Here is a 72,089-nt window from a genome sequence, read left to right on the forward strand (position 1 = left end):
CCTTCAAGGGTGGAAAGCAGGCGGAGAGCGTCCCCAACCCTTCCAAAGGAGAGCGGGTATGCTTCGTCCCTTATCTAATAAGGGGGCTCGGATTTCCCATACATCCGTTTCTTCGGGGGCTCCTGGAGTTCTACGGACTCCAGCTTCACCACCTCACACTTGCCTCCATTTTGCACATCACGGGCTTTGTAGCTCTTTGTGAGCTGTTCCTGGGCATCGAGCCCCATTTTGCGCTGTGGAAGAGATTGCTTTGCCTTGTACCCCGTTCTTATGAGGGGTCAATATATCAAGTGGGCGGAGCCGAAATATGGCGCATCGCCGGGACCGGATATCTATCCGGCACCCCGAAGAAGGCGTTCGAAGACTGTCCTTCGGAATGGTTCTACATGGAGGACGCCCCTCTGCCGGATCCAGTGCGGATCGGCCTCCCGGAGTTCAGCAATGCTCCCTTGAAGAAACGCCTGAGTTGGCGCCCGTGGAGCCCTCAATGGGAGGATGATAGGAGCGTCCATTATCTGATGGCCTGATTAGGTTACTGGCCCACTCCGGATTGACCATGATTGGAATCATGGCCACGTGCAATATGCGAGGGGTGCAGCCACTCCAATATAGGGGCCACCCTATGTGGGATTTCAACGGGGAAGACGAAGCCACCCGTCACGGCCGCAGAGGGCCGAGCTCGGCAGCCGATCTGGCAAAGATCTTGTCCGTCTTGTATAAGGGGGAGGAGGAGGACTTTCTCCGCACGAATCCATTGAACGGATTCTCCATGAATAACCCTCGGAGCTGGGTAAGCGGACGTTTATCTACCCGATCCATACTTCCAAAGTCAAGTATTTTACTTTGTGATTTCGGCGCAGGAGCTGCGCCAGGACGTGGAGGGCATACGAAGCCTAACTCCATAGCCCGAGGATCCGGAACGATCCCTTGATCCGACCTCCAAAGAGGATCCGGACATAAAGGTGGAGCTGATTGACGGGGTGTTCCACCAACTTAGCATGGACAATGCCCTAGTCGCCATTACGGCTGACTACCCCGGTTTGATTCCGGCCTCCCAGGTGACTACGACCGAGGTCTTGACACCATCATTTGATCCGTGCTCAATTCTGACCATCCTATACTGATGGTGCATCGCAGGAGGTGCCTGTAAGGCGGGAAGCCGAACCTGCGGCGGCTGACCAGCAAGGGTCAGTTCGTCCCAGTAGGCGGAAGAGGAGTGCGACGCAAATCGAAATGTCGCCGCAACGGTACGGCGCACCATTGTTTTTAAGGGAAGGATCCCCATGAGGTATATTAACGCTCATAACTTTTTCCAGGAAAAAGAGCGCTCGCTGGACAGTGTCCGGAGAGGTTGCCAATCAAGCCTCCGCCAGCCATGCTCCATCGCGTGGTCCGGAAGTGGAGGCGAACACAGGGCAAGAGCCGGATGCTCCTCCGACGGAGGATGCCGACAGGCTGTCCGCCACCCGGTCTGAGGTGGAGAGCGCCATGAATCACAGGCGTCGCCGGACAGTTCTTCGTGACGCGTTTTCTCCCCGGAGGTGTTGAATGCCTTTGATGCGGGAAACGCGCACCTCCGTGCTGCTCACGATGGTTTAACCAGAGCCACGGAGCAGTATGTGAAGGACATACGGGTAAGTAATTTTAATAGTTATATATGCTAGTAGCCCCCGAGACTTAAAATAGTTAAAATAACTGATTTAAGGATCATTTATTATGCAGGATCTTACGGAGAAGAATACCCACCTGTCCCAGGAGCTCCAAGAGTGCAAGGCCCAACTTGAGGCCGCACTAGCCACCACAGGGGGAGCCACAGAGACCCCCGCTGGTAATACGTACTTCGAAAAGATAAGTAGTTAACAAAGTGCGGCGTGTGCGTAAATCTGACAATAATATTGCAGAGGGTGCCGGACTAGATCCGGACAAGCAACAGCTACTGCGTCAGCTAAAGGCCGGCGAGAGGGTGCTTATGAAGGTGCAACAGGAGAGAAACAAGCTCCAAGATGCCCACACCCAGCTAGGAGAAGAGCTGAAAGGTGTTCGGGCCCAGCTGTCTGGCTCCGTGAAGGAGAATCAGCGGCTTCGTCGCGGCATTTATAGTAAGTGCTTGAGCAAATTCCTTTGAAAAGAAGAATTCGGCGAGGAAGTCGATTGATAGAAATGTGTCTTTAGGTGTGCTCACAGGTCGCCCTGCGGAGGAAATGCCTGGTTCAACAGGTGACCAACTTCCCGAGCTGGTTCAACTGCTCAAACGTGTTCGGCAGGCGATGAGTGGCATCATTCAGGCTTTACGGCCTTCCGTCTCCCTACCCGAGGGCCTTGGAGAGCTTGCTGAGAAGCTTCAGGGAGCACGGCGACGCCTCCGTCTGTGGAAAATATTGGCCTGCCGCCAAGGCGCCAGGGAGGCCTGGGCCATGGTGAAGACGCGGTACCCGAAGGCTGACCCAAACCACATGGCCGAAGTCGGACCTGCGGGGCCTGATGGGAAGGAGATCCCTGTGAGCTTGATGTACGGCCAAGTAGAACTGGCCGCAAAATATTCCCAACAGGACTGTAAATTAGACAGCCTGTTAGATGAGATTGAAGAGGAGTACAATCAGTCAGTTTGACAATGTAATTTGAAATGACATGTAAAATTCCTTCTAGCCGGATTGTAGATCGTTTGTCTTTGCGGACCTTTTCGCTTCAACCACCGGACCCAACAGTCCGGAGTGTGTCCGAATACCCTTACGGTTATAGAAGAACCGGGGCATGCATGGAGACAAGGCATCGGGGTCATAATTGCTTTATCAGACAAGTGCCCAACTAGCTATGTTATATTACATGGTTAGTAAGAAACATCTTCCAGGGAGAATAATTCCATTAAGGGTTCCTTTCCCTGGGAGGCATGCCCTAAAGTGCATGTCCGGACTGCGAAAATAGCAGAAAAAGCATCTAGGGGCAAATAAATAAGTAAGTAATAAATCATCTTTCAAGTCACCGACCGAATATTCTCTTAAGAACGCTAGCTTTCGGCTTCACCTAGTCTGAGGTACACATCCGGCTGACCCGGCAGTAACAATCGCAGAGGTGCTCCCTTTACCTCCTAGCCGAACAATCGGGAACGTAGGGGTAAGCACAGGAGCCAGGCAACCCAGCTTGGCCAAAACTTAAGTCATATCGATGCATATAATGGTGAATAAAAGGTACATGCGGAAGTATGACACATGTGTTGGGCATGAAGCCCGTATAAATAAGCTTCTGTTAAAGAAGCCCCCAGGTATAACGAGTGCTAGGAGCACATCGAGTGTGTGCGAACAATGCACAAATCAGCCTATCAAAGGTATTGAAAAAAAAGTGGGAAGAACGAGGGGGACAAGAGATAGTGAAAATGTAAAAAGGTGGACGGAGGAGTGAGACGAACTCTGAGTCTAGCGTTAGGCGTAGAATCTTCGGAGATGGGCTGTGTTCCATGGGTTCGGCTCGAGTCGGTTGTCAGATGCGTTACGTAGACGGTATGCTCCGCCGGTCAGGACTTGGTCGATGATGAAGGGACCTTCCCACTTGGGCTTAAGTTTGTCCTTTTTCTTGTCCGGCGGGCGTAGAACAAGTTCGCCAACATTGTAAGCTTTGGCCCGTACTTCTCTGCTTTGATATCTTCGAGCCTGCTGTTGATAAAATGCGGAACGAGCTTTTGCCACGTCCCGCTCCTCCTCTAAGGCGTCCAAACTATCCTGCCGATCCAGCTCGGCTTCTCTTTCTTCGTACATGTGCACGCGAGGTGAGTCATGAATTATATCGCAGGGCAGAACTGCCTCTGCGCCGTACACCATAAAAAATGGTGTGAATCCGGTAGTTCGGTTTGGCGTGGTCCGCAGCCCCCAGAGTACGGAGTCGAGCTTCTCTACCCAGTGCGTGTTAGATTCCTTGAGGGACCGCACTAGTCTAGGTTTGATGCCGCTCATGATTAGACCATTTGCTCGCTCGACTTGACCGTTAGTTTGAGGGTGATAGACTAAAGCGTAGTCGAGCTTGATGCCCATGTTTTTGCACTAGAGTTTAACCTCGTCGGCCGTGAAATTCGTGTCGTTATCAGTGATGATGCTGTGGAGGACGCCAAAACGGTGTACTACCCCAGATATGAAGTCTATCACAGGTCCGGATTCTACCGTTTTAACCGGCTTGGCTTTAATCCATTTGGTGAATTTGTCCACCATGACCAATAAGTATTTGTGCTAGTGGGTTCCCCCTTTAAGGGGTCCAACCATGTCAAGCCCCCAGACCGCGAACGGCCAGGTGATGGGTATAGTTTTGAGGGCGGTGGGTGGCATGTGGCTCTAATTAGCAAAGAGCTGGCAACCGACGCATCGTTGGACTAAGTCCTGAGCATCTGCCCGGGCTGTTGGCCAATAAAATCCTGTACGGAAGTCCTTGCCTACAAGGGCCCGGGCTGCGGCGTGGTGCCCGCCGAGTCCGGCGTGAATTTTAGCCAGGAGATTTCGCACCTCCTCTTCGGAGATACACCTTTGAAGGACTCCGGTTGTGCTTTTCTTATAAAGTTCTCCCTCATGGACCTTGTAGGCTTTAGATCACCGAACTATGCAGCGGGCTTCGTTTTGGTCTTCGGGAAGTTCTTGCCTAATTAAGTAGGCTAGGAATGGTTCCGTCCACGGGGTAATTACTGCCATTATTTCGTGGGCTGAAGGTGTTATTTCATTGGCTGAGCCGCCGATCGTGTCAGAATTGTCTGGGTTAGGTGATGCAGCTGGCTCCGGATTGTTATTTCCGGACTCCTCTTCCCATAATACGGATGGCTTAAAGAGCCGTTCTAGGAAGATGTTTGGAGGGACGGCGTCACGTTTTGCGCCAATGCGTGCTAACACGTCTGCTGCCTGGTTATTATCCCGGGCTACATGATGGAATTCGAGTCCTTTGAACCGAGCTGACATTTTTAGGACGACGTTGCGGTAAGCTGCCATTTTCGGATCTTTGGCGTCAAAGTCTCCATTTACTTGGGATATTGCGAGGTTTGAATCCCCGCGCACCTCTAGGCGTTGAATGCCCATGGAGATTGCCATCTGGAGGTCGTGTAGAAGGGCCTCGTGTTCGGCTGCGTTGTTGGAGTATATATACATTATTTGAAGTACGTATTGGACTGTGTCTCCAGTTGGGGACGTCAAGATGATGCCAGCCCCCAAGCCAGCCAGCATTTTCGATCCGTCGAAATGCATGATCCAATTGGAGTACGCGCCGTACTCTTTAGGGAGTTCGGCTTCGGTCCATTCGGCGACGAAGTCAGCCAGGACTTGCAACTTTATAGCTCGCCGTGGTTTGTAGGTTATGTCAAATGGTAAGAGCTCAATGGCCCATTTTGCAATCCTGCCCGTTGCGTCGTGATTGTTTATAATATCATTGAGAGGTACTTCGGAGGCCACCGTTATGGAACACTCTTGAAAGTAGTGTCGCAGCTTCCGGGATACCATGAACACCGCATACGCTATCTTTTGATAATGTGGGTATCGGAACTTGCATGGAGTTAAGACAGTGGATACGTAGTACACTTGTCATGGATTTGTCACGGCAAATGTCCTTAGTGTCAGGACTTAGTCGCGAGGCCAACGCATCTATGTGGTAGCTTGAGAGGGGTTGAGCGGAATCGAGAGACGCAACACAAGACAGGGATTTAGACAGCTTCGGGCCCCGGGAAACATCATCCGGTAAAAACCCTACATGCTGTTTGAGGCTAGGTCTCATTATCATCACGAGGGAGTCACCGTAAACCGGCTCTCCTCTTTGTGTCTAGCCCTAAGATTGTTTCTTCTTGCTTGTAGCTTGTCGCTTGTCCCTCTTAGGGGAGCCCTGCCCCTCCTTATATATGTTGAAGGGGCGGGTTACATGTGGAGTCCTAGTAGGACTAGGACTAGTCTATCTCTAATACAAACCGGATACAAGTCCTGGTCTTAACTCCTTGTAAGGTAAATATTCCTCCTGCCTTTCCTCTTAAACCGGCCCACCATAGTATGAACCGGCCTTCATGAACCGCCTGTTGGGCCACCAGGTCTTGTCGCTCCTCGCACCCACCTGCCGGATTACCAATGAATCGTAAACCGCCATGTCCAAGTGGGTCGCTAGTGACTCGCCAAACTCTAGCCGGGTCATACATCCGGCGGTTTATACCGCGGGGTATATCCCCGACATTAGCCCCCAGTTTAATTTGGATTTATCCATGTTAAACTGATCTGCAACATAAACACAAGAACAAATTTGTCGGGTTGTGCTCTGGTTTAAATATCCTTGCAAGCCGGCACTTGATAATACTTAAATCCTTGTCATTTCTTCCTTCTTCTAGAAAATCCGGTTTAATAGGCCAGCTTCATAATCAATTTGCTGACATTGGTGTGTCGCAAAGAAATATAGTGAAGAATAACTTCTTTGACTCAGCTCCCAATGACTTAACAAAAATAATGGTCCTTGAAATCCTCATCTGATCTTCAGCCGGTTTAAGAATGTAGAACTTGCCGGTTTATCATTGCCAAGATCACCAGTTTATAAATATTGATAGCACCGGGTCATACTTGTATTTAACATCCAGCCTAAAAATATACCTCTTATATGCCTATCACTTGTAGCCCCCAAGTCTTAAGAAGGTAGCATAGCAACAGCTTGAGACTTGCTTAAATATCACAATCTTTGAAGAAATCCAGGTTTGTTCATCTGAATCACTAGTCAGAATTTGAGTATTCCACATATGTAGCCCCCAAGTGCCGGGTTGTCATGCTTGCAGCAACCTGGGACTTGTAATTTCCTGATGCTCATAAAAACTTCAACCAGTGTAGCCCTCAAGGGCCGGGTCATTATGCAATAATGAGCAGGGACTTTGTAAATATAATCATGTAATCTTTGAACAGCAACGGCCGGCTCAGTAAGATAATATTGAGCTGGGACTTTGATATATACTTCAATGAAAATAACATCATATGATGTAACCCCCATCATGGAGCTTGAATTCACGTCCACAAGGTTAAGAGCCTTGTGCTTTACCAACTGAGAAGTGGACCCTTCAATATAATGAATAAAAATCTTTGTACCTTGAACTGTTTGACAGGAGCAATGTGTAGCCCCCAAGGGCCGGCTCATTATAATGTGATGAGTCAGGTCTTCAATAAGATGAACAAAAAATGACTTTGCATTAGCCCCCAAGTGTCATGGTGCATGCTTGCAGCGACATGAGACTTGCATATTTGATGTAATCTCAACTTAAATAACGTAGCCCCCAAGTGTCGGGTTGTAAGCCTGCCGCAACTCGGGACTATTCCTTCAATTGTAGAATAAACCATATACATTGATAATATGATAGTCATTGCGCTAAAGCGACTTTGAAAACCTTGATCATAATACTGGTCATTGATAACCATAATAGAAATCCAGCCATGTTTGGCTATTTGAATAATATACCCAATGATTTATAAGCGCATGATTCTAATGGCGCAATCCAAATATATACTGGCGACTTATAGTCCCAAGCCAGGCCGGTTTAATAAACACTGGATAATTTTTCATCATATACTGGCGTCTTAAAGCCAGGCCGGTTTAACAAACACCGGATAATTTATCATCATACTGGCGACACATAGTCGAAAGCCAGGCCAGTTTAATAAACGTTAGTGATTTATAATCATGCTTTATTCAACCTGTTTCTGCATACAACAAGTTTAAAGTGTCCTGGCGGTTTACCGCCGGACGGGTCATAATGCCCAACATATAACCTGAGTTTATAACCAAGGTTGCACTTAAGAATAATCAAATATGAAATATATCATACCTGTGATATTGAATCACATTGCTGGTTTTACCAACTTTTTGTAATAAGAGTGATAACCCCAATCTTGAGTAATGATAACTCCTTTCATACTGTGCGGTTGATGATAAATCGTACCGGGTTGTGATAAACACCGGTTTAACCATATATAATACTGGTGACTCGTAGTCAAACCAGACTGGGCTGATAGTCTCCGGATTATAACTTGATCCTGTATTGACAACTTGTAATTGAAAGTCAAGCCGGGTTAATGAACGTCGGTTTACTCCATAATAGGATGGTAATAGAAAATCAAACCGGGCAGATAGTCTCCAGATTAGGATTTGACCGTGTTCCGCCAATTTGTAATTGACAGTTTGAAACGGATTAACAATGTCGGTTTAAAAACAGAACAAAAATCAAATAACAGTTATGAAAAAATATGGAAGCAAAGGCAATGATAAAACCGTTTGCAAAAAAGAGGCTTTACGGAGCCGATCAGATGGTGTTACCATGGTCGGACACGACCAAGCTCCCAATAAGGTGTAGCTATGGTTCAAGTCAGCCAGGCCCCCAACTGAAACCGTGGCATTATGCCGATCAAGTGGCGTGGCAATGGTTCGGGTTCGACCAAGCCCCCAAGTGACTCTGTGGCCTTAGGCCGATCAAGAGGCGTGACTATGGTTCAGACATGACCACAAGTCCCCAAGTGATGCATTGGCATTACGCCGATCAAGAGGGGTGACGATGGTTCGGGTTCAACCAAAGCCCCCAAGTGATTCTGTGGCCTTAGGCCGACCAAGAGGCGTGACTGGTTCAGACTTGACCATGTCCCCAAATGATCTGGTGGCTTTCGCCTATCAAAAGGTGTTGCATTGGTTCGGACGTGACCAAGCCCCCAAGTGATATGATATAAATCTTTTGAAAAGCTAACTCGAAGGGTAAACCGGAGGCCGCTTTAAGACAGAACCTCCGTGTAACCACGCATGATGTAAAAAGAACAGAGACCCTGCTTTATGAAGCAGAAGCCCCCATGTGATCAATAATATGTCAGGCCAATAAGGCAGGATACCCATGTTTGAACCGTGCATCATGGCAGCAGGTCCTCTTCGACAATTTTTAACTTTTTGCAAGAGATAAATTCTTCTTGAGCCGGGATCTTGAACCGGATATTGAGAGCTTCAAAGCTTTGTGGGAGACATCTTCCCCTTGAGCCGGATATTAAACCGGAATCCTTCTTTTTAAGCCAGAAATTTTCTAACGGCCTTTAAATTTGCACCAATATGGCGGTTTAGGGTCCTGCATTAAACAACTTTGCAAACTGGAGTAATTGCTCTTTTAAAGAAAGCAATAGATAACATAAAAATATATTGGATGGATTTCACCTGATATGTCAGGCCAGTTGATATCCACTGCGGGGTTGATGAACACCATGGTGAAGCTGAAATCGATCATGACCGAGTCAGCCGCAGTAGCAAGGCAGATGAACCGGCCGCGTCAATGTAAACCGGTGCGGACGAGTAAGTTGTCTCCGCGTTTATAAACCGGCTCTGACGAGAGTTATTCGCGTGTGTTGATGTAGCAGGGGCAACGACTTGCGCATGTATCCGTCAAGTAGCACGGCACGAACGCGGTAATACAAAAATATCAGCGCATGCCCCTTTGTCACACCTTTGAAATGAATAATGGCCCTGATTCGCCCGGACAACAAACGAGTTGACCGTGGCATTGTAAGCCGGTGCGGACGGGAAAGACGGTCGCGGTGTTGTAAGCTGGCGTGGACGAGCAAGTTGTCCTCCGTGTTGTAAGCCGGTGCGGACGTGAGAAACGACCACGACGTTGTAAACCGATGGGGAAGTCCGTTAAGTAACGACAATCACCGGTGCCGAATGATGTTGGCGCGTCTCCATCTCCATGGTATAACAATCCCTTTGTCATCAGTAATTATGCTGCGTAAAAATATTGCAAGACCAAGTAATTGTTCTCAAACAATTTAACGTGTACTCATAAAATACATAGAAAGGATAGCACCTGGTAATTTGTTGGATAATCTCAGATGAAAAAGATAATCGGATGGTCGCACGTCTAATGTGGCACCAGCACCCACGTGGGTCTTCATTTGTCTTTCCCCCCCCCTTTTTTTGAGTAATGATTGCCTCTTTTCTTTTATACAATGACCAATCAGCGGTCAGGTACGTAGCAGATGCAAAATTGGCCATTGTGATTCAGTCAAACCTTGACCACTGGTATCTTTGAGTATCAATTTTAGAACATCTATACAATACCCCGGCTCCTTGGACTTCACGTATGGCCATCCAGTAGGCCTAGTATTTGTCAAACCTTGATTCCTGTGCCAATAAACAATGTGCTATTGCTGTTTTGCCTTTTCCTGTCTTCCGTGCATGCGATTGACCAAAGCGCTCTTGAAGCCGCAGGACCGAGCTGAGCTGAGCTGTAGGTGCATGCGATTGACCAATGTGCTAATGATCCGGTCTTGAGGCCGCAGGACCGAGCTGGGCTGTGGCGAGCCGTAGGTGGGTCAAAAGCGCGTCTCAGGCGCAGAGGTGAACCGGCCACATCGAGGGCACTCCGGCGGGTTGACGAGGTACGTCCGCTACCACGGCAAGTTGGAGTGGCACAGTGGAGACGAGACCCAACCAATGCGCGCGCAAGCCGCCGGGTTAAATGCGGATGCGGTGGATTAACACAGCGGGGCGAGCGGCGGGTCAGCACCCGGCGGTTTGACGGAGCTGGGCGAGCGGCGAGTCAGCACCCGACGGTTTAACAGAAGCAGGAGGCTGAGCCGCTCGGCAAGTTTTAGCAGCGGAGTCCCTCGCGAGGAAGACCGGCAAGGCTTGATGCCGTCAATTTCAGAGACACGCCGCGCCAGTGGCGTCCCGGCGGCTTGGGATCAGCCGGCGTAGAGCAAGGCAGAGCCGGCCATGGCAGAATGCTTGGCATCTTTGATCAAGGCGGCTCAGAGGTGTAAAGGAAATGGCGTGGCGGGCCGACCGTGGCCGGTTTAGGCGCAAGAGCTGGGATCGGAGCGGGTTTGGCCGGGGGCCGGTCAACTTGGTGGAGCCGGCGCACATGCGGTCGCGGGAGCTGGCGAGGCGCGCGGCTCGCGGCAGTACAGAGAAGGGCGAGGCCGAACCGGCTGGCGCTATGGTGAGCCGGCAACCATTAGGAGTGCGAGAGCCAGCCAACCAGAGGGGCCACGGCCTGGATGAAGTGACCATCGTTGGCGGCTTGACGGCAGACTAGGCGATGGCGCGAAGCAGATGGGCGGCGGCTCGGTTCCGCTGCGGCCGAGGGGAACTGCTCGCAGTGCGGTCAGAGAGGCGCTGGCGAGTCGAATGATGAGGGCGCGATGGCGACGACCGACCCGGAGGCGATGGAAGACCGTAGTGGCTCGACAGAGGCGGGCGCCTCGAGGCGAGGACGCGGGCGCAGACGATGGACGAGCCCGGGTTGCGGCCGGCTCTGTTTCCGGGTCATGGGCTGCTTTTCCTTTTTTTATATGCTGCTGATTGGACCCTTTCCTTGACTTTGATTTCAACGCTGAAGTGTTTGTACGGCAACTTTGAACAAAGCCACGAGAACGGCGGCTGCTGTAGTGGATATCAACTCGTTTTCGGATTCGACGGATCTCTGGTTCATATTTGCCTGCCGTAACCCTAAAAAACTTGCACTGCCAGCTTCATCGTTGACCAGCTAATTTAATTAACCCGGCTGCAGCTCTGTCCAATACTGTTGCTTCATACCAAGTATTCTTCGTCCGATGAATTGCTAGCTTCTTGAACCCTAGAAAAGATCCCTCCAAGAACTCAACACCACCGTGCGCGGGCCCCACGGTGGGCGCCAACTGTCATGGATTTGTCACGGCAGATGTCCTTGGTGTCAGGACTTAGTCGCGAGGCCAACGCATCTATGTGGTAGCTTGAGAGGGGTTGAGCGGAATCGAGAGACGCAACACAAGACAGGGATTTAGACAGCTTTGGGCCCCGGGAAACATCATCCAGTAAAAACCCTACATGCTGTTTGAGGCTAGGTCTCATTATCATCACGAGGGAGTCGTCGTAAACCAGCTCTCCTCTTTGTGTCTAGCCCTAAGATTGTTTCTTCTTGCTTGTAGCTTGTCGCTTGTCTCTCTTTGGGGAGCCCTGCCCCTCCTTATATATGTTGAAGGGGCGGGTTACATGTGGAGTCCTAGTAGGACTAGGACTAGTCTATCTCTAATACAAACCGGATACAAGTCCTGGTCTTAACTCCTTGTAAGGTAAATATTCCTCCTGCCTTTCCTCTTAAACTGGCCCACCATAGTATGAACCGGCCTTCATGAACCGCCTGTTGGGCCACCAGGTCTTGTCGCTCCTCGCACCCACCTGCTGGATTACCAATGAATCGTAAACCGCCATGTCCAAGTGGGTCGCCAGTGACTCGCCAAACTCTAGCCGGGTCATACATCCGGTGGTTTATACCGCGTGGTATATCCCCGACAACACTGGTTTTTGAAGAGGGAATCTGTGCCCTTCAGTTTCTCATTTGACGACGAGTACCGCGCTGACAACTTGATGTGTTGCTGCGATATATAATAACATAGGTTCGCCCAGGTTGGGCGCGGCCAGGACCGGATTTGTTGCCAGTATGGCCTTGATTTCTTCGAGTCCGGACGTGGCGGCATCCGTCCATTCAAACTGTTCGGTGCGACGGAGGAGGCGATAGAGGGGCAGAGCCTTTTCTCCCAAACGGGAGATGAAGCGGCTTAGAGCCGCTACGCACCCAGTTAGTTTTTGTATTTTCTTGAGGACTTTTGGGATATCCAATTGTGACAGAGCTTGGATCTTGGCTGGGTTTGCTTCAATTCCTCTACCGGATACAATGAAGCCCAAAAGCTTTCCGACTAGTACTCCGAAGACACACTTTTCTGGGTTGAGCTTAATGTCATATGCTCGGAGGTTGTCAAATGTCACCCTCAAGTCGTCTACTAGAGTTTCGACGTGTTTGGTCTTGATGACCACATCATCTACGTATGCCTCTACTGTTTTGCCTATCTGGGTAGCCAGACATGTCTGAATCATGCGCTGATATGTTGCGCCGGCGTTTTTGAGTCCGAAGGGCATTGTGTTGAAGCATAATGGCCCATATGGAGTAATGAATGCCGTTGAGGCCTGGTCTTTTTCCACCATCTTGATTTGATGGTATCCGGAGTATGCATCGAGGAAGCACAATGAATCGTGCCCTGCGGTAGCATCGATGATTTGGTCGATGCGAGGGAGAGGGAAAGGGTCCTTTGGACAGGCCTTGTTAAGGTCTTTAAAATCGACGCAGAGGCGCCAGGATTTGTCCTTTTTTGGTACCATTACCAGGTTAGCTAGCCAGTCCGGATGTTTGATATCTCTGATGAATCCGGCTTCTAAGAGTTTGGCTAGCTCCTCTCCCATTGCCTGTCTTTCGGGTTCGGAAAATCGCCGAAGAGCTTGTTTGACTGGCTTGAATCCTTTTAGGATATTTAGGCTGTGCTTTGCTAGCCTGCGTGGGATTCCTCGCATGTCTGAAGGGTGCCAGGCAAAAATGTCCCAATTTTCCTGAAGGAATTCTCATAGTGCGGCTTCTACATCAGGATTTAATTGTGCCCCAATGGATGCCGTCTTTGTGGGGTCTGTTGGATGGACCTGAAATTTGACTATTTCGTCTGCTGGTTTAAAAGAGGTGGACTTGGACCTCTTATCGAGTATCACATCGTCCCTATCCACCATGGAGCGCAGCGCAGTTAATTCCTCTGCCGCTAGGGCTTCGGATAATGCCTCTAGGGCCAGTGTGGCTGTCTTATTTTCAGCGCGAAGTGCTGTATCTGGATCACTGGCGAGAGTGATTATTCCATTGGGTCCGGGCATTTTGAGCTTCATGTACCCGTAATGGGGTATAGCTTGGAAGATTGTGAATGCCTCTCGCCCTAACAAAGCGTGATATCCGCTGCCGAATGGGGCCACTTGGAACGTGACCTCTTCGGACCTATAATTGTCCGGCGAGCCGAACTCTACATCTAGTGTGATTTTTCCTGTGCAGCGTACTTCTCGACTAGGGATTATTCCCCTGAAGGTTGTGCTACTTCGCTCAATGCGGCTCCAGTCAATTTCCATTTTTTGAAGGGTTTCCTCGTAGATGAGGTTTAATCCGCTGCCGCCATCCATGAGTACCTTGGTAAGATGAAAGCTGTCCACTATCGGACTGAGGACCAATGCGGCTAGTGCTCTAGCTGTTCGGAATTTAGGTTCGTCGCTGGCATTGAAGGTGATAGCCGTGTCGCTCCATGGATTTGTTGTTGCTACTTGGTAGACTTCGGCAAGACTGCGGATTGTTCGTTTCCGCATGTTATTTGATGCGAAAGTCTCGAAGATTGTTAATACCGTACTGGTGCTGCTGGGCTGGTTGCCCGGGGCTAAAAAGCCTTCGCCACTTTTGGCCACCTGCCGTAATATCCAATATGCTCGAAGGCTATGTGTTGGAGTGGCGCCCTCCGTACTGTGGATTTTGCAGGGTCCATTGAGCCATCCCTCCAGTACGGTTCCGTACCCTCTATGGGGTTTTTGCTTTTTGGTTTTTAACCCAGGTGCTTGAGTATGACGCACCCTTTTATTTTGGACTGGGGTTGTATTCAGGGCCGGATTGTCTCAAAACCTAGTTTCGGTTTTCCAGGCACTTTCCATCGCGCAGTATTTTTGTACAATGGTCGCTAGGTCGGCGAAGCGTGTAACTTCGCGACGACTGATGGCGTTTATGATTCCCTTGTCCGTGCAATTTTTGCAGAAGATTGAAATCGCGCTTTCTTCACGGTAGTCCTTTATCCTGTCCATAACCAGGAGGAATCTGGCCCAGTAATGATGTACTATTTCATCGGTCTCTTGCCGTATTTGAGATAGATCGCTTATGTTTGGGTGGGCGGGTGGAATCAAGTTCGGAACCCCGCCCAATTTGAGGCTCAAAGGCCAAGAAGCTTCCGGATTCGGAAGCTTGGTTTGCTGGACGCTTTCCAACGAATCTGGTCCGATGCCTGACTTTAGGTTCAGTATTTGATTAGCGTCCATCCCTCCGCGGGAATCCGGCATGGAGGGATCGGGAATCCGGACATAGTTGGTTTTTAACATAGAAGAAGAGTCGCCGCATTGTTCCTCTACCACGACAATGTGGTGGGTAACCTGGGGAGAGTTAATTTCTCTCAGATCGGTTTTAAGCCCAATCTGATCATAGTCGGTAGTGACTCCCAGGGCGGTGATGCGATCCAAGAGCTCATTTACGGAGGAGAGCTCAATCGGATCTAGCTGCTCGGCGAATTCCGAGCTGACGTGAAGATCACTTTTAATGACCTGAGAGGTCATTGTCGGAGCGGTGGCCGAACAGGCGGTCATAAGAAAACCGCCTAGCCGGATAGTCTGGCCGGTGGCCAAAGCTCCCTTGAGGGCGGTGCCGTCTTTGAAGACGGGAAAAGGCATCCTTCCTGATGGTGACGGCACAGAGGAACTCTCAATGAAAGCACCAATGTCGATGTCAAAACTGGCGGATCTCGGGTAGGGGGTCCCGAACTGTGCGTCTAGGCGGATGGTAACAGGAGACGAGGGACACGATGTTTTACCTAGGTTCGGGCCCTCTTGATGGAGGTAAAACCCTACGTCATGCTTGATTAATATTGATGATGTGTGTTACAAGAGTGGATCTACCACGAGATCAAGGAGGCTAAACCCTAGAAGCTAGCCTATGGTATGATTGTTGTTTGTCCTATGGACTAAAGCCATCCGGTTTATATAGACACAGGAGAGGGCTAGGGTTACACAAAGTCGGTTACAATCGTAGGAGATCTACATATCCATATCGCCAAGCTTGCCTTCCACGCCAAGGAAAGTCCCATCCGGACACGGGACGAAGTCTTCAATCTTGTATCTTCATAGTCTTGGAGTCCGGCCGATGATGATAGTTCAGCTATCCGGACACCCCCTAGTCCGGGACTCCCTCAGGGGGCGCGGCCTCCTGTCTCGTGGCCTCCTCGGCAGCTTCTTGACTTGCACTCCAAGCCCTCCGAATCACGTTCGTTCCAAAAATCACGCTCCTGAAGGTTTCATTCCGTTTGGACTCCATTTGATATTCCTTTTCTTCGAAATACTGAAATAGGCAAAAAAACAATATGAGCTGGGCCTCCGGTTAGTAGGTTAGTCCCAAAAATGATATAAATGTGTAAAATAAAGCACATAAACATCCAAAAAGAGGTAATATAATAGCATGGAACAATAAAAAAATTATAGATACATTGGAGACGTATCAAGCATCCCCAAGCTTAATTCCTACTTGTCCTCGAGTAGGTAAATGATAAAAAGAGAATTTTTGATGTGGAATGCTACCTAGCATAATTCATAATGTAATTTTCTTTATTGTCGCATGAATGTTCAGATCCAAATGAATACGAAATAAAAGTTCATATTGACATAAGAAATAGTAATACTTCAAGCATACTAATCAAAGTAATCATGTCTTCTCAAAATAACATGGCTAAAGAAAGTTATCCCTACAAAATCATATAGTCTGGCTGTTGCTCTATCTTCATCACACAAAGTATTTAATCATGCACAACCCCGATGACAAGCCAAGCAATTGTTTCATACTTTAATAATCTCAAACTTTTTCAACTTTCACGCAATACATGAGCGTGAGCCATGGACATAGCACCATATGTAGAATAGAATGGTGGTTATGGAGAAGACAAAAAGGAGAAGATAGTCTCACATCAACTAGGCGTACCAATGGGCTATGGAGATGCCCATTAATAGATATTAATGTGAGTGAGTAGGGATTGCCATGCAACGGATGCACTAGAGTTATAAATATATGAAAGCTTAACAAAAGAAACTAAGTGCGCGTGCATCCAACTCGCTTGCTCATGAAGACCTAGGGCATTTTGAGGAAGCCCATCATTGGAATATACAAGCCAAGATCTATAATGAAAAATTCCCACTAGTAAATGAAAGTGACAACATATGAGACTCTCTATCATGAAGATCATGGTGCTACTTTAAAGCACAAGTGTGGAAAAAGAGAGAGTAGCATTGTCCTTTCTCTCTTTTTCTCTCATTTTTTTTTTCTTTCTTTCTTTGGCCTTCCTTTTTTTCTTTTTGGCCTTTCTCATTTTTTTTCTTTTTTCCTCTTTTTTTTTCTTTTTGTAAAGTCCGAAGTCTCATCCCGACTTGTGGGGGAATCATAGCCTTCATCATCCTTTCCTCACTAGGACAATGCTCTAATAATGAAGATCATCACACTTTTATGGATTTACAACTCAAAGCTAGAACAAGATATGACTCTATATGAATGCCTCCGGCGGTGTACCGGGATATGCAATGAATCAAGAGCAACATGTATGAAAATTATGAAAGTGGCCTTGCCACAAATACGATGTCAACTACATGATCATGCAAAAAGCAATATGAAAAAAGTAATGTGTGTCATATGAACATAACGGTGGAAAGTTGCATGGCAATATATCTCGGAATGGCTATGGAAATGCCATAATAGGTAGGTATGGTGGCTGTTTTGAGGAAGGTATGTGGTGGGTGTATGGTACCGGCAAAAGTTGCACGGTACAAGAGAGGCTAGCAATGATAGAAGGATGAGGTGCGTATAATCCATGGACTCAACATTAATCAAAAGAACTCATGCACTTATTGCAAAAAATTAGAAGTCATCAAAAACCAAAGCACTACGCGCATGCTCCTAGGGGGATAGATTGGTAGGAAAAGACCATCGCTCGTCCCCGACCGCCACTCATAAGGAAGACAATCAATAAATAAACTTGTGCTCCAACTTCACCACAAAGCGGTTCACCATACGTGCATGCTACGGGAATCACAAACTTTAACACAAGGATTCTTTAAATTCATAATCACCCAACTAGCATCACTTTAATATCACTACCTCCATATCTCAAAACAATTATCAAGCATCAAATTGATCATAGCATCCAATTCACTTCCTATGATAGTTTTTATTATACCCAACTTGGATGCTCATCATTCTAGGACCAACTTTATGATCATAGAAAAAACCATGCTGTTCTAAAATACTCTCAAAATAATATCAGTGAAGCATGAGAGACTAGAAATTTCTTCAAAATTAAGACACCATCGTGCTCTAAAAGATATAAGTGAAGCACTAGAGCAAAAACTATCAATCTCAAAAGATATAAGTGAAGCACACAGAGTATTCTAGCAAATTCTAATCAAATAGGGGACCATGCAAAGATGTCTCGATTCTCACGGAGGAAATCGACGAGCTCGCCTTCCTATTTGCTGTCTAGGTTTGCACCTATGACAGCGTGCCTCTCTGGGTGCTCCGGGTCCAAAGGTAACCTCTTTGTTTCTTTAGCTAGCTTGAACGAACCCTCAGCTTCCGACTCCTTGGGGTCGGGCGACATCTCTGGAAGCTTGCCGGCCATCGCCACAACCCGATCAAGAAGCCGCCTCTCAGCTGCGATCACCAGGGACTCGGCCAGCCGACTGCTCTCAGCCGCGCAAGCGGACGACTTCTTGTAGTCTCCGGCTATGGTCAGAATTCCCTTAGAACTCGGCATCTTCAGCTTGAGGTAGGCATAGTGGGGGACTGCCATGAATTTGGCCAAAGCAGGTCGGCCAAGCAACACTTGGTACGGGCTTTCGAGGTCCACCACCTCAAACCAAACTGGCTCTCAGCGGAAATGATCTTTGTCTTCGAAGAGGACGTCTATCAGGATCTTGCCGATTGGTGAACAGGAAAGGCCAGGTACAATGCCGTGGAATACGGTTTGGCTGCTCTGAAGCTGTCTTTGCTTGATTCCTAACTTATCCATGGTATCCTTATACAGGATGTTGATGCTACTGCCTCCATCTATCAACACTCGCGAAAAGCGAGCGGCCCGCCTATTTGTGGCCAAGGTGGTGCTTAAAACCAAGGCATAGGAGCCCGGATTCGGCATCACCTCTGGGTGATCAGCTCTACTCCAACTGATAGGCCTCTCGGACCAATGCATAAACTCTAGAGTATCTGATGCTACTGCATTTACTTCTTGCTGCTGCAGCCGTCTGCTGCGTCGATCATCAGCCACACTGGTGAACACCATGTAGGCTCCATGCTCTTCTGGATACTCATCTTGTACGGCGCCGACTGGCCTGGCAGCCGGCTGCTGGGGCGGCGGTGGAGGCGGTGGCCCAGCAGGCGGAGGAGGAAGGAGACCGTCTCCCTTGGTGATTCTGGTGAGCCAGTGGCATTTCCGGGTGGTATGATTTGACGGCTTCGCGCCGCTGTGGAACTTGCAGGGACCGTCCAGAGTCTGCTCGTAAGAGAAGGCCGGCAACCAGTTGGACTTGCCGCCTTTCTGTCGCTTTGCCGGAGGCTGCCCCTCCGGCTGTTGGTCTTCAACTGTCGCAACCTGCCGGCTGCTGGAAGCCGGGTGCGGGGTCTTGCGCTTGTGATCATTCTATGGCTGTCGCCGACTGGCGTCTCCAGCCGGGGTTCTGGGAGCTTGAGGGGCCACCTTGCCAGTCACACTAACTTGAATCTCCGTCTTCATGGAGGAGTCGGCCGTGGCGTACTTGTCTACTATGACCAGCATCTTGTCGAGGGTCTCGGGCTCGTCGTAGAGGAGCTTGTGCTTGAGGAGGGTGCCTTCTCTGCACCCGACAGTGAAGTACTCAATAGCCTGCACCTCGTGCACGCCCTCGCAGGAGTTCCGGAGCTCGCCCCAGCGTGTGAGGTAGTCGCGAGTTGACTCGTCAGGACCTTGTACGCACAAGGAAAGCTGACGCGGCTTGGGGGGTCGCTTGTACGTGCTTGTGAAGTTGCGAATGAAGGCCTCGGTGAAGTCGACCCAGTTGTTGATGCTGCGGGGCTTCAGACTGCTCAACCATGTCCAGGTCGTGCCCTGGAGCATGAGCGGAACATACTTCATGGCAACACGCTTATTGCCGTTCGCTATGTTGACGGATGTGGAGTAGTCAACTAGCCAGTCTTCCGGCTTCATGGAGCCGGTGTACTTGGGCGTGTCTCGGGGGAGCGTGAACCCTTTGGGAAAGGGCTCGTCTCGAATGCAGGGTCCGAAATAGGGAGGACCCAGCTCGTCTTCTTCTTCCATCGCCAGGGATCGGTGGAGTCGGTCGATTCGGTGGCGGGCATCATTCTCTCCGACTCCCTCTTGGCAGCCAAGGCGGTCGCCGAGAGTCGGATGCTCAACAGGTGGCGGAGAGACTCGCCTTTCTCTTCGTGGTGGGGGAGGCAGATAATCGCCCTGCCATTCCACTGCTCTTGGGCGGCCGTCTTGGTCGCGCTCGATGGTAATGCGAGTCCGATTGTGGCTGACAGCCGGATCCTTCTCTTTTCTTCCGCGGACACCGCCAGTCGTCGTTTTGTCGTTGATCTCGGCGGGGAGGCAAGTCGTCGTTTTGTCGTTGCGGCGCCTCCGTGCGGCAGCCGGCTTCGTTCTGCATGACAGCCGCTTTGAGGAGTCGCTGGACCCGCTCGGTCATCAGGCGGTGCCCTTCGCCTTCGAAGTTGTCTAGCTCGTCCGCCGCCGCCTGGGCGGCACGGATGTTCTCCGCAGGCGTGGCATACACGGGGAGATCGGCCCCGAACAGGTTGGTGATGGCCACGCCACGTTGCCGGACCGCTCCTAGGCGGCTAGGCCCAGTCGGGGCCGGCGAGCCGCCCACAGCGCGATCCATCTCACGCTGGTAGGCTTCTGACAAGCGTCTCATGCTTGCCAGCTTCTTCGCACCTTCGACGAGCTGAAGGCGGAGCGCCTCCAGCTTCTCGGTGTCAGCGTCCTCCAGAATGGGCGCGGTCAGGTCTCCCGGAGCCGCGTCGAGTGGGTCATGAGCTCCCTCACCGGAGTGCTCGCCATGACTGATAACAAGCACCTCCGTGACGGCGCTTCCGCCGCTCTCCTCATGAGGGAGCGGCTCGTCGTAGACCACCACATTGGTGGGGAACGTGTCGAGCGACACGCTGTCGGAGTCGACCAACATCGGGTCGGTGGAGCCTACGGACTCCAAGTCCACGGCGGGCTCGCCGGTGATGTGGAGTTGGTCGAGGAGGCCCGTGAGGAGGCTTTCGGGGCCGCCCGTGCCTGTGTCGGACGCAGGCTCGTCGGAGATGCAAACCTCGCCAAGAAGATCGGCGAGGCAGCTCGCTGTGCAGGCGTTGTCGATGCCCTGCAGCATGTCGGGGCAAGCGCCATCGGGCGTGCCGGGCTGGCTACGCTCGCTGGGGAGGAAAAGGGTTCCCGTCCAGAGCAGGTCTTCGGACGACGGTGCACCTCTCCCCACGGTGGGCGCCAAATGTCGGGGGTTTGGTGCGACATATGCCAAAGGATGGCTTATCATGGTGGGAGCGAGTAGAACGTCTCCGGTGCCAGGAAACGGAATGAGGCAAAGACATGCACGCTGGCGGATCTTACCCAGCTTCGGGGCTCTCCGGGGAGATAACACCCCTAATGCTGCTTTGTGGGGTCTCTGCATGGTCACTAAGGCTAAGTGAGTACAAGGTGCTCCTCGAGCTGTATTCTGGAGCTAGGAGAAGGCAGGGCTAGCTCTCTCCTTCCTATCTGCTATGGTCTAGTGCTAAATGGATTCCAACCCTTTGCATGGGTGCCCCGAGGGGTTTATATAGGCCTACCCCCCGGGGGTACAATGGTAATCCGGCTGGGCGCGGGTCCCAGTCGTCTGTCTCTCAGGCTGCCGTCTTCTCCGCCGACTGCTGGGGCCCGCCGACTGGCGGGCCCCGCCGACGGACCGGTACTGTAGCCGCGCTTCTAATGACGCAGGCTTGGTCATGGGGTCGTGGCAACAGTGTCGCCGTCTATCGGACGATCACTATCGCCATTCCCTGTCTTGTCTGGTTAATGGTGTGGGGGGGCCCGTGGGAGGGGTCGGCCGACTCCAGGGGGCCGACTCCCACGGGTGCGTCTTCGGGGCGTACCCGCCGTCTTCCGTGTTCTCGCTGACGGGCGGGTCCCGCCGTCTCTGGGTCGTACAGGTAGGCCGACGTGGGCACAGTGCGCCGCCCACTAAGGTTGAGGTTAGGGCCTCGATGGAGATCTCCAGCGATATGGCGCACTGTAGCCATGCCAGCTCCTCGTAAGCAGGGGGTGACGGCCACGCTGTGACCGTACCCCGCCCCGCCTATCGCGGCGAAGGTAGGTGACGGGTGGAGTCGCGAGCCGACTCTCTATAGCCGGCTTCTCTGGAAGTCGCCGGCCATGAGTCGGCTTATCTTGGAGCCGCGCCTGGGACTCGGCTCTCCTCGGAGTCGCCACCTGGGACTCGGCTTATCTTGGAGTCGCCGCCTGGGACTCGGCTTATCTTGGCGTCGCCGCCTGGGACTCGGCTTATCTTGGAGCCGTGCCTGGGACTCAGCTTGAGGGGCACAGCCTGCCCCGATGTCTTGAAAGGCTTTGGGACTCGGGTTAGCCTACCCGTGGCCCATTACTCCGACAGCAAGCGAGTTGGATGCACACCCACTTAGTTTCTTTTGTTGAGCTTTCATATACTTATAGCTCTAGTGCATCCGTTGCATGGCAATCCCTACTCACTCACATTGATATCTATTGATGGGCATCTCCATAGCCCGTTGATATGCCTAGTTGATGTGAGACTATCTTCCCTCTTTTTGTCTTCTCCACAACCACCATTCTATTCCACATATAGTGCTATATCCATGACTCACGCTCATGTATTGAGTGAAGATTGAAAAAGTTTTGAGAATGTCATAAGTATGAAACAATTGCTTGGCTTGTCATCGGGGTTGTGCATGATTTAAATATTTTGTTGTCAGGACCCCGACTCAATGCCACATCGATCTAGCATGTAACACCTCATATCACTTTGCGGCCTCACGCACGGTATTCCCACGGGTGCCGTCTTACCTTTGCCCGCGACCGTTTGCGTCTTTTGGCACACGTATATGATAGTGTCGCTAGCATCCATATGGTAAGGAGCCCGGGCTGACATGGCTAGTCGTAAACCCAAAGTGGCACAAACTTACAGGGACAGGCATCCATGACCCAGCATCGAACGTGTCGGTCATCAGCAAGTGAATCCGGGCTGTAGCACTGGGCTAGCAGGACTCCGGTAAACCGGGCTGTAGCGGGCTAACAGGACTCCGGTATCCATCGCGTGACATTTCCCCGAAGGGACAGACACAGGAACGAAGAAGGACACATGCCGGCCAGCCTAAGTGTTCCGGAGCAGTAGCCAGCTACCAAGGCTCAGTGGAGACACTAGGAGACATTTCCCGGTAAGAGAGGCTACTAAGAATAAACAACTAGGTAGTCAGACCCCACACATACCAAGCATTTCAATCATACACACAATATGCTCGATATGTGCAAATACAACAAGGCATCACAACATGACTCTACAACACAAGTACTTTTATTTAAGGGCTCAGAGAGCCATACATATCATACACACAAGTACGAGTCACACGACCCAGCATTCAAGTCATACAGACATACAAGCCAACGGCGGAAGTAACTTGTCTGAGTACAGACAACTAGTAAAATAAAAGAGGCTTGGGAAACCTGGCTATACTACGTGGTCCTTCACAAGCTCAGGGTCACCACCTGGGCCTCAGTCTACTCATCAATGTCAATGTCTACGAAGAACCCATCAGAAGGGGTTGCAGCGTCTTCTGAAAAATGTAAATTAAAGCAACATGAGTACAAAGGTACTCAGCAAGACTTACATTAGATCCTACATACATGCACATTATCAAGAAGGGTTGGTGGGGTTATTGCAGCAAGCCAGCTTTGACTCTTGGCTAAGCTATCCTACGAGACACCAACTTGAAATGGTTTTGCGCACACGAGTCCACTACACACCAGTTCAATACAACACCGAGGATCCACCTCCGTCATCCTACGGAAGAGCCATCCTCGGCACTCACGCTTATCTTGGGATTTTTAGGAGTATCCATTTACTTGTCTATGAACTATATAGGCAACCAAGTAGTCCTTTACCGCGGACGCGGCTATTCGAATAGATCATGTTAACCCTGCAGGGGTGTACTTCTTCATACATGTTTCCACCACTTAGCGTCTGCACACGACATGTGCTCGGCAGACTGCAAGCGAAAGCCGACGTGGGTGTAGACCACGACGTACCTAAACACCTAAGTCTCTAGTCCAGGTTTATCGCCTATTCAGGTTCCATCCACAGGGAGTCCGGCCGGGGTTCCACATGCGGCCCCGAACGATGTGTACAGGGTTCCGTGACACCTAACGGGTGCCCGGTATTCCCGGCCATGTACCTACTGTTGGAAATATGCCCTAGAGGCAATAATAAAAGGATTATTATTATATTTCCTTGTTCATGATAATTGTCTTTTATTCATGCTATAACTGTATTATCCGGAAATCGTAATACACGTGTGAATACATAGACCACAACATGTCCCTAGTGAGCCTCTAGTTGACTAGCTCGTTGGTCAACAGATAGTTATGGTTTCCTGACAATGGACATTAGATGTCATTGACAACGGGATCACATCATTAGGAGAATGATGTGATGGACAAGACCCAATCTTAAGCATAGCACAAGATCGTGTAGTTCGTTTTGCTAGAGCTTTTTCAATGTCAAGTATCTCTTCCTTAGACCACGAGATCGTGTAACTCCCAGATACCGTAAGAGTGCTTTGGGTGTACCAAACGTCACAATGTAACTAGGTGACTATAACGGTGCACTACAGGTATCTCCGAAAGTGTCTGTTGGGTTGACACGGATCGAGACTGGGATTTGTCACTCCGTATGACGGAGAGGTGTCTCTGGGCCCACTCGGTAATGCATCATCACAATGAGCTCAAAGTGACCAAGTGTTTGGTCATGGGATCATGCATTACGGTACGAGTAAAGTGACTTGCCGGTAACGAGACTGAACGAGGTATTGGGATACCGACGATCGAATCTCGGGCATGTAATGTACCGATTGACAAAGGGAATTGTATACGGGGTTTAATTGAATCCTCGACATCGTGGTTCATCCGATGACATCATCAAGGAGCATGTGGGAGCCAACATGGGTATCCAGATCCCGCTGTTGGTTATTGCCCAAGAACCGTCTCGGTCATGTCTACGTGTCTCCCGAACCCGTAGGGTCTACACACTTAAGGTTCGGTGACGCTAGGGTTGTATGAATATGAGTATGCAGCATACCGAATGTTGTTCGGAGTCCCGGATGAGATCCCGGACATCACGAGGAGTTCCGGAATGGTCCGGAGGTAAAGATTTATATATAGGAAGTCTTATTTTGGTCGCCGGAAAAGTTTCCCACTTTATCGGTATTGTACCGGGAGTGCCGAAAGGGGTCCGGGGGTCCACCGGGGGGGTCCACCTGCCCCGGGGGGGCACATGGGCTGTAGAGGGTGCGCCTTGGCCTATATGGGCCAAGGGCACCAGCCCCAAGAGGCCCATGCGCCTAGAAGACTTGGAGAGGGGAGAGTCCAAAGAGGGGAAGGCACCTCCGAGGTGCCTTGGGGAGGATGGACTCCTCCCCCCCTCTTGGCCGCACCTCTTCCTTGGAGGAAGGGGCAAGGCTGCGCCCCCCCTCTCTCCCTTGCCCCTATATAAAGGGAGGGGAGGGAGGGGCAACCGCACCCATAAGCCCTGGCGCCTCCCTCCTCCCTGCAACACCTCCTCCACCTCCCGTAGTTGCTTAGCGAAGCCCTGCCGGAGTTCTGCTGCATCCACCACCACGCCGTCGTGCTGCTGGATCTTCATCAACCTCTCCTTCCCCCTTGCTGGATCAAGAAGGAGGAGACGTCATCCGCTCCGTACGTGTGTTGAACGCGGAGGTGCTGTCCGTTTGGCACTAGGTCGTCGGTGATCTGAATCACGGCGACTACGACTCCATCAACCCCGTTCCATTGAACGCTTCCGCACGCGATCTACAAGTGGTATGTAGATGCAATCACTCTCCCATGACTCGTTGCTAGATGAATTCATAGATGGATCTTGGTGAAACCATAGGAAAAATTTTAATTTTCTGCAACGTTCCCCAACAGTGGCATCATGAGCTAGGTCTATGCGTAGTTCTCTATTGCACGAGTAGAACACAATTTTGTTGTGGGCGTAGATCTTGTCAACTTGCTTGCCGCTACTAGTCTTATCTTGCTTCAGCGGTATTGTGGGATGAAGCGGCCCGGACCAACCTTACACGTACGCTTACGTGAGACCGGTTCCACCGACTAACATGCACTAGTTGCATAAGGTGGCTGGCGGGTGTCTGTCTCTCCCACTTTAGTTGAAGCAGATTCGATGAAAAGGGTCCTTATGGAGGGTAAATAGAAGTTGACAAAATCACGTTGTGGTTATTCGTAGGTAAGAAAACGTTCTTGCTAGAACCCAATTGCAGCCACGTAAAAGATGCAACAACAATTAGAGGACATCTAACTTGTTTTTGCAGCAATTGTCATGTGATGTGATATGGCCAGAAGTTGTGATGAATGATGAATGATATATTGTGATGTATGAGATCATGTTCTTGTAATAGGAATCACGACTTGCATGTCGATGAGTATGACAACCGGCAGGAGCCATAGGAGTTGTCTTTATTTTTGTATGACCTGCGTGTCATTGAAGAACGCCATGTAAACTACTTTACTTTATTACTAAACGCGTTAGTCATAGAAGTAGAAGTAGTCGTTGGCGTGACAACTTCATGAAGACACGATGATGGAGATCATGATGATGGAGATCATGGTGTCATGCCGGTGACAAGATGATCATGGAGCCCCGAAGATGAAGATCAAAGGAGCTATATGATATTGGCCATATCATGTCACTACTTTATATAATTGCATGTGATGTTTATTATGTTTTATGCATCTTGTTTACTTAGAACGACGGGAATAAGATGATCCCTTACAACAATTTCAAGAAGTGTTCCCCCCTAACTGTGCACCGTTGCTAAAGTTCGTCGTTTCGAAGCACCACGTGATGATCGGGTGTGTTAGATCCTTGCGTTCACATACAACGGGTGTAAGACAGTTTTACACATGCAAAACACTTCGGGTTAACTTGACGAGCCTAGCATGTACAGACATGGCCTCGGAACACGAAGACCGAAAGGTCGAACACGAGTCGTATGGAAGATACGATCAACATGAGAATGTTCACCGACGATGACTAGTCTGTCTCACGTGATGATCGGACACGGCCTAGTCGACTCGGATCGTGTAACACTTAGATGACTAGAGGGATGTCTAATCTGAGTGGGAGCTCATTAAAATAATTTGATTAGATGAACTTAATTATCATGAACTTAGTCTAAAACCTTTTGCAAAATATGTCTTGTAGATCAAATGGCCAACGCTCATGTCAACATGAACTTCAACGCATTCCTAGAGAAAACCAAGCTGAAAGATGATGGCAGCAACTATACGGACTGGGTCCGGAACCTGAGGATCATCCTCATAGCTGCCAAGAAACAATATGTCCTAGAAGCACCGTTAGGTGACCCACCTGCTCTCCCAGCACTGCAAGACGATTTGAATGTTTTGCAGACACGTGCTGATGGTTACTCCCTCGTTCAGTGCGGCATGCTTTACAGCTAGAACCGGGGCTCCAAAAGCGTTTTGAGCATCACGGAGCATATGAGATGTTCGAGGAGCTGAAACTAGTTTTCCAAGCTCACGCCCGGGTCGAGAGATATGACATCTCCGACAAGTTCTATAGTTGTAAGATGGAGGAAAATAGTTCTGTCAGTGAGCACATACTCAAGATGTCTGGGTTGCACAACCGTATGACCCAGCTGAATATTAACCTCCCTGATGAGGCGGTCATTGACAGAATCCTTCAGTCGCTCCCACCAAGCTACAAGAGCTTTGTGATGAACTACAATATGCAGGGGATGGTAAAGACCATTCCTGAAGTATTTTCAATGCTGAAGTCAGCAGAGGTTGAAATCAAGAAAGAGCATCAAGTGTTGATGGTCAATAAGACCACTAAGTTCAAGAAGGGCAAGGGTAAGAAGAACTTCAAGAAGGACGGCAAAGATGTTGCCGCGCCCAGAAAGCCAGTTGTCGGGAAGAAGTCAAAGAATGGACCCAAGCCTGAGACTGAGTGCTTTTATTGCAAGGGGAAGGGTCACTGGAAGCGGAACTGCCCCAAATACTTAGCGGATAAGAAGGCCGGCAACACTAAAGGTATATTTGATATACATGTAATTGATGTGTACCTTACCAGTGCTCGTAGTAACTCCTGGGTATTTGATACCGGTGCCGTTGCTCATATTTGTAACTCACAGCAGGAGCTGCGGAATAAGCGGAGACTGGCGAAGGTAGAGGTGACGATGCGCGTCGGGAATGGTTCCAAGGTTGATGTGATCGCCATCGGCACGCTACCTCTAATTAGTTATAAACCTTAATAATTGTTATTTGGTGCCAAGTTTGAGCATGAACATTGTATCGGAATCTCGTTTGATACGAGATGGCTACTCATTTAAATCCGAGAATAATGGTTGTTCTATTTATATGAGAGATATGTTTTATGGTCATGCCCCTATGGTCAATGGTTTATTCTTAATGAATCTCGAACGTAGTGTTACACATATTCATAGCATGAATACCAAAAGATGTAAAGTTGATAACGATAGTCCCACATACTTGTGGCACTGCTGCCTTGGTCACATTGGTGTCAAGTGCATGAACAAGCTCCATGCTGATGGACTTTTGGAGTCTCACAATTATGAATCATTTGACACATGCGAACCATGCCTCATGGGCAAAATGACCAAGACTCCGTTCTCCGGAACAATGGAGCGAGCAACCAACTTGTTGGAAATCATACACACCGATGTGTGCGGTCCAATGAGTGTTGAGGCTCGCGGAGGATATCGTTATGTTCTCACTCTCACTGATGACTTGAGTAGATATGGGTATGTCTACTTATTGAAACACAAGTCTGAGACCTTTGAAAAGTTCAAGGAATTTCAGAATGAAGAAGAGAATCAACGTGACCAAAAGATAAAATTCTTACGATCGGATTGTGGAGGAGAATATTTAAGTCACGAATTTGGTACACACTTAAGAAAATGTGGAATCGTTTCACAACTCACGCCGCCTGGAACACCTCAACGAAACGGTGTGTCTGAACATCGTAATCGCACTCTATTAGATATGGTGCGATCTATGATGTCTCTTACCGATTTACCGCTATCATTTGAGGATACGCTCTAGAGACAGCTACATTCACTTTAAATAGGGCACCGTCTAAATCCGTTGAGATGACACCGTATGAATTATGGTTTGGGAAGAAACCTAAGCTGTCATTTCTAAAAGTTTGGGGATGCGATGCTTATGTCAAGAAACTTCAACCTGAAAAGCTCGAACCCAAGTCGGAAAAATGCGTCTTCATAGGATACCCCAAGGAAACCATTGGGTATACCTTCGACTTAAGATCCGAGGGCAAGATCTTTGTTGCCAAGAACGGATCCTTTCTGGAAAAGGAGTTTCTCTCAAAAGAAGTAAGTGGGAGGAAAGTAGAACTCGATGAAGTACTACCTCTTGAACGGGAAGGTAGTGCGGCTTAGGAAAATGTTCCTGTAATGCCTACACCAACTGAAGAGGAAAATAATGATGATGATCAAGGTACTTCGGATCAAGTTGCTACTGAACTTCGTAGGTCCACAAGGACACGTTCCGCACCAGAGTGGTTCGGCAACCCTGTCCTGGAAATCATGTTGTTAGACAACGGTGAACCTTCGAACTATGAAGAAGTGATGGCGGGCCCAGATTCCAACAAATGGCTAGAAGCCATGAAATCCGAGATAGAATCCATGTATGAAAACAAAGTATGGACTTTGACTGACTTGCCCGATGATCGGCGAGCGATAGAAAACAAATGGATCTTTAAGAAGAAGACGGACGCGGATGGTAATGTCACCATCATAAAGCTCGACTTGTCGCTAAGGGTTATCGGCAAGTTCAAGGGATTGACTACGATGAGACTTTCTCTCCTGTAGCGAAGCTTAAGTCCATCTGAATCATGTTAGCAATTGCCGCATACTATGATTATGAGATATGGCAGATCGACGTCAAAACGGCATTCCTTAACGGGCATCTTAAGGAAGAACTGTATATGATGCAGCCGGAGGGTTTTGTCGATCCTAAGAATGCTAATAAAGTATGCAAGCTCCAGCGATCCATTTATGGGCTGGTGCAAGCATCTCGGAGTTGGAACATTCGCTTTGATGAAATAATCAAAGCGTTTGGGTTTATGCAGACTTATGGAGAAGCCTGCGTTTACAAGAAAGTGAGTGGGAGCTCTGTAGCATTTCTCATATTATATGTAGATGACATACTTTTGATGGGAAATGATATAGAATTCTTGGACAGCATTAAGGCCTACTTGAATAAGTGTTTTTCAATGAAGGACCTTGGAGAAGCTGCTTATATATTAGGCATCAAGATCTATAGAGATAGATCGAGACGCCTCATAGGTCTTTCACAAAGCACATACCTTGATAAGATTTTGAAGAAGTTCAAAATGGATCAGTCCAAGAAAGGGTTCTTGCCTGTATTGCAAGGTGTGAGATTGAGCTCGGCTCAATGCCCGACCACGGCAAAAGATAAAGAAGATATGAGTGTCATCCCCTATGCTTCAGCCGTAGGATCTATTATGTCTGCCATGCTATGTACCAGACCTGATGTAAACCTTGCCGTAAGTTTGGTAGGAAGGTACCAAAGTAATCCCAGCAAGGAACACTGGACAGCGGTCAAGAATATCCTGAAGTACCTGAAAAGGACAAAGGACATGTTTCTCGTTTATGGAGGTGACGAAGAGTTCGTCGTAAAGGGTTACGTCGACGCTAGCTTCGACATAGATCTGGATGACTCTAAGTCACAAACCGGATACGTGTATATGTTGAATGGTGGAGCAGTAAGCTGGTGCAGCTGCAAGCAGAGCGTCGTGGCAGGATCTACATGTGAAGCGGAGTACATGGCAGCCTCGGAGGCAGCGCATGAAGCAATTTGGGTGAAGGAGTTCATCACCGACCTAGGAGTCATACCCAATGCGTCGGGGCCGATCAAACTTTTCTGTGACAACACTGGAGCTATTGCCCTTGCCAAGGAGCCCAGGTTTCACAAGAAGACCAGGCACATCAAGCGTCGTTTCAACTCCATCCGTGAAAATGTTCAAGATGGAGACATAGATATTTGCAAAGTACATACGGATCTGAATGTCACAGATCCGTTAACTAAACCTCTCTCGCGAGAAAAACATGATCAACACCAGAACTCTATGGGTGTTCGATTCATCACAATGTAACTAGATTATTGACTCTAGTGCAAGTGGGAGACTGTTGGAAATATGCCCTAGAGGCAATAATAAAAGGATTATTATTATATTTCCTTGTTCATGATAATTGTCTTTTATTCATGCTATAACTGTATTATCCAGAAATCATAATACACGTGTGAATACATAGACCACAACATGTCCCTAGTGAGCCTCTAGTTGACTAGCTCGTTGGTCAACAGATAGTTATGGTTTCCTGACTATGGACATTAGATGTCATTGACAACGGGATCACATCGTTAGGAGAATGATGTGATGGACAAGACCCAATCTTAAGCATAGCACAAGATCGTGTAGTTCGTTTTGCTATAGCTTTTTCAATGTCAAGTATCTCTTCCTTAGACCATGAGATCGTGTAACTCCCGGATACCGTAAGAGTGCTTTGGGTGTACCAAACGTCACAACATAACTGGGTGACTATAAAGGTGCACTACAGGTATCTCCGAAAGTGTCTGTTGGGTTGACACGGATCGAGACTGGGATTTGTCACTCCGTATGACGGAGAGGTATCTCTGGGCCCACTTGGTAATGCATCATCACAATGAGCTCAAAGTGACCAAGTGTTTGGTCACGGGATCATGCATTACGGTACGAGTAAAGTGACTTGCCGGTAACGAGACTGAACGAGGTATTGGGATACCGACGATCGAATCTCGGGCATGTAACGTACCGATTGACAAAGGGAATTGTATACGGGGTTTGATCGAATCCTCGACATCGTGGTTCATCCGATGACATCATCGAGGAGCATGTGGGAGCCAACATGGGTATCCAGATCCCGCTGTTGGTTATTGCCCGAGAACCGTCTCGGTCATGTCTACGTGTCTCCCGAACCCGTAGGGTCTACACACTTAAGGTTCGGTGATGCTAGGGTTGTATGAATATGAGTATGCAGCATACTGAATGTTGTTCGGAGTCCCGGATGAGATCCCGGACGTCACGAGGAGTTCCGGAATGGTCCGGAGGTAATGATTTATATATAGGAAGTCTTATTTTGGTCGCTGGAAAAGTTTCGCACTTTATCGGTATTGTACCAGGAGTGCCGAAAGGGGTCTGGGGGTCCACCGGGGGGTCCACCTGCCCCGGGGGGCCACATGGGCTGTAGGGGGTGCGCCTTGGCCTATATGGGCCAAGGGCACCAGCCCCAAGAGGCCCATGCGCCTAGAAGACTTGGAGAGGGGAGAGTCCAAAGAGGGGAAGGCACCTCCGAGGTGCCTTGGGGAGGATGGACTCCTCCCCCCCTCTTGGCCGCACCTCTTCCTTGGAGGAAGGGGCAAGGCTGCGCCCCCCCCCCTCTCCCTTGCCCCTATATAAAGGGAGGGGAGGGAGGGGCAGCCGCACCCATAAGCCCTGGCGCCTCCCTCCTCCCTGCAACACCTCCTCCTCCTCCCGTAGTTGCTTAGCGAAGCCCTGCCGGAGTTCTGCTGCATCCACCACCACGCCGTCGTGCTACTGGATCTTCATCAACCTCTCCTTCCCCCTTGCTGGATCAAGAAGGAGGAGACGTCATCCGCTCCATACGTGTGTTGAACGCGGAGGTGCTGTCCCTTCGGCACTAGGTCATCGGTGATCTGAATCACGGCGAGTACGACTCCATCAACCCCGTTCCATTGAACGCTTCCGCACGTGATCTACAAGTGGTATGTAGATACAATCACTCTCCAATGACTCGTTGCTAGATGAATTCATAGATGGATCTTGGTGAAACCGTAGGAAAAATTTTAATTTTCTGCAACGTTCCCCAACACCTACCGCATCACAGCCCACCCCGCGGGTCAGCGCTGCCCACGGCCTCCAGTAAACTACAAACACCAGAAACTACTTGCAACTCCTGGACAGAGGACTAGAGTGAATAAGAAGTCGAGCGGGGTCATATTTCAGGGCCCAATGCATGGTAGTAGATGTATCTTAAATCACACATACAGATCTCAGTGCTTAAGGTCGGCTTCAATGAAACAACCCACTATGTACTCCTACATGGCCTTTCATCGATACCTTTACCAAATCGTGTTCACCACATCACTCTCATTACCGGCATGATCATTTCACTCTAGCCCATCACCCAGATGAACCAGACCTGACACGACTCTAAGCATAGCAGGCATAGCAAGGTAGGAACAACACATACATATGGCTCAATCAACTCCTACACATGCTAGTGTGTTTCATCTAGTTATTGTGGCAATGACAGGTCATGCAGAGGAAATGGGTCCAACTACCATAGCACACAGCAGTTTGAAACGCGTTGTCTTAATGCAGTGAAAGAGAGCAGAAGCGAGAACATGGGATTGTATCGATATGATCAAATGGTTGGTTGCTTGCCTGATGGGTCGATGCTCTGATATTGCTCTTCGCTAGGGTAATCGTGGTACTCCTCGGAGGCAGAACCTGCAGCAAGAGCACCGATACACAACATCACCAAACAATATGCAACAATATGATGCATGCATGAGACATGGCAAACATGAGTGTATTGGGCTAATGCAACTAAAACCAGATGGGTTTGAACCATTTTGAATCAAAGATTCAAGTTTCAAACTCATACATGGCCCCTATAAGTGCTTTATCTAGTTCTGCTCTAAACATCAGGTTAGCTTGCTTAAACATGCATGAAACCAGTACAGATGGATAGATTGGATTTTTCTGATCATTTTTCATATATAAAACTTTGCATTTGGAGTTACAGATTAATTTCTATGATTTTTCAAAGTTTGGGGTATTTTCTGGAATTTCCTGTGTAATAATAATTCCAGTAAATAAATTACTGCGTCAGCATTACATCAGGATGACGTCAGCTGTCAACGGAGCAGTCCAGGTCAACCCTGACTAGTGGGTCCCGTGTGTCAGTGTAATTAGTTTAACTAAATATCAATTAAAACTAATCCTGATTAGTTAACAGGGCTGGGCCCCACCTGTCATTGACCCGGGGGGTCAAGCTAGGCCCACCCGTGGTCAAACGAGGGGTCAGCGGGGTCAACTCACCGGCGTTTAGCCGCCGGCGAGGCCAAACGCGGCGGCGAGAGTGCTTTTGTGTGTTCCGGCGACTAAATGAGCGGCGGAGGGCATCTACGGGTAGCTGGGAGCAAGCCGCAGCTCTTGGTGGTGGTGGTTGAGCTCGGGGTGGCCGGAAACGTCGTCGGCGACGACTTTGGCGGTCGCCGGAGTTCGGGTGAGGTCGAACTCGACGCTAGGGGGCACGGCGAGGCGCGTGGAGCGATGCTACGGGTTCCTGCGGTTGCGGTGAGAGCGATGGACATGGTGGTGTGGCCGGTGGTTGGCCGGAGACATGTCGGCGACGAGCTCGGTAGCGGTGCGTGCGGTGAAGCTTCGTGCGCTCGCTGTGGTGCATGAGAACGAGAGAGGAAAGGGGGGAGAGGTAGCTGGGCTCACGGCGATCTCGAGGAACCAGACGGCGCGGTCGGGATGAGCTGGTGCGGCGGCGACGGCGAAGGGGATCTCCGGTGACGGCGGGGTCGGCGAGGTCGGTGCAGTGGCTTCGGGGCACGCGAGCGCTCGGGGCTCGACTAGCTCGAAGGAGAGGAGGGCGGAGGAGCTCCTGGACACGGTGGCACGGCGCGGGGACGATGGAGAGCGCGACTACGTCGACGGTGCGGCTGCGGTGGCGTCGGTCATGGCGTGGGAGAGCGAGGGAGAGGAGCTGGGAGTGGATGGGTGTGTCCACGGGGTGCGGGGCTCGATGTGGAGCTCATCCAGACCAGCAGCGAGGCGAGAGGGTGAAGCAGGGCGGCGAGCAGCTGCGTGGCGCGTGCTGGCGTCGCCGTCGAGCACCTGCCTGCCTGCCTGGCGAAGGCAAGCAGCTCGCTGGAGCGGCTGCTGGGCTGGGCCGGCAGGTGGGCTTGCCAGGCGGGCTGCCAGGTTAGTTCACTCACTCTCTCTCTTATTTATCTTTTTTAATTATTCTGTAACTTTGTGGACTTACTAAAAATACCTAAACATCTCCAAAATTCCCCAAACTGTTCATGGCCACTAGCTGGAATATATACAGCATGGAACATTTTAGTTTGGGATTATTTGAGCATTTAAAATAATTTATATAATTTAAATGCCCAAACTCAAATACTTATGATTTAATTCAAGAACCTTAGGATGACCTAGAAAATTGAGCTCCACTTTTGGCAGTGGTTCTGAACCAGGACAAAAATGATGGACATTTAGAAGGGCATTTCAGGTTCATTGAAAATATTTTTAGTAAACCCTAGTTGGTTTCAGAGGGGGCTTGGGGTTCTGTCATCCCCATTTCAAGTTTCTGTTGAGAAAAATAGACATGATGCAACACTTTAATGCATGAACTAGGTAGGGTGTGACAACTCACCCCCACTCAAAAGAATCTCGTCCTGAGATTTAGGTTCTTCCGGAAAGAAGGCGGGATACTCAAGTCAAAGACGATCCTCCCTTTCCCAAGTTGCTTCCTTCTCAGAATGGTGCGACCATTGAACCTTGAGAAACTTGGTATTATGACGTCGAGTGGTACGCTCGGCTTGATCGAGGATACGAACGGGGTACTCTCTATACGTGAGGTTATCTTGAAGATCAAGCGTTTCATGGTCCACTCCATGGATAGGATCCGAGAAGCAACACCTGAGTTGAGAAACATGGAAGACGTCGTGGACTCTAGAGACATGCGGAGGTAGTTCCAATTGGTAGGCAACTTCTCCCCGTTTAGCGAGAATGCGAAAGGGTCCAATGTAGCGAGGAGCCAATTTGCCTTTGATACCGAAACGATGGGTTCCCTTCAGAGGAGTAACCCGAAGGTAAGCCCTTCTCGTCAACCTCAAAAGTCATAGCCTTATGTTTTCGGTCGTATTGACTCTTTTGACGAGATTGGGCTGTTTTCAACTTTTCACGAACAATGCGAACTTGCTCTTCTGCTTCCTGGATCATGTCCGGGCCAAAGAATTGTCTTTCCCTGGTTTTTGACCAGTTAAGAGGCGTTTGACACCTTCGTCCATAGAGAACTTCAAAAGGGGCTTTACCCAAGCTAGATTGATAGCTGTTGTTATAAGCAAATTCAGCAAATGGAAGGCATTTCTCCCAATCCATCCCGAATGAGATAACAGAAGCTCGAAGCATGTCTTCTAGAATCTGGTTAACATGTTCTACTTGACCACTTGATTGAAGGTGAAAAGCAGTGCTAAAGGAAAGGCGGGTTCCCATAGCATTTTGGAAACTTTCCCAAAATCGAGAGGTGAAGAGACTTCCTCGATCCGAGTTAATTTCCAGTGGAACACCATGGAGGGATACTATTCGGGAGATGTACAAGTCTGCTAGTTGACTAGCGGTTATACTCTCGCGAACAGGCAAGAAATGGGCTACTTTGGAAAGACGGTCGACAACGATGAAGATAGCGTTATTCCCTCTCCTGGTCCTGGGAAAACCGGTGATGAAATCCATACCAATTTTATCCCATTTCCATTCAGGAATAGCTAAAGGTTGTAGGGTGCCAGCAGGCCGTTGATGCTCTGCTTTTACACGACGACAGACGTCGCAACTAGCAACAAACTGAGCAATGTCTCTCTTCATCCTAGTCCACCAGAACCTCTGGCGTAGGTCCTGATACATCTTGGTACTACCGAGATGAATAGTGAGAGGAGATTCATGAGCCTCCTTAAGGATCAACTGCCGTAGATGCTGGTTCTTGGGAGCCACTAAACGGTTCTCAAAGTACACAACACCATGATCATTTGTGGAGAAACATCTAGCACCTCCGCTAGCAATGTTCTCCTTGATCCTAGATATCCCTTTATCTCGCTTTTGGGCAGCGATAATTTGATCCGTAAGAGTAGGTTTCACCACCAAGGTGGAAAGAAATCCTTGAGGAACAATGTGAAGGTTAAGCTTCCGAAATTCCTCATGGAGAAGCGGTTGACTTTGTTGTAACATCAGATTGTTACAATAAGATTTACGACTTAGTGCATCAGCCATGACGTTGGCCTTTCCTGGGGTGTAAGTTATCCCTAAGTCGAAATCTGTGATCAACTCAACCCAACGTATTTGCCTGAGATTCAAATCCGGTTGGGTGAAGATGTACTTCAGACTTTGGTGATCAGTGAAGATTTCGCAACGATTACCGAGGAGGTAATGTCGCCAGGTTTTAAGTGCATAGACTACAGCTGCAAGCTCTAGATCATGAGTAGGATAATTCTCCTCATGTGGGTGCAATTGCTGTGAAGCATAAGCAATTACGTGACGATCTTGCATAAGAATGCAACCTAGTCCTTGTCGCGAGGCGTCGCAATAGATAACAAAGTCCTTAGAGAAATCTGGTGGTACCCATACGGGAGCAGATGTCAGGCGTCTTTTCAGTTCCTGAAAGTTGTGCTCACGTTGTGGAGTCCACTCGAACTTGTTATCTTTCTTGAGGAGTTCAGTTAGAGGTTTGGCAACTTTGGAGAAGTTCTCGACAAAGCGGCGACAATAGCTCGCTAAGCCAAGGAAACTCCGAACTTGCTTGACCGATTCAGGTGGAGTCCAGTTAAGGACGGCTTGAACTCTCTCGGGGTTGACAGCAATACCCCTACCAGAAATTACATGTCCTAGATAGGTCACTTCTGGTAACCAAAATTCGCATTTAGAGAACTTGGCATAAAGGCGATGCTCTCGAAGTTTCATCAACACTAGCCTTAAATGCTCGGCATGTTCTTCCTCGTTCTTGGAGTAGATGAGTATATCATCGAGGTAAACCACGATGAATTTATCCAAATACTCCATGAAGATTGAGTTCATTAAGCGAGAGAAAGTGGCTGGAGCGTTGGTTAAACCGAAGGACATGACGGTGTACTCGTATTGGCCATAACGAGTAACAAAAGCCGTTTTAGGAATGTCCCCGTTCCTGATTTTGATTTGATGGTAGCCCAACCTCAAATCCATTTTGGAGAAGATTGAGGATCCAGTGAGCTGATCATACAGGTCGTTGATCCTGGGGAGCGTATACTTGTTCTTGACCATGACCAGGTTAACTGGTCGATAATCTACAACCATCCGGTCCGTACCATCCTTCTTCTTGACGAAGAGGACGGGACAAGTCCATGGAGATGAACTAGGATGGATGAAACCCTTTTTCAAGGACTCATCGAGTTGTTTCTTAAGCTCGGCTAGTTCTAGTGGTGCCATTTTATAGGGTCTTCTAGAAATCGGGACAGTTCCTGGAATGAGATCTATTACGAACTTGACATCTCTGTCAGGTGGAACACCTGGCAATTCCTCTGGAAAGACATCCGGAAAGTCACGGACTACCGGAACGTCTTCGAGGTCTGGCAAAGCACTGGCGTTAAGAGCAAATAGCTGTCGCTTGGCTACTCGGGTCAAGACATTGACTATCTTCCCCGAAGGATGGGTGAGTTGAATAGTCCTAGAGAAGCAATCAATCTTGGCATGATGGGCTGACATCTAGTCCATACCCAAGATGATATTAATATTCGAAGATTTGAGAGCTATCAAAGATGCGAGAAAAACAAGTCTGTTGACTTGAATTTCATTTCCATGGCTTACTCTAGAGGTTTGCCATCTAGAACCAGGAGTAGAAATTTCCATAGTGGACGGCATGTCACAGAATGCGGTGTTATGCAAACGAGCATAATTTTCGGATATGAAATAATGAGATGCTCCAGTATCGAAAAGAATAGATGCCGAGTGGCAATTAACAAGGAGCGTACCGAGAACGACGTTGGGATCCTCTTGAGCTTCTTCAGCAGAGATACAGTTGACATGGCCACGTGCAGCGGTGGCCGGCTTGGCGTAGAACGCTTTCCCTGTCGGCTTGCCACGGCCAACAGCTTTTCCAGATTGGTTGGGGTTGGTTTGGGGACACTCGCGCAGGTAGTGGCCCGATTCCCCACACTTGAAGCATGTCACGGAGCTGGTGCGTGGAGGAGCATTGTTGGTTGGACCACCATAGGGCTTGGCTGGTGCAAACTGTTGAGCGAGGCGAGGTGCCTGAAAGGATGGCCTTGGTGTGAACCTGGGTGGCAGGGTAGTGTTAGGCACCCACACGCGGCGCTTCTGAGGACCAGCACCGAATGAGGAACCCATGTCACGGCCATGCTTGCGTGTTGCTTCATAATCAGTCTGGTCGGACTCAGCACTAATGGCTTTGTTAACAAGCTTCTGAAAAGATGTGCACTCATGCAGACAGAGGTCGCGACGAAGCTCAGGGCTAAGTCCCTTGCGGAACCTTGCTTGCTTCTTTGCATCAGTGGAAACTTCCTTAGTTGCATACCGTGCTAGGTTACCGAACTCCCTGCTGTATGCATCCACAGAGAGTCGACCTTGAGTGAAACTGCAGAACTCCTCACGTTTACGGTCCATGAGACCCTCCAGAATGTGATGTTCACGGAAAGCCTCGCCGAATTCAGCCCAAGTAATGACATGGCCTACTGGGCGCATAGCTCCATAGTTCTCCCACCATAGACTGGCGGGGCCTTCGAGATGATATGCAGCAAAGGTGACCTTATCAGCCTCAGCTACTAGCGCAGAACGCAGTTTGTGAGTAATTCTGTGAAGCTAGTCATCAGCGTCGAGAGGCTCGACGGAGTGGTGGAAGGTGGGTGGATGTAACTTGATGAAATCACTGAGTGACACCAAGTTATTCCTCTGATGGTGTGCTGTCTTTTGCTCGATGCGCTCCAACAAACGGTTGGTCTCCCGCTTGTTTCTCTCGGCTTCCAGCATAACTTCGGCCAGAGAGGGAGGGTGAGGCAGGTTTGTTCCCCCAACTCTACTACCTTCGGCCTGCTCTGGGGGAGCAGGGTTGGTGCGGGTGTTAACCATCCTAGGAAAAAAACAATGGTTTAGTCCAGGATGATAGGATTCTGGCATAGAAATGTAGAATGTAATGGATAACTTGGAGTGTAAGATGATCATTCATATGACATGGTAGATACAGAAACTGCTTCTTTTATTCCATCGTCATACACACCATACAAGGTTTAGTACAGAACCGAACAAAGTACTACTACGGTGAAAGAGGATTTCATCTCATCGGAGGCATTCCGAGCTCCTATACATTATTTTTCTACACCTCCGGAAGGCGGTACAAGCTAAGTCATATCCCACGAGTCACGCAGGACGGTGGACGATACAACTAGTACGATACTAGTGGTACTACTACTAACTCAGACAGCTCCGTAGTAGTCTTCATAGAAGTCACCTCCATAGCCTGGAAGCTCAACGTGATTATCCGGAAACAGTCGGTCCCGTGGAGCTTGTGGACCATAGGGGCTAGGATGAGGTCTTGGACCAATAAACGGTGGCCTGCGGGGACCACGAGGTGGGGTGATGCCTCCTACATCACGACAATCCATCACGTCTGGCAGAGCAGATCTCACAGGATAGAGATCTTGCATATCCATATATCCAGCTTGCACAGCCGGTGCAAACCGAGTCAAAGTGGCCCAATGATCAACACGGGTATTGAAAAGCTCTAGTCTCAAGGCCCGACTTTCACGGTCCTTGTCTTCAAGCAACTATGCAGTGGTGCGGGTCAGTGAGTCCTCCTGAGTGGAGTCAGCATAGATAGCCTGGAGATACCCTTGTGCTCCTGGCAGTGAAGCTGGCATATACCGGAAGTCGGAGTCCCAAAATAGGCCAGTCCTGACTCGCATGATGGTCATCATAGAGTAGGCAGCATCCTGCACAGCCATCTCAATAGTAACCCCGAGTCCATAGGAGCAGTGGAGGGGCTCGGTAGATCCAGGATAAGATGGAAATATCCTGACAGTGCAAAAATATTGACTTTGATTAAAGTCTCGGAATTGCTCTTCAACCGTGTACTCAGGATACCAACGGTACCCTGCCTCAGTCATTACCCTGACCAACATGGCAGTATGGCCGGGTACATCTAGACATCGAGTCAAACGAACCACTTGATTCTGAGGACGAGAAGCCATCTGGAGCATGATAAACACAAAACATTAAGATTCCTGGCAGAAATTGGACAACATAACGGCTGTAAATGCTCAAAAGGATTTTGAGGCATTTTGCAAAGAATAGCATAGACACTCAACAACATCATATCAAGGTTCTGGGTCCATCTTAGCGACATAATGGGTAGTAGAACTGAACTAGGCTTGTATCCATCAACCTATAAGGTACTACTGATTAGTAACACGTGAACCTGATAGAGAGGAGAGGTCTTAATTCCTTAACCCCCGGTGGAAGGATAGACTGACTTAGATCAGAATGTCATGAGATAAAGGAGTAAAAAGAGCCTTACGTTCCATCCCACAATCAATTCCCCTACATATAACTAAAGAATTTCTAGACTCAACATCGACCAGTTTGGCTTGGAGAACCTCCAGGCAGTCCGGCTCTGATGCCAACGCTGTCAGGACCCCGACTCGATGCCACATCGATCTAGCATGTAACACCTCATACCACTTTACGGCCTCACGCACGGTATTCCCACGGGTGTCGTCTTACCTTTGCCCGGGACCGTTTGCGCCTTTTGGCACACGTATATGATAGTGTCCCTAGCATCCATATGGTAAGGAGCCCGGGCTGACATGGCTAGTCGTAAACCCAAAGTGGCACAGACTTACAGGGACAGGCATCCATGACCCAGCATCGAACGTGTCGGTCATCAGCAAGTGAATCCGGGCTGTAGCACTGGGCTAGCAGGACTCCGGTAAACCAGGCTGTAGCGGGCTAACAGGACTCCGGTATCCATCGCGTGACATTTCCCCGAAGGGACAGACACGGGAACGAAGAAGGACACATGCCGGCCAGCCTAAGTGTTCCGGAGCAGTAGCAAGCTACCAAGGCTCAATGGAGACACTAGGAGACATTTCCCAGTAAGAGAGGCTACTAAGAATAAACAACTAGGTAGTCAGACCCCACACATACCAAGCATTTCAATCATACACACAATATGCTCGATATGTGCAAATACAACAAGGCGTCACAACATGACTCTACAACACAAGTACTTTTATTTAAGGGCTCAGAGAGCCATACATATCATACACACAAGTACGGGTCACACGACCCAGCATTCAAGTCATACAGACATACAAGCCAACAGCGGAAGTAACTTGTCTGAGTACAGACAACTAGTAAAATAAAAGAGGCTTGGGAAACCTGGCTATACTACGTGGTCCTTCACAAGCTCAGGGTCACCACCTGGGCCTCAGTCTACTCATCAATGTCAACGTCTACGAAGAACCCATCAGAAGGGGTTGCAGCGTCTTCTGAAAAATGTAAATTAAAGCAACATGAGTACAAAGGTACTCAGCAAGACTTACATCAGATCCTACATACATGCACATTATCAAGAAGGGTTGGTGGGGTTATTGCAGCAAGCCAGCTTTGACTCTTGGCTAAGCTATCCAACGAGACACCAACTTGAAATGGTTTTGCGCACACGAGTCCACTACACACCAGTTCAATACACCATCGAGGATCCACCTCCGTCATCCTACGGAAGAGCCATCCTCGGCACTCACGCTTATCTTGGGATTTTTAGGAGTATCCATTTACTTGTCTATGAACTGTATAGGCAACCAAGTAGTCCTTTACTGCGGACGCGGCTATTCGAATAGATCATGTTAACCCTGCAGGGGTGTACTTCTTCATACATGTTTCCACCACTTAGCGTCTGCACACGACATGTGCTCGGCAGACTTCAAGCGAAAGCCGACGTGGGTGTAGACCACGACCTACCTAAACACCTAAGTCTCTAGTCCAGGTTTATCGCCTATTCAGGTTCCATCCGCAGGGAGTCCGGCCGGGGTTCCACATACGGCCCCGAACGATGTGTACAGGGTTCCGTGACACCTAACGGGTGCCCGGTATTCCCGGCCACGTACCTACCGCATCACAGCCCACCCCACGGGCCAGCGCTACCCACGGCCTCCAGTAAACTACAAACAAAAGAAACTACTTGCAACTCCTGGATAGAGGACTAGAGTGAATAAGAAGTCGAGCGGGGTCATATTTCAGGGCCCAATGCATGGTAGTAGCTGTATCTTAAATCACACATATAGATCTTAGTGCTTAAGGTCGTCTTCAATGAAACAACCCACCATGTACTCCTACATGGCCTTTCATCGATACCTTTACCAAATCGTGTTCACCACATCACTCTCATTACCGGCATGATCATTTCACTCTAGCCCATCACCCAGATGAACCAGACCTGACACGACTCTAAGCATAGCAGGCATAGCAAGGTAGGAACAACACATACATATGGCTCAATCAACTCCTACACATGCTAGTGGGTTTCATCTAGTTACTGTGGCAATGACAGGTCATGCAGAGGAAATGGGTTCAACTACCGTAGCACACAACAGTTTGAAACGCGTTGTCTTAATGCAGTAGAAGAGAGCAGAAGCGAGAACATGGGATTGTATCGATATGATCAAATGGTTGGTTGCTTGCCTGATGGGTCGATGCTCTGATATTGCTCTTCGCTAGGGTAATCGTGGTACTCCTCGGAGGCAGAACCTGCCGCAAGAGCACCGATACACAACATCACCAAACAATATGCAACAATATGATGCATGCATGAGACATGGCAAACATGAGTGTATTGGGCTAATGAAACTAAAACCAGATGGGTTTGAACCATTTTGAATCAAAGATTCAAGTTTCAAACTCATACATGGCCCTTATAAGTGCTTTATCTAGTTCTGCTCTAAACATCAGGTTAGCTTGCTTAAACATGCATGAAACCAGTACAGATGGATAGATTGGATTTTTCTGTTCATTTTTCATATATAAAACTTTGCATTTGGAGTTACAGATTAATTTCTATGATTTTTTAAAGTTTGGGGTATTTTCTGGAATTTCCTGTGTAATAATAATTCCAGTAAATAAATTACTGCATCAGCATTACGTCAGGATGACGTCAGCGGTCAACGGAGCAGTCCAGGTCAACCCTGACTAGTGGGTCCCATGTGTCAGTGTAATTAGTTTAACTAAATATCAATTAAAACTAATCCTGATTAGTTAACAGGGCTGGGCCCCACCTGTCATTGACCCAGGGGGTCAAGCTGGGCCCACACGTGGTCAAACGAGGGGTCAGCGGGGTCAACTCACCGGCGTTTAGCCGCCAGCGAGGCCGAACGCGGCGGCGAGAGTGCTTTTGTGTGTTCCCGCGACTAAATGAGCGGCGGAGGGCATCTACGGGTAGCTGGGAGCAAGCCGCAGCTCTTGGTGGTGGTGGTTGAGCTCGGGGTGGCTGGAAACGTCGCCGGCGACGACTTTGGCGGTCGCCGGAGTTCGGGTGAGGTCGAACTCGATGCTAGGGGGCACGACGAGGCGCGTGGAGCGATGCTACGGGTTCCTGCGGTTGCGGTGAGAGCGATGGACACGGTGGTGTGGCCGGTGGTTGGCCGAAGACACGTCGGCGACGAGCTCGGCGGCGGTGCATGCGGTGAAGCTTCGTGCGCTTGCTGTGGTGCACGAGAACAAGAGAGGAGAGGGGGGAGAGGTAGCTGGGCTCACGGCGATCTCGAGGAACCAGACGGCGCGGTCGGGGACGAGCTGGTGCGGCGGCGACGGCGAAGGGGATCTCCGGTGACGGCGGGGTCGGCGAGGTCGGTGCAGTGGCTTCGGGGCACGCGAGCGCTCGGGGCTCGACTAGCTCGAAGGAGAGGAGGGCGGCGGAGCTCCTGGACACGGTGGTGCGGCGCGGGGACGACGGAGAGCGCGACTACGTCGACGGTGCGGCTACGGTGGCGTAGGTCATGGCGTGGGAGAGCGAGGGAGAGGAGCTGGGGGTGGATGGGTGTGTCCACGGGGTGCAGGGCTCGACGTGGAGCTCATCCAGGCCAGCAGCGAGGCGAGGGGGTGAAGCAGGGCGGCGGGCAGCTGCGTGGCACGCGCTGGCGTCGCCGTCGAGCACCTGCCTGCCTGCCTGGCGAAGGCAAGCAGCTCGCTGGAGCGGCTGCTGGGCTGGGCCGGCAGGTGGGCTTGCCAGGCGGGCTGCCAGGTTAGTTCACTCACTCTCTCTCTTATTTATCTTTTTTAATTATTCTGTAACTTTGTGGACTTACTAAAAATACCTAAACATCTCCAAAATTCCCCAAACTGTTCATGGCCACTAGCTGGAATATATACAGCATGGAACATTTTAGTTTGGGATTATTTGAGCATTTAAAATAATTTATATAATTTAAATGCCCAAACTCAAATACTTATGATTTAATTCGAGAACCTTAGGATGACCTAGAAAATTGAGCTCCACTTTTGGCAGAGGTTCTGAACCAAGAAAAAAATGATGGACATTTAGAAGGGCATTTCAGGTTCATTGAAAATATTTTTAGTAAACCCTAGTTGGTTTCAGAGGGGGCTGGGGGTTCTGTCATCCCCATTTCAAGTTTCTGTTGAGAAAAATAGACATGATGCAACACTCTAATGCATGAACTAGCTAGGGTGTGACATTTGTGTGGGGAAGATGGAGCATAGCCAGACTATATGATTTTGTAGGGTTAACTTTCTTTGGCCATGTTATTTTGAGAAGACATAATTGCTTAGTCAGTATGCTTGAAGTATTATTATTTTTATGTCAATATGAACTTTTGTCTTGAATCTTTCGGATCTCAGTATTCATACCACAATTAAGAAGATTTACATTGAAATTATGCCAAAGTATCACTCCGCATCAAAAATTCTCTTTTTATCATTTACCTACTCGAGGACGAGCAGGAATTAAGCTTGGGGATGCCTGATACGTCTCCAATGTATCTATAATTTTTTATTGCTCCATGCTACTTTATCTACTGTTTTGGACTATATTGGGCTTTATTTTCCACTTTTATATTATTTTTGGGACTAACCTATTAACCGGAGGCCCAGCCCAGAATTGCTGTTTTTTTGCCTATTTCAGTGTTTCGAACAAACGAAATATCAAACGGAGTCCAAACGGAATGAAACCTTCGGAAACGTGATTTTCTCACCGAACGTGATCCAGGGGACTTGGACCCTACTCCAACGAACAAAAGAGGCGGTCACGAGGGTGGGGGGCGCCCCCCCCTAGGGCGCGCCCCCTGCCTCGTGGACCCCCTGTTGCTCCACCAACATACTCCTTCCTCCTATATATACCTATGTACCCCCAAACGATCAGAAGGGGAGCCAAAAACCTAATTCCACCGCCGCAACTTCCTGTATCCACGAGATCCCATCTTGGGGCCTGTTCCAGAGCTCCACCGGAGGGGGCATCCACCACGGAGGGCTTCTACATCATCACCATAGACCCTCCGATGAAGTGTGAGTAGTTTACTTCAGACCTTCGGGTCCATAGCTAGTAGCTAGATAGCTTCTTCTCTCTTTTTGGATCTCAATACAATGTCCTCCCCCTCTCTCGTGGAGATCTATTCGATGTAATCTTCTTTTTGCGGTGTGTTTTTTGAGACCGATGAATTGTGGGTTTATGATCCAGCTTATCTATGAATAATATTTGAATCTTCTCTGAATTCTTTTATGTATGATTGAGTTATCTTTGCAAGTCTCTTCGAATTATCCGTTTGGTTTGGCCAACTAGATTGGTAGTTCTTGCAATGGGAGAAGTGTTTAGCTTTGGGTTCGATCTTGCGGTGTCCTTACCCAGTGACAGAAAGGGTTGCAAGGCACGTATTGTATTGTTGCCATCGAGGATAACAAGATAGGGTATTTATCATATTGCATGAATTTATTCCTCTACATCATGTCATCTTGCTTAAGGCGTTACTTTGTTTTTAACTTAATACTCTAGATGCATGCTGGATAGCGGTCGATGAGTGGAGTAATAGTAGTAGATGCAGAATCGTTTCGGTCTACTTGTCTCGGACGTGATGCCTATATACATGATCATACCTAGATATACTCATAACTATGCTCAATTTTGTCAATTGCTCAACAGTAATTTGTTCACCCACCGTAGAATACTTATGCTCTTGAGAGAAGCCACTAGTGAAACCTATGGCCCCCGGGTCGATTCTCATCATATCAATCTCCATCACTTTTATACTTGCTTTGTTTTTTTACTTTGCCTTTTACTTTTTGCTTTGCATCTCTATATCAAAAATACCAAAAAAATATTATCTATCATCTCTATCAGATCTCACTCTCGTAAGTGACCGTGAAGGGATTGACAACCCCTAATCGCGTTGGTTGCGAGGAGCTATCGTTTTGTGCAGGTACGAGGGACTTGTGCATGGCCTCCTACTGGATTGACACCTTGGTTCTCAAAAACTGAGGGAAATACTTACGCTACTTTGCTACATCATCCTCTCCTCTTCGGGGAAATCCAACGCAGTGCTCAAGAGGTAACAGCTATATGTTCTCTGCCACACTTGTGGGCCTTCTAAGTTGACGCGTCCCCTAAAAAAACTAAGTTGACGCGTATGCAAGGCTTTGTCAACAACACACGGTTCTAGCAGCTGTGGCCGTTGGATGTCCATCCAACAGATGTCGTGCTTCTTCTTCAATCTCGGATATTCTTGTTTCAGCCGCCCAAAAAATGATTCCTCTCGCTGACATCTGGGGTGCACCATTTCGGAGGCTGACCTATGGGCCTACTAAGTTGACACGTACCAAGGGCTTTGTCAACTTAGTCAATATAAATGATTCTGGCTACAATGGACGTACAATGTCCATCCACCGGCCGTAGTGCTTCTTCAACCTCTGGTCTTCTTGCTCCAGCCGCCCAAAGCAGCGCCAGTCGTGCCGCGTGCTCCTGCCTCCCGTGGCCGGTTGTGATGCCGCGGAGGCCTCACCGCCCCCTACTACTCCCACCACTGGCCAGGCCATCCCTCTACTCACCGACACCCCCTGTTCACTACAAGAAATATGTCAACTTATGACCTTCTGTCAGTGACCCTCGAAGAATTGGTCATAAATTTATGACCATTTTAGACCAATTGGTCAAAAGCTGTTCAGGGGGCTTCAAACCCTAAACCATTGCGACCATTTTGGTCAGAAAGGTCGTAATTTCCTTACACGAAATGGTCACAAAGCAAACAGTGCTAGTCCGCTGCCTTATTTCTAGTTGTTAATGACCAATATAGATGGTCATAACCTTGTAGATTGTGGTGGGTTGTGATGACTAGGCACCATCTCATCAGTTTTGCCTATGTGTCATGTCCATGTGGCAGTTTTTGCCCTAGGTTGTGAAGCAACCTATATTTCTATCATTCCCAAAATTCCCAAAAAAATCTCATAAATTCTTTGGGTCATATCTTCATCAAATATGTAAAAATCTTCCTTGCCTAGTTCAAAAATAATTCAAAAGTATTCATTTTCCTATTCTATTCAGAGTAACAGTTTGTGAAGGAAGTACCACTTTGGCATGTCCAAATAGTATCCATTTTCTACAGTGCTTTCCTATGACCAAATAACGATCCTCCACCAAATGCCAGCTCAATCCATTCATTATTTTGAGCCAAGCTTCAACATTCGTATTTATGTCCAGTGTGGTGGTTTGCAAAGCAAGTACCACCTAGGCTCCTCCTTTTGAGCTGGAAATTTGTGAAGACGGTCTTCTTAGTAACTGATCATCCTCAGCCAAAACTCACGCCCATTAGCCATGTACATTTCCCGTACCGCTAGTCAAACACTTGGCCGCTAATTCATGTTTGAGCATCGATCGGTCTCCTCGTGAGAATCTTATGTTGTAATTTTGTTCCTAGCACCTACCTAGGGAGTGCTCAACCCACTAGACATGCCTAGGCTGCCCAGAACACAAGGCAACGCCACGGTCACGCGGTGACCACGCGACGGGCATGCGACTTTACGCGCTCTAGAGTTGGGGCCCTCGGCCACCGCCCAAACCTCGACGTATCACCACCAAACAATGTATTTATGATTAAATAGGTACTTATGTAACTAGAAATGATTTTTGGAAAAAATAAATAGCAAACTATGAGGCAGCTGCAGTTCAAATTTGACCCGCTTCCAACTGAATCGGCGGGAATTTGTCTTTTTCACCAGAGGTGGATCAAAACTTTTGACACCCAACCATTTTGTCAATTGTGCATTAAATATTTCCTAATATTTTATAAAAATGATTTGGTACAATTTTGCAACAAATATATGGTAGGTCCTTCACAAAAAAACCTCATTTCGGGCACTCGAAAAATGGAAAATGAATTTTCCGTGCAAAGAAAATGAAAACTCCCTTTGGCAACATTGTTTGGAATTCCAAGATGCACCCTTGTGCACAATATGAGATCATTTGAACAAACTATGCCATGAATGTGACCATGAGATTGAGCGTTTGGGTTGAAATCCATGAATCTTCACACATGATAGCTCATTTATGAGAATACTTTTCTAAAATAATTTCTGTATTACAAGATTATTATTTTTCCTGGAAACTTGGTCACATATAATGACACAATGCGAAGGTTTTCCAATTTTTTTTTATTTTTTTTTGAATTTTTTATGCCCGTCTGAAAATGCGGTCAAAACGGCGGGCTTCACCGTTCCTAGCTACTGGTTGAATCTTGGAAAACTTTTGATGTTTCTCTGATTAAATAGATACTTATGTACCTAGAAATGATTTTTGGAAAAAATAAATAGCAAACTATGAGGCAGCTGCAGTTCAAATTTGACCCGCTTCCAACTGAATCGGCGGGAATTTGTCTTTTTCACCAGAGGTGGATCAAAACTTTTGACACCCAACCATTTTGTCAATTGTGCATTAAATATGTCCTAATATTTTATAAAATGATTAGGTACAATTTTGCAACAAATATATGGTAGGTCCTTCACAAAAAAACCTCATTTCGGGCACTCGAAAAATGGAAAATGAATTTTCCGTGCAAAGCAAATGAAAACTCCCTTTGGCAACATTGTTTGGAATTCCAAGATGCACCCTTGTACACAATGTGATATCATTTGAACAAACTATGCCATGAATGTGGCCATAAGATTGATCATTTGGCTTGAAAGCCATTGATCTCCACACATGATAGCTCGTTTCTGAGAACACTTTTTTTAAATAATTGTCGTATTACAAGTTTGTTATTTTTCCTGGGAACTTGGCCACATATGATGACACAATGCGAAGGTTTCCCAATTTTTTGATTTTTTTTGAATTTTTTATGCCCGTTTCAAAATGCGGCCAAAACGGCGGGAATGACCGTTCCTAGCTAGTTGTTGAATCTTGGAAATTTTTGGTGTTTCTCTGATTAAATAGATACTTATGTACCTAGAAATGATTTTTGGAAAAAATAAATAGCAAACTATGAGGCAGCTGCAGTTCAAATTTGACCCGCTTCCAGCTGAATCAGCGGAGATTTGTCTTTTTCACGAGAGGTGGATCAAAACTTTTTACACCCAACCATTTTGTCAATTGTGCATTAAATATGTCCTAGTATTTTAGAAAAATGATTTGGTCCAATTTTGCAACAATTATTTGGTAGTTCCTTCACAAAAAAACCTCCTTTCGGGCACTCGAAAAATGAAAAATGGTTTTTTCGTCCAAAGAAAATGAAAAGTTCCTTAGGCAACATTGTTTGACATTCCAATATGCACCCTTGTGCACAATATGAGATCATTTGAACAAACTATGCCACGAATGTGGCCATAAGTTTGATCATTTGCCTTGAAAGCCACGAATCTTGAGAGATGATAGCTCATTTCTGAGAACACTTTTTTAAAATAATTGCCGTATTACAAGTTTGTTATTTTTCCTAGGAACTTGGCCACATATAATGACACAATGCGAAGGTTTCCCAAATTTTTGATTTTTTTTGAATTTTTTATGCCCGTTTCAAAATGCGGCCAAAACGGCGGGAATGACCGTTCCTAGCTAGTTGTTGAATCTTGGAATTTTTTTGGTGTTTCTCTGATTAAATAGATACTTATGTACCTAGAAATGATTTTTGGAAAAAATAAATAGCAAACTATGAGGCAGCTGCAGTTCAAATTTGACCCGCTTCCAGCAGAATCGGCGGAAATTTGTCTTTTTCACGAGAGGTGGATCAAAACTTTTTACACCCAACCGTTTGGTCAATTGTGCATTAAATATGTCCTAGTATTTTAGAAAAATGATTTGGTCCAATTTTGCAACAATTATTTGGTAGTTCCTTCACAAAAAAACCTCCTTTCGGGCACTCGAAAAATGAAAAATGATTTTTTCGTCCTCAAAGAAAATGAAAACTTCCTTAGGCAACATTGTTTGCCATTCTAATATGCACCCTTGCGCACAATATGAGATCATTTGAACAAACTATGCCACGAATGTGGCCATAAGTTTGATCATTTGCCTTGAAAGCCATGAATCTTGAGAGATGATAGCTCATTTCTGAGAACATTTTTTTAAAATAATTGCCGTATTACAAGTTTGTTATTTTTCCTGGGAACTTGGCCACATATATTGACACAATGCGAAGGTGTCCCAAATTTTTGATTTTTTTTTGAATTTTTTATGCCCGTTTCAAAATGCGGTCTAAACGGCGGGAATGACCGTTCCTAGCTAGTTGTTGAATCTTGGAAAACTTTTGATGTTTCTCTAATTAAATAGATACTTATGTACCTAGAAATGATTTTTGGAAAAAATAAAGAGCAAAGTATGAGGCAGTTGCAGTTCAAATTTTAGCCGCTTCCTATTGAATCGGTGGAAATTTGTCTTTTTTACTAGAGGTGGACCAAATATTTTAACACCCAACCATTTCGTCAATTGTGCGTAAAATATAGCCTACTATTTTAGAAAAATGATTTGGTACCATTTTGCAACAAATATATGGTAGGTTCTTCAAAAAAACCGATTATTGGCACTCCAAAAATTGAAAAATGATTTTTTGTGCAAACAAAATGAAAACCCCTCAAATCAACATTGTTTGTCGTCCCAAGATACGCAAATGCGCAAAATATTGGGCCATTTGAAAAATTTATATAAACGGGTAATATGTTGAATGTTTATCCAGTATAAGAGGGTACAAAATATAAGAAAACAGAAGAAAAAAACAAAATTACACTAGCTGAATTATGATTGGTGCAATCTGTTGTGGCATGGATCAGTGACATGGCAAACATCCATCCATCCATTCATGCAGCCCACCGCAGTAAACATCCGTCCATCGATCCATTCATCCAGCCTTTCTCCCTCTTGCACGAACCCTAGAGCTCCGCTCCTACGCATCCACAGCCGCCGCCTCCAACCATCTCCCTCCCTCGGATCTTGATCCGCCGCCGCCCCCAACCCCACCCCCACCGCCACCGTCGACGACCCTCATCGTAGACAAGGTCGAGGCTGACCCAAGATCGAGCCCATGCCCAGATTCACGAGTGGAACCCCGCGAAGCTGCCCGCAAACTGTTTCTCTTCCCCACCCCCGATTCCTCTCCAATCTCCGCCGCTGCCGCCGATTCCCACCCCCACCGGCGACCTCGTCTCCCCATCTCTGGCCCCATCCCCACCTCCGGCCGACCTTCCTCCTCATCTCGTCCATCCACCCATGGAAACCCCCTTTTCCACGGATCCACCCACCCACCCACGCCCACCCATGGATGGATGGATGGGGCGCACCAGTTCCGGCGACGGCGGCGCCGGATCCGCACCCACCTGCGTGATGGAGGCCGGCCGCATCGGGATCCACCGCCTGCTCTCGGTCTGGTGCGGCACACCGGACCACACCGGAGATTGCTACTGCGGTGGCCGTCAACGACGGTGCATCTCCGACGGGACCTAGATGCCCAAGGTATGTACGCCGTCCTTGCCTAGTCTTACATCTCCTCTCATGTACAGCGGGACCTAGACTGATTACATTCATGTCAGGCATGCATCCGTGGTTGGTGACCTCATGTGCCGCCATTGCTGGAGGCTGGCTGGCTCGATGGACGGGCGTCCGCGGTGCCGGTGTTTTGCAGCCTTGCATCTCAGGTGTGGTTTCTTCCTGCTGTCGTCCGGTACTCATCCCTTGATGTTCTAAATTTTTGTGAGGCTTGTGTTTGACATCTCTCGTCGGTGTTATTTCCATCGCAGGGAAGACGCTTGCTAAAATGTGTGCATGCCAAGATTCCTGCGGTTCCAGACTGATTGGTGAGATTACATGCATATTGAAGTGTTACGCAAATGTTATCTGCTATGCTAATTGAACATACAAAGCCGCTTCCAAGTAAATAAAATCGTTTTGCTATGGTTCCTACTGCCTTCAGAATTTGGAAACGTGTCCTACACAGGATAGCCGTTTGGGATCTCTAGGGACACCGCGATCGAGGAATCGACCCGTGCAACCGTTCCCTCAGCTCCGTCGTAGATAGCTGGTCGTACTCTACAGTACCAAAATTTTGCCGATAGGCACAAGGTTGTGTAGCGACCATCAAGATCAAGTGTCTCATTAATTTGTCGGTGGGTGCAAGGTTGTATAAACCATCGACATCAAGCATCTCATTAATTTGTCGCTCGGTACAAGGTTGCGCATACTTATCAGGAACCATCAACATCAAAGTATCTAATGAGGATACAATTTAAGCCTGGCGATAGCATGACCCATTGTGATGTTTTGTCCCCTACTGCTTGTACCATTTGTTCAGTATGCATATGCCTCCACATATTCCAGGCTGCTATAGAACCACTGCTTATCCTTTATTCTATTCTCTAGGCTCAGGTTCCACGAAAATACTCCTCTGTAATCAGCATGTAACATCATAAGCTTGTCTTTTCCACATGGCTGACAGCTATGTCATGTTTATCAGTAAAGAGGAGTCTGGTTATTTGTATGTTAGCATAGCAGATAACCAGACTGATTGGTGAGACTAAAATGTGTGCATCCTCTCATTTGTTGTTACGCAAGAAGATGATGATGGAAGAGACATTACTTACATCCGTACTGAAGTGTTACAGTATGCATGTTTTGCTTAGTTGAAAATTTTGAGATATCGTACTGAAGAGCATGCGAATGATGTTCACTCTGTTATGCTTCTATAGCATCTGAATGATGTTCATTGCTGTTTAAATGATGTTCATCTGCTATGGTTTGCTTCAGCTCATGCAGATGGGAGGTGGATGCCCGCACGGATTCGGCGTCTCTGACCTCGGCATCCACAAGGAGGAGCGGCGACAATTACATACCCAACCATGGGGCAGCAGCAATTCATGGTTGAGCCTCCCTCTACCTCTCTCACATTCCCTAATTTTGCTGCTGCTCTAAATTCACTTTCACTTGATTGAATCTAGTGCTACTGCTATCAATCCCTAGTCCCTAGTGCTACTACTCTAAATTCACTTGCATGTTTGACTAAATTCACTTGGCATTGCACTGCTTGCCAAATTGAGTTGCTTTCTTGCTGCCACAAGAAGTCAGTACTCCCTAGTGTTGAACCAGTATTTACATGCTTGCAAATATTGGTCTGAATCTGCGATGCTCCCTAAAGTTGACTAAATCTCATGGATTAGATTTCATTTTACCAATTGGTCTGAATCTATTTATACGCTTTACTGAATCGGCAGAAATTTCATTTTATACGCTTTACCAATTGGCCTGAATCTATTTATACGCTTTTCTGACAGTTTTGGGCAGCGAGCTTCTATCTGAAAAACGAGTTTGTTATGCTCATAATTTCAAGTTGAGCTCTACATATGAGTTGTAAAGCATGTTCTAAGGTTTTCGTAGAGTACTTATTTGCTTTGTTTGGATGTACGGTTTGAGAGCAGCCCTCTATTTTAGTTTGCTGTCCAGAAATATAGTACAGTTCTCCTGTGTAAACATAGTTAGCACCTCTGTTTTTGAAGTAGTTCCTTACTTACCTTAGTCTTTGAAGTATTCCCTTACCTCTGTGTAAACTGAATTTGGTTCAGTTAAAAAACTGCACTACCTGACAGTTTTGGACAGTGAGCTTCTAACTGAAAAACGAGTTCGTTATGCTCATAATTTCAAGTTGGCCTCTACATATGAGTTGTAAAGCATGTTCTAAGGTTTCCGTAGAGTACTTATTTGCTTTGTTTGGATGTATGGTTTGAGAGCAGCCGTCTATTTAGTTTGCTATCCAGAAATATAGTATAGTTTTTAAAAGCAACCAATTCATGATAAGACTTGGTGAGGCTGATGCACATAGCTACTTTCAGTACCTTGTTAACAGTGTTGAGGACAAGATAAATCCTGTATCAGGGTCGTGTTCTTGTAAACATTATGTAAAGCTAAAATTCTTCCGTGTCTTGCTCTTTTGCTGGTGCCACTATACATGTTAGATTGCTAGATGTACTTGTTTCCATCTCAAATTACTTGGGTGTCATTCATACGTACATAAGATAATTGTATTGCAAAAAGATCTTTTATATAAATTCTGTTGGCTAACTTTCCATCTCAAATTACTTGTTTCCATCTCATGTGCCTTTAGTTTTTATTTTAAAAGTATTTGTGTAATATTTCTTATATCAGTGACACACTTTTTGTTCTCTTTTGAATGCCCAGATGTTTTGCATCAGCCTGTCATTGCTAAGGAAGAAGCAGTACTTGAAGAAGCAGACTACATGTTTTCTTGTTGTGAAGCACTAGATAGTTTTATTTATTCTTTCCTGTTCTAGAGTATTTCAGCAGCTGAATGCTTGAATACGTAATGTTGTAGGTTGCTTGGATATGTATAAAATACGGATGTGATGGAAATTTGTAGAATGAGTTTTGAGATATTTCTGTAATATTCAGCTAATTGGTGGTGATTCATATTGTTATTCAAACTGGTTTGAAAATGTTCGTTAAATGGGCTAGAGTTGGACCTTAAAGAGGCCAAGGATCAAATTATATTGGACAAATATTTTGGGCAAAAATTGAAACAAAAATAAATGAATGTGGATTGGACAGGAAAGAAAAAGCCTGAAAAATATTGGGCTGGACTCATTTGGTTAAACATAATTTGGGAGAAAAAAAGATAAAAAGGCCGAATTGCTGGGCTTGGCCCATGTAGCTAGCGTAAATTGACAGGAAAAAACATCAGCTTGACAGGAAAAAAGATAAAAGGCTGAATTAATGGGCTCGGCCCATGTAGAACACCAAATCGGACCGGGCTGAATCTTGTGCCACATCAGCTTGCCACGCTGGATGCCTACGTGGCCTGGGGATGTTGCTAGTGACCAAAACGCCATAGTAGGAATATTTTGGTCGTAAACGTCTTTGACCATTCCAGAAGAAAGGTCGCTATAGTCAGTTTACGACGGCCAGCTTTTGACCTTCTGTTTTTGGTCACATAAAGGTCATAAATGGAAATTTGTGACCTTTCAGTGACCAATAGTGGTGGTCATAAGTTGACATATTTCTTGTAGTAGTTATTCTGCGGCGACAGCATCCTCACACCGCAGCCGAACCAGTGAAACCTCGTACTCCTCTCCGTGCGGGCTTCCACTGCCGTGTCTTCCCTGGCTACGCGTCGTCCCCTTCCTAGGCCTCGCCGTCGTCCACCGTCGTGGTGCTCTCAGCGCGGCGTGGTCAATATGGTCAACGACCGACTTCCATCGAAAGAGTATTGTACGTGCAGAGGCTGACAGTTGGGTCCACGGTAGGAATATTTTGGTCGTAAACGTCTTTGACCATTCCAGAAGAAAGGTCGCTATAGTCAGTTTTACGACGGCCAGCTTTTGACCTTCTGTTTTTGGTCACAAAAAGGTCATAAATGGAAATTTGTGACCTTTCAGTGACCAATAGTGGTGGTCATAAGTTGACATATTTCTTGTAGTAGCCGCAAGGAAGTGCCTCCTTATTACACGCAAAATAATTATTCCTCCACCTGATAGCAGGGACCCATCGGACGGGCCACCGTATTTCATGAAAAAATGTTTCCCCCCTGACTGTTGGGACCCATCAGCTACATCTTCGCATGCAAGGAAGTGCATCCAGGCAAAAAAAATGATTCGCCCCCCTAACTGCTGGGACCCACCAGCTACATCTTCGCACGCAAGGAAGTGCCTGACAGTCAGGACCCACCTGGTCAAAGCGTACGTAGCATCGTCATTCTGGTCGCGAACGCACGTACATACTAGTCGATGTAGACGCGCACGTGTCGTAGTAGAGGCGCGCACATAGCATGTACACGTACGTACAGCGGCCAGGGTGCAAGAAAGTAAATACGGCCACGTACGTACATACGGCGCGGGGTCTTGAACGCCTACTCGCGCATACATACAGCCATGGCTCGTGTACATGGCTAAGTCAGAACGGAGAAACTGCGTCGTCGTCGTGTTCATGGGGAGGCAACGGAATGCGTCATGTTCATCGAGAGGCAACGGAAAGTGTGGGAGCCAACCGGCTTGGACGGAACAGCCGATGGAAACGAGGCCTGGCGGTACCGAGGAAACGGCCTTGTGTTCGACCGGCCACGGTCGAAACGAGATCCTGTTCATCGGGAGGGGTCTAGCGTACCGCAAAACGGAGGAAACGGACTTCTGTTGGACCTCCTACGGTCGAAACGGGGTCCTGTTGATCGGGAGGGGTGTGGCGTATTGTAAAACGGAGGAAACGGACTTGTGTTGGAGCGCTATGGTCGAAACGGGGGTCCTGATCATCAGGAGGGGTGTGGCGTACCGCAAAACGGGACTCCACAGGATACTTTTCATCTCCACCGTCGACCTCCTCCAGCCTCCACGGGCTATTGTTCATCCACCGTCGACCTCCTCCAGCCTCCACCTGCGACTGTTCATCCACGGGCTCCTGTTCATCTAGCCTCCACCGTGCGCTACTCCACCGGCTACTGTTCAACCAGCCCTCTCCACGGGCTCCTGTTCAACCACCCCTCCACGGGCTACTGTTTATCCAGCCCTCCACCGGCTACTGTTCAACCAGCCCTCCACGGGGTCGTCCTGTTCATCCAGCCCTCCACGGGGTCCGTTCATCCAGCCCCAACCGGCTCGATCGCTTGGGGTCCTGTTCATCCACCCCCACCAGGAACTATTCATCCAACCCCCCCCCCTGCAACGCTCACTGTTCATCAAGGGAAGGAGGCAGCAGGGCTCGATCGGCTTCAGTTAGCAGCAGTAACGAAGGAATCATTCGGGTTCATTAATGTAGCTAGTGCAATCGCTCGGGTTCAGTTAGAGCCCAACGCCTCGCTCGGGTTCAGTTAGAGCCCAAGGCCTTGCACACGCGCGCGTGCGTGTACAAGAGAAACGCGCATCGCTCGGCCCCCGACCACCCACCGTAACCGGGAACTTACTGATATTTTCCTCGCCCTCGCTTCAACCACGGCTTTTTCCGTCATGGACGGCCCAAAGAATGTCATGCAGCTGCGTCTCCGGCCCGCCCAGGATGAAATGCCCATTTTCTGTCATGATTTTTTTCATAGAAGTAGGAGCTCACCACATCTATGATGATATCGGGTTGTGTCACAATTATCGTCATAGAAGTGTCATACGTATGACAGAATTTTTTTGTTCGGCCCAAAATGTCACGGATGTGTATTTTTTTGTAGTGGATGGAGTAGTTTTCAATGGTGAACATCTCTATGTTGATCATATTTACTATATGATTCACGTTCAACCTTTCGGTCTCAGCGTTCCGAGGCCATATTTGCATATGCTAGGCTCGTCAAGTTTAACCCGAGTATTATGCATGTGCAAAAACTGGCTTACACCCATTGTATGTGAATGTAGAGCTTATCACACCCGATCATCATGTAGTGTCTCGGCACGACGAACTGTAGCAACGGTGCATACTCAGGGAGAACACTTATACCTTGAAATTTAGTGAGGGGTCATCTTATAATGCTATTGTCGTACTAAGCAAAATAAGATGCATAAAAGATAAACATCACATGCAATCAAAATATGTGACATGATATGGCCATCATCATCTTGTGCCTTTGATCACCATCTCCAAAGCACCGTCATGATCTCCATTCTCACCACTTGACACCTTGATTTCCATCATAGCATCGTTGTTGTCTTGCCAACTATTGCTTCTACGACTATCGCTACCATCTAGTGTTAAAGGAAAGCAATTACATGGCGATTGCATTTCATACAGTAAAGCGACAATCATATGTGTCGGTGGGAAATGACACCTATGGGATCACTGGAATCCCTACTATGGTTGCAGGGCACTGGATCATGAGAAGAGCGGGACTAGTAGACAACACAAAGGGGATTTACCCAGGTTCGGGCCGCAAAGATGCGTAAAACCCTACGATCCTGCTTTGGTGGATGTATTTAGTGTTCTTGAGCTCTCGAACTAGCTCTGGGTGCTGCCAAGTTCGAAAAAGCCAAATCCCTCTTCAGTGCGCCATGGGCCTCCTTTTATAGGTGAAAGGGTCTGCCACAGTGGCACACAGGAGGTGGAAAGTGCTACAGCGCTGTGAGCTTATCGCTGGTATTACAGGACAAAGTGCATTTAATGCGAGGCTTAGGTGTCCCTTGTTGGAAATATGCCCTAGAGGCAATAATAAAAGGATTATTATTATATTTCCTTGTTCATGATAATTGTCTTCTATTCATGCTATAATTGTATTATCCGGAAATCGTAATGCACGTGTGAATACATAGACCACAATATGTCCCTAGTGAGCCTCTAGTTGACTAGCTCGTTGATCAACAGATAGTCATGGTTTCCTGACTATGGACATTTGGATGTCGTTGATAACGGGATCACATCATTAGGAGAATTATGTGATGGGCAAGACCCAATCCTAAGCATAGCACAAGATCGTGTAGTTCGTTTGCTAGAGCTTTTCCAATGTCAAGTATCTTCTCCTTAGACCATGAGATTGTGTAACTCCCGGATACCGTAGGAGTGCTTTGGGTGTACCAAACGTCACAACGTAACTGGGTGACTATAAAGGTGCACTACAGGTATCTCTGAAAGTGTCTGTTGGGTTGACACGGATCGAGACTGGGATTTGTCACTCTGTATGACGGAGAGGTATCTCTGGGCCCACTCAGTAGTGCATCATCATAATGAGCTCAAGGTGACCAAGTGTCTGGTCACGGGATCATGCATTACAGTACGAGTAAAGTGACTTGCCGGTAACAAGATTGAACGAGGTATTGGGATACCGACGATCGAATCTCGGGCAAGTAAAACACCGATCGACAAAGGGAATTGAATACGGGGTTGCTTGAATCCTCGACATCGTGGTTCATCCGATGAGATCATCGAGGAGCATGTGGGAGCCAACATGGGTATCCAGATCCCGTTGTTGGTTATTGACCGGAAAGCCATCTCGGTCATGTCTACGTGTCTCCCGAACCCGTAGGGTCTACACACTTAAGGTTCGGTGACGCTAGGGTTGTAGAGATATGAGTATGCAGCAAACCGAAAGTTGTTTGGAGTCCCGAATGAGATCCCCGACGTCACGAGGAGTTCCAGAATGGTCCAGAGGTAAATAATTATATATAGGAAGTGCAGTTTCGGCCATCGGGAGAGTTTCGGGGGTCACCGGTATTGTACCGGGACCACCGGAAGGGTCCTGGGGGTCCATCGGGTGGGGCCACCTATCCCGGAGGGCCCCATGGGCTGAAGTGGGGAGGAGACCAGCCCCTGGTGGGCTGGTGCGCCCCCCCCCCCTTGCCCCCCTGTGCCTAGGGTTAGAAACCCTAGGGTGGGGGGCGCCTCCACTTGCCTTGGGGGGGCACTCCACCCCCCTGGCCGCCGCCCCCTTGGGAGATCCCATCTCCAGGGCCGGCGCCCCCCCCCCCCCAGGGGGCCTATATAAAGGCGGGGGAGGGGAGGGAAGCCACACCCTGAAGTCTTGGCGCCTCCTTCTCCCATTGCTACACCTCCTCCTCCCGTAGTCGCTTGGCGAAGCCCTGGCGGAACTCTGCTGCATCCACCACCACGCCATCGTGCTGCTGGATCTTCATCAACCTCTCCTTCCCCCTTGCTGGATCAGGAAGGAGGAGACATCACGCTGACCGTACGTGTGTTGAACGCGGAGGTGCCATCCGTTCGGCGCTAGGATCTCCGGTGATTTGGATCACGACGAGTATGACTCCCTCAACCCCGTTCTCTTGAACGCTTCCGCTCATGATCTTCAAGGGTATGTAGATGCACTCCCCTCTCTCGTTGCTAGATGAACTCATAGATGGATCTTGGTGAACGTAGGAAAAAATTTATTTTATGCAACATTCCCCAACAGTGGCATCATGAGCTAGGTCTATGCGTAGTTCTCTATTGCACGAGTAGAACACAAATCTGTTGGGGCGTAGATGTTGTCAACTTTCTTGCCGCTACTAGTCTTATTTTGCTTCAGCGGTATTGTGGGATGAAGCGGCCTAGACCGACCTTACACGTACACTTACGTGAGACAGGTTCCACCGACTGACATGCACTAGTTGCATAAGGTGGCTAGCGGGTGTCTGTCTCTCCCACTTTAGTTGGAGCGGATTCGATGAAAAGGGTCCTTATGAAGGGTAAACAGAAGTTGACAAATCACGTTGTGGCTTTTTCGTAGGTAAGAAAACGTTCTTGCTAGAACCCTATTGCAGCCACGTAAAAGATGCAACAACAATTAGAGGACGTCTAACTTGTTTTTGCAGCAATTGCCTTGTGATGTGATATGGCCAAAAGTTGTGATGAATGATATATTGTGATGTATGAGATCATGTTCTTGTAATAGGAATCACGACTTGCATGTCGATGAGTATGACAACCGGCATGAGCCATAGGAGTTGTCTTAATTATTGTACGACCTGCGTGTCAATGATTTAATGCCATGTAATTACTTTACTTTATTGCTAAACCATTAGCCATAGTAGTAGAAGTAATAGTTGGCGAGCAACTTCATGGTGACACGATGATGGAGATCATGGTGTCATGCCGGTGACAAAGATGATCATGGAGCCCCGAAGATGGAGATCAAAGGAGCTATATGATATTGGCCATATCATGTCACTACTATATAATTGCATGTGATGTTTATTATGTTTATGCATCTTGTTTACTTAGAACGACGGTAGTAAATAAGATGATCCCTTATAATAATTTCAAGAAAGTGTTCTCCCTAACTGTGCGTCGTTGCTAAAGTTCGTCGTTTCGAAGCACCACGTGATGATCGGGTGTGATAGATTCCTCCGTTCACATACAACGGGTGTAAGACAGTTTTACATATGCAAAACATTTAGGTTAACTTAACGAGCCTAGCATGTACAGACATGGCCTCGGAACACAGAGACCGAAAGGTCGAACATGATTCGTATGGAAGATACGATCAACATGGAGATGTTCACCGATGATGACTAGTCTGTCTCACGTGATGATCGGACACGGCCTAGTCGACTCGGATCGTGTAACACTTAGATGACTAAAGGGATGTCTAATCTGAGTGGGAGTTCATTAAATAATTTGATTAGATGAACTTAATTATCATGAACTTAGTCTAAAATCTTTGCAAAAATGTGTTGTAGATCAAATGGCCAACGTTCATGTCAACATGAACTTCAAGGCGTTCCTAGAGAAAACCAAGCTGAAAGATGATGGCAGCAACTATACGGACTGGGTCCGGAACCTGAGGATCATCCTCATAGCTGCCAAGAAAGCATATGTCCTAGAAGGACCGCTAGGTGAAGCACCCATCCCAGAGAACCAAGACGTTATGAACGCTTGGCAGTCACATGCTGATGATTACTCCCTCGTTCAGTGCGGCATGCTTTACATCTTAGAACCGGGGCTCCAAAAGCGTTTTGAGCAACACGGAGCATATGAGATGTTCGAGGAGCTGAAAATGGTTTTCCAAACTCATGCCCGGGTCGAGAGATATGAAGTCTCCGACAAATTCTGTAGTTGTAAGATGGCTAGATTCTAGGGTTTAGCCTCTCTGATCTCGTGGTAGATCAACTCTTATACTACCCATATCAGCAATATTAATCAAGCAGGAGTAGGGTTTTACCTCCATCGAGAGGGCCCGAACCTGGGTAAACATTATGTCCTTTGCCTCCTGTTACCATTGATCCTAAGATGCATTGCTTGGGACCCCCTACCCGAGATCTGCCGGTTTTGACACTGACATTGGTGCTTTCATTGAGAGTTCCACTGTGTGATCGGCGAAAGGATCAATGGCTCGACTGCAGGTCAACTGCGACGTCGGCTTCTTCGTCACCAGCTCGACTGGTCACCTTGGCTTGACCGAGGACTGCGCCCTACCTCCGATCGTCATGTTCGAATGAAGGCCTTCATCAACACCAACTCCGATCTCTATCAAGATCATGGAGGAGTCATCCATGAAGCTCGGGGGCTCAACATCAACATTGCCCTCGGGCGACCGTGCTGTTTTTCAGGACAGCAAACTTGTATCCACCGCCACCTCCTCGTCGAGTGTCGCTTCAATGATTACTTCGGTGGAATTATGCGGAATTAAGTCTACAACAACCCTGCAAAAATTTCATCGAGTTCCGATGGAGTAATCTCTGGCAATCTCCGATATACCGGAGCACTGTTGAATCTGGACGAGAATCCGGACGAGTTTAGGGCGTGGTATCCAGCATCTAGCTCGGATGTCCTTTGAAGGATCCAACCGTTGATTTGCTGTGGAATTCCCTTATCTACCACCTGCCAAAAATTCAGCTCGATCCGACCATCCAAACTCCGGTAAACTTCCGATTAGTGCATCACTTTTGGATCTGTTTTCTGCGCGAGAACGAATCCAACCCGAATTCATCTTCTTTATGAACGGGGATCTCGGACATCCTTTTTGAAGGAAGTTTTCATATGGGGTGTTGTGTTTTATTCTCAAACACATCCCAGTAGTATTAGAAGTATTCTTGCAATACGAACTTCACCGTCGCGCCGGTGTCAAACCAGCCCGACAACATCACTCCACGGCGGTCGACCTGCGTTAGACACGTCGTCGCTTTGTTGAGTCGGGCTCAATTTCTTCGGATCATCATCTCGGCCAGCCGAACAATAGTTCGGCATCGCGAAGGATAAATCGTCACCAACATCGCCGCCCCACGGATTACACGGAGCGGGCACACCTGCATCGCCACACGGTCACTTCATCAAGCCAGCATCGACCACGTCACGACCTGCATCGCTGGACCGGGGGCTTCATCATCTCTTCATCAACCTACTCCGGAGACTTCGGCGTTGCTGGCCGACCAGCTCTGTCACGTTAGCTGGACCGAGGGCTTTGCCTCGGCGAGCCAACCTTTGCCAGCATCGCCATGCCGTCGCTTTATCACCCATCAGGCGATAGGTGTGTGGATCGAGTCCCAATTTTGGGAATCACCTTTCTTCGGATTGCTACAACAAATAAGCCAGGTGCTATTAATCCTAGTATTTTTTGCTTGTTTGGGTTCATTTTTCCAACGAATTATTACTCTGGTTTGTCCATCATATGTACATAGGTCTATCAAATGGTGGCCGCATTAACGACGGTCGCATGGTGGTTCGGTCAGTTTCCGTACATAGCCCGGCGAACGCCGCATCCGGAACTCGAACCGACCTGTGAATTCAGGCCTTGCCATGCCTTTACCGCATGACGCCGCCGCCTTGCATCGACATTGACTTCGGCGCCAGGCCATATTTCTTTTATTACTCACTCTACATAAATTATTTGTTATGCAATGAATTTTTTTTATTACTATTATCTCCGGTTTGCACTATTTTTTGTGCACAGGAAAATGATCCAGCCGGACTATATCCTTTGGCGTCACCTCGGCTGGACGGGGGGCTTCGTCAACACTTCATTACCCCATGCCGGGGACTTCGGCATCACCCTGCCGTCCTGCATTGACCGTTCTATGTCACCACTTTGGAGTGCCGAGCTCTTTGCTCCGCCACCTCGGTACCGGCTTGGGGGATGGAACCTTGTCCCGCATCAAGCTCGGACCGCGTCATCAATACTGAACACATTAACCAGCTAAGTTGCCTTCATGCTCAAACTTTTAAATTTTTAACTTGTGTTCGGCTCGACCAGGCATTATACTTTTTTGGAAAAAAGTTACTTGTAAAAATTTCCTTGTCCAAACTTTGTTTGTGACGTGCAAATTCAGATACCCCGTTTACTTGGGGGCTTCCTTCATGAAGCTTTTTCCTCTTGCATATGATTATACTTGTACGGATTCGTTCCTTGTTCGTGTATTACGCCACAATATGCACCATATTGACTTAAGCGATTTGCAAGCTGGGTTGCCTCGCTCCTGTGTTTACCCCTACGTTCCCGATTGTTCGGCTAGGGAGTAAAGGGAGCACCTCTACGATTGTCACGATCGGGTCACCCGAGTCTGACCTCAGACTGGGTGAAGCCGAAAGCTAGCGCTCTTATTGTTTTCAATCATGGTCGGCACACAATGGAACTCATGAGTACAAAAAATCTATTGCACAAGTCTCATAATAACAATGAGCACCGAAGAAAGGTATCGGTGGAGGTACTATTTTCTTCGAAGATGCTTCTTACACTTCACAGTAATATAGCATAAGTTCCCTGAGCGTGCTTTGTCTGTTACAGCCTTATGGCCTGATTGTCTGGTTATTGGAAACACCATCGATATTCTCGACAGATGGAGTACATAACACTTTTCGGTCCTTGACCGAAGAGGGAGAAGCCGACGGTCGGTTAAGACGCGTTTAAAGTTTGGTTGAACATAGATATGATATAAGTACTTTGGTACATGCAATCATTCTTTTACCCAAGTCACTTGGGGGCTCTTAAATTTATATGAGTCGTTTTATGATAAGTGTTTTTCTTCTTAGTCGTTGCAAAGTTTTTATTATTATTTATCACTCCTTTTTTTGACACAAGTGTGTGGTCACTAGCCGGGGAGCCTAATTTCTCTCTCAAAGCCACTAGAGTTTAGTTTGCTAAACTGGCCTAGTAAGAAGTATTCCGCCTTCGGGATAGGAGGTTGAAGCCGTAGGCTGACCCGCTTGAAGTTTTGAGATAGGATGTGTCATGTTAAAGCACGGCAGAAGCACCTTTTTTCTAAAGTCCAATTTTCGGATTGGCACGGAACACTTGATCTAGTTCGGACATTAACCTTTTGAATAAGTTTGTTGGCTTTTTGAGCCTATGGCACTTTTAAACTATTTGTGTGTTTTCAGCACAAGTCTCGCAGTGCAACGCCGGACACCTTTAGAGATTCGGCAAAAACATTCTCGGATATTGCTATATATGCATCGGTTTCGAATTGTGTCTTCGGTCAATAGTTGGGTTGCCCGGCTCCTGCGCTTGCCTCCTATGTTCCGCTTTGTTCGGCTAGGTGTGCAAAGGGAGAACCACTGCGATTGTGCTTCCATCTCACATGGTTAAGCACCTTAGTGGAGAAAGCCGAAAACTGACTGCCACAATAAGCGTAAACTGGTCGGCGATCCGATGACGGCGTTAAATGACGGGCCATTCATAACAATGGCCAAAGTGTTTACGGCTTGACCTCGACTGTCGCCGAACACTACCGGGGGCTATTAACTGGCCTCCCAAACTAAATCCTCGATATTTTGCTCTTACATTGGAGCTGAGGTTTCATGATCATGCTTAGCATGACAACCCAAAGAAAGGAACCGATAGCGAGACTATTTTCTTTGGAAGACATTTCTTCTATTAAACAGCAATATAACATGTCTCTCCATGTACCTTTGTTTATAAAACCGTATGGCCAGATTGCCTTGTTTGTTGTAAATCTTTGCCCTCATAAAGGCTTTATAAAGTAGGACAAACACTCCTCGGCTATTGGCCGAGGAGGTGGAAGCCGATGGTCGGTCAATAAAGTTTTGTACAATGTGGATCCGAGCATTAATGATGTAAAGTACTTGGATACATAGAGTCATTACACATAATTTGTGATTTTACTATGGATATCGATCCTTAATTCGGCCTCCCGTGCCCGCATTAAGGCTCGGGGGCTACTGGGCTTCGGGCTTATTATTTACAAATATTAAAGGGGCACATCTGTCAGGACCCCGACTCGATGTCACATCGATCTAGCTGGTAACACCTCATATCACTTTGCGGCCTCACGCACGGTATCCCCACGGGTGTCGTCTTACCTTTTCCCGGGACCGTTTGCGCCTTTTGGCTCACGTATATGATAGTGTCGCTAGCATCCATATGATAAAGAGCCCGGGCTGACATGACTAGTCGTAAACCCAAAGTGGCACAGACTTACAGGGACAGGCATCCATGACCCAGCTTCGAACGTGTCGGTCATCAGCAAGTGGGTCCGGGCTGTAGCACTGGGCTAGCAGGACTCCGGTAAACCGGGCTGTAGCGGGCTAACAGGACTCCGGTACTCAAAGCGTGACATTTCCCCGAAGGGACAGACACAGGAACGAAGAAGGACACATGCCGGCCAGCCTAAGTGTTCCAGAGCAGTAGCAAGCTACCATGGCTCAGCGGTAACACTAGGAGACATTTCCCGGTAAGAGAGGCTACCAAAGATAAACAACTAGATAGTCAGATCCCACACATACCAAGCATTTCAATCATACACACAATATGCTCGATATGTGCAAATACAACGAAGCATCACAACATGACTCTATGACACAAGTACTTTATTTAAGGCTCAGTGAGCCATACATAACATACACAAAGGTACGGGTCTCACGACCCCACATACAAGTCATACAGTCATACAAACCAGCAGCGGAAGTAACTTGTCTGAGTACAAACAACTAATAAAATAAAAGAGGCTTGGAAAGCCTAGCTATACTACGTGGTCCATCACAAGCTCAGGGTCACCACCTGGGTCTTTAGCCTACTCGTTGATGTCAACGTCTACATAGAACCCATCAGAAGGGGTTGCAGCGTCTTCTGTAAAAATGTAGATTATAGCAACATGAGTACAAAGGTACTCAGCAAGACTTACATCAGATCCTACATACATGCATAGTATCAAGAAGGGTTGGTGGAGTTATTGCAGCAAGCCAGCTTTGACTCTTGGCTAGACTATCCTACGAGACTCCAACTTGAAATGGTTTTGCGCACACGAGTCCACTACTCACCAATTCAATACACTACCGAGGATCCACCTCCGTCTTCCTACGGAAGAGCCATCCTCGGCACTCACACTTATCTTGAGGCTTTTAACAGTTTCCATTTACTTGTCTATGAACTGTATAGGCAACCAAGTAGTCCTTTACCGCGGACGCGGCTATTCGAATAGATCATGTTAACCCTGCAGGGGGTACTTCTTCATACACGCTCTCACCACTTACCGTCGTTTACACGACATGTACTCGGCAACCTTCCAGCGGAAGCCCAACATGGGTGTCGGCCACGACCTACCTAATCACCTAAGCCTCCAGTCCAGGTTTATCGCCTATTCAGGTTCCATCCGCAGGGAGTCCGGCCGAGGTTTCCCATACGGCCCCGAACGATGTGAACAAGGTTCCCGAGATACCTAACGGGTATTCGGTACACCGTGCCACGTACCTACCGCATCACAGCCCACCCCTACGGTCAGCGCTGTCCACGGCCTCCAGTAGGCTACAAACACCAGAAACTACTTGCAACTCCTGGACGGAGAACTAGGGTGAATAAGAAGCCGAGAGGGTCCATTGGTTTCGGGCCCAATGCATGGTAGTAGCTGATTCTTAAATCACACATACAGATCTCAGTGCTTAAGGTCGGCTTCAATGAAACAACCCACCATGTACTCCTACATGGCCTCTCATCGATACCTTTACCAAATCGTGCTCACCACACCACTCTCATTACCGACATAAACATTTCACTCTAGCCCATCACCCAGATGAACCAGACCTGACACGACTCTAAGCATAGCAGGCATAGCAAGGTAGGAACAACACATACATATGGCTCAATCAACTCCTACACATGCTAGTGGGTTTCATCTAGTTACTGTGGCAATGACAGGTCATGCAGAGGAAATGGGTTCAGCTACCGTAGCACACAGCAGTTTGAAACGCGTTGTCTTAATGCAGTAAAGGAGAGCAGGAGCGAGAACATGGGATTGTATCGATATGATCAAATGGTTGGTTGCTTGCCTGATGGTTCGATGCACTGATATGGTTCTTCGTTAGGGTAATCACGGTACTCCTCGGGGACAGAACCTGTCGCAAAGGACATCGATACACAAGCATCACCAAACAATGTGCAACAATATGATGCATGCATGAAACATGGCAATATGAGTGTGTTGGGCTAATGCAACTAGAACCAGAAGGGTTTGAACAAATTTGAATCAAAGATTCAAATTTCAAATTCAAACATGGCCTTTTAAAAGTGCTTTTCCTTGTTCTGCTTAAAACATCAATTTAACTTGTTTGATCATGCATGAAAATAGTACAGATGGGTAGATTGGATTTTTCTGATCATTTTTCATATATAATTTGTCCAATTTGGAGTTACAGAATAAAAGTTATGAATTTTTGAAGTTTAAATAATATTCTGGAATTTCCTGATTTAAATTAAATCCAGAAATATAATTATTGCGCCAGCATGACGTCAGCATGACGTCAGTGGTCAACTGCGGCTGGCTGAGGTCAAACCTGACGTGTGGGGCCCACACGTCAGTGACAGGGGGGGTTAAACAGGATTAAATTAATCCTAATTAGGGATTAGTGGCGCTGGGGCCCACTGTCAGTGTCAGGGGGGGTTGACTAACAGTAGTTTAGCGCTAATCTAACCACCTGACCGACAGGGCCCACGCGTCAGTGACCCTGGGAGGTCAAACCCCAGGTCGGACAAGTCAAACCCCACCGGCGACTTGACGCCGGCGAGGTCCGAGACGGCGGCGAAAGTGCTTTTTGCCATTCCGGCAACCAAATGGACGGCGGAAGGCATCTACGTGTTGCTGAGGTTGAGCCGCGACTATTGGTGGTGGTGGTTGGGCTCGGGGTGGCCGGAGTTGACGGCGGCGAGCTCGGCTGCGGCGGCCGGAGTTCGGGTGCGGTCGGAATCGGCGTTGCAGGGCGTTAGAAGAGGTGTTGGTGCGTGCTACGTGCTCCTGGTGAGGTGTGGAGCACGATGGTGTGCTCGGTTGGGCGCTACGGCGACCGTGGCCACGACGGCGACATCGCCGGCGGCGTGGAGCTCTCGGCCAAGGTGGGGCTAGGGCCTAGAGGTCGAAAGAGACCAGGGGAGAAGGGGGAAACGATCCGGGGGCTCACCACGGTTGCAGTGGGCGTCGAAGCGGGCTCGGGGACGCGCCGGAGACGACGAATTCGACGGCGACGATGATCGGAGCCCGAAGAGGGGAACGGCGACGTGGCGGCGATGCAGGGCTTCCGGGGAGCTGTGGAGCGGTGGGGAGGAAGAGGGGGTCGTGGCGGAGCTTCTGAGCTAGTCGGGGGAGCGAGGGGTGGCTGGAGACGGCTGCTGTGGCGAACGGCGGCGAGTGTGGTGTTCGGCCGTGTGAGAGAGAGAGCGAGGGAGAGGAGAGGAGAGCCGGGGGAGAGTGAGAGAGAGCAGGAGGAGAGGCGTGGCGTCGTCCAGGGCATCGAGCGAGGAGGGGAGGGCAGGCAAGCAGGCGAGCAGGTGGCGTGGCGCGGTGGCGCGCGCGCGCGCCGGCCACACTCCCCTCCCTCTGTCGGGACGAAGACGACAGAGGAGGGAGGTGGGCTGGGCCGGCTGCCGGCTGGGCCAGCCAGCTGGCTGGGCCGCACAGTGGAGGAGCCCAAGTAAGCTCCTCCTGTTATATATTTTTCTGTTTTTTTAATTTCTGACATTTGTTTTGATTTAAATAATATATTAAATCATTTATTTAACTTATGCCAATTTTTGCAGGAGCTATTTATATTATTTCAGAGCTCTTTTATAATTGGCATAATATTTGGGCATATATTAATATATATAATTAATATATTTCCAATGCAAATATTTATGCATTAATTCCGAATGCCCAAAATAAATGTCCATGAGCCACTAAAAATATTGGTTTGATTTTTATCTCTGTCCAATATTTTCAGAGAGCAACATGAGCATTTTCTGGGACCCTTTTGGAGAAATTTTTATTTGGGTCATTTTCAAAATGGTTCTGAGGGTTTCACAGATCCCCATTTCAAGTTTCTGATGAAAGAGTAAACATGATGCAACACTCTAATGCATGACTAGCTAGGGTGTGACAACTCACCCCCACTCAAAAGAATCTCGTCCCGAGATTTGGGTTCCTCCGAGAAGAAGGCGGGATACTTGAGTCGAAGACGATCCTCCCTTTCCCAGGTTGCTTCATCTTCAGAATGGTGCGACCATTGAACTTTGAGAAATTTGATATTATGACGCCGGGTGGTACGTTCGGCTTGATCGAGGATACGAATGGGGTACTCTCGATATGTAAGATCATCTTGAAGATCAAGCGTTTCGTGGTCCACTTCACGGATAGGATCCGAGAAGCAACGCCTGAGTTGAGAAACGTGGAAGACATCGTGAACTCTGGAGAGGTGCGGAGGTAGTTCCAACTGGTAGGCAACTTCTCCTCGTTTGGCAAGGATGCGAAAAGGTCCAATGTAACGAGGAGCCAATTTGCCTTTGATACCGAAATGATGGGTTCCCTTCAGAGGGGTGACCCGAAGATAAGCCTTCTCGTCAACCTCGAAAGTCATAGCCTTATGTTTTCGGTCATATTGACTCTTTTGACGAGATTGGGCTGTTTTCAACTTTTCACGAACGATACGAACTTGCTCTTCTGCTTCCTGAATCATATCCGGGCCAAAGAATTGTCTTTCCCCGGTCTCTGACCAGTTAAGGGGTGTTCGACACCGTCGTCCATAGAGAACTTCAAAAGGGGCTTTACCCAAGCTAGATTGATAGCTGTTGTTGTAAGCGAATTCGGCAAATGGAAGGCACTTCTCCCAGTCCATTCCGAACGAGATAACGGAGGCTCGAAGCATGTCTTCTAGAATTTGGTTGACGCGTTCCACTTGACCGCTCGACTGAGGGTGGAAAGCGGTGCTAAAGGAGAGACGGGTTCCCATAGCATTTTGGAAACTTTCCCAAAATCGAGAGGTGAAAAGACTTCCTCGATCCGAGTTAATTTCCAAAGGAACACCATGGAGGGACACTATTCGGGAGATGTATAAGTCTGCCAGTTGACTAGCGGTTATACTCTCTTGAACAGGTAGGAAATGGGCTACTTTGGAAAGACGATCGACCACGACGAAAATAGCATTATTCCCTCTCTTGGTCCTG

This window comes from Triticum dicoccoides, chromosome 6B (genome assembly GCF_002162155.2).
Source record: "Triticum dicoccoides isolate Atlit2015 ecotype Zavitan chromosome 6B, WEW_v2.0, whole genome shotgun sequence".
NCBI lineage: Eukaryota > Viridiplantae > Streptophyta > Magnoliopsida > Poales > Poaceae > Triticum > Triticum dicoccoides.